We start from the raw sequence: 68,403 nt of genomic DNA, 5'->3' as shown, positions 1-68,403 counted from the left end.
AATTGAGGCACAGAAAATGATGAAATGTTCCTAGAAAGCCTAATTTGCTTAAGAAATTTCCAGTTTTCATCATTAATCTATAATTCTTTTTTTGTGTGTGCTTTTTTTTTTTTTTTTTAGTCCCCGGAATTGGACTCAAGGGCACTCGACTACTGAGCCACATCTCCAGCCCTATTTTGTATTTTATTTAGAGACAGGGTCTTGCTGAGTTGCTTAGTGCCTCACTTTTGCTGAGGCTGGCTTTGAACTCTTGATCCTCCTGTCTCAGCCTCCAGAGCTGCTGGGGTTACAGGCATGTGCCACCACACTCGGCTATACCTTTGTTTTATTTATTTATTTTTATGTGGTGCTGATGATAGAACCCAGTGCCTCACACGTGCTAGCAAGTGCTCTATCACTGAGCTACGACCCCAGCCCCATCTCTTATTTTCTCAACAGAAGCAACATTTGTTAATATGGCATTGATTATACAGAGCCATTTCTCAATGCTCTTTTCACCTAGGAAGTTAGAACGTTCTAAGACAAGAGTTTGGCTCATCAGCTATGGTATCAGTACACACTTAAATCTATGAAGCTTTAATCAAAACAAGATGAAGTGTCCTTGCCTTTTCTGTACAGAGAGCATCAGGACACCAGGAGTTCCTTAAGTCTGTCTGAAATGGGGGTTGGCCTAGACAATCTTGTGTTGGTTGCAGAAATTTCCAGGACCCATGTCTTCAGTTGCTCCAAACTTGGGTCTGGCACAGAGCCTGAATTTCTTCACCCTCCCATGTCCACCTGCCCTCCTGCTACTCTGGACATTGTGGAGTGGGAGCACTCCATGCTTTTGGCACTGCTCATATCATCTATCCACTTTAATTGTGGTCAGGCATGGAAAGCCAACTATGAGCATACTGGCTGGGCCAGGCCCAGCCTAGAAAAAGGAGAGCCTTTGGAGACCTGGGCTTATGTGCTGCATCTGGATCCCTAGCCTCACAGAAACTCATCTCCCCATTAGTGCTCTCTAATTATACCCGAACTGGTGTCCCAACTTCCTTGGGCCACTGCTTGCAAAACAGGGCTTCCTTGGCTTGGTCATCTTCTCCTTGGTCATCTTCTTGGCCAGAACCATTCACCTTCCAGCAAATTAGGGAAGATCAGGCCCAGGTATTGCATAAATTGGCCTTAGACTCACTAAAGTAAAGGCCCAGGAATTTAATTTTTTTCTTTTTTCTTTTTTTTTTTTTTTTTTTAGAGAGAGAGAGAGAGAGAGAGAGAGAGAGAGAATTTTAATATTTATTTTTTTTAGTTTTCGGCGGACACAACATCTTTGTTTGTATGTGGTGCTGAGGATCGAACCCGGGCCGCACACATGCCAGGTGAGCGCGCTACCGCTTGAGCCACATCCCCAGCCCTTCTTTTTTTTTTTTTTAATATTTATTTTTTAGTTGTAGTTAGACACAATACCTTAGTTTACTTATTTATTTATTTTTATGTGGTGCTGAAGATAGAACTCAGGGCCTCTCACGTGCTAGGCGAGCGCTCTACTGCTGAGTCACAACCCCAGCCCCCAGGAATCTAATTTTCTATGAGAGTTGTACCAAAATATTGCCCATTTCCATTGGGGTTTCTAAGCTGATACCATGTGGATCTTGAAAGTCCTGGCAATCATTTTGGCTGCCATGTGATAATATCTAGCTGAACGGATAACATGCTATGAGACTGTTATTTAACTGAACATTTCCCCCTCATTTTAGAATAAGGAAGTTTTTAATTCTTACTAGATATTCATTGACCCAGAATAAAGACTAACTCCTCCAGTCACCCTTGCACCTACATTTGGCTGTACATTTAAGATCTGGCCAATTTCATGTCATCAGAAGTGATATATAATTTAACCAAATGGGGCAGAATCGTGCCCTCCTTTTCCCCTTCCCCTTCCCTGTGGCTGCAATGTGTACATGAAGGTGAACCAGCTTGAACCACGTAGACCAGGATAATATCCTAAGGACAGCAGAACAGGAAGACAGAAAAGCCTGGGTCTCCAGTGATTTTGTAGATCAGGGTCCACATAACACTGAAATTCTTTCTATGAGAAACTTATTTAAACAATGGTAGGGTTTCTAATATGTACAACCAACCTATATCCTAACCAATGCATAAAGTAAGAGAAAACATTATCTAGTGATATTTTTCTGTACAGAGAAAGCCTTGAGGACAGTGAGCCTCTGGATTAGGCTGTGCCTGAAGTGAATGGCATTGCCGAATTTTTCAGTTACAATAGTCAAAACGTTCTATTTTCTTAAGATCTAAATTAAGGTTCTGTTGCTTACAACTTAAATTCCCGGAACCTCTCTTTATTTAAAGTATAAACATATCCGTTTGGGAAGAAATGCTTTGCATGTCATTTACAAAAAGTCCTACTTAACTAGTTTTCTTAGAATTAAGGACTAGTTTGCTCCAAAAGAATAGTCCTCATCAAGATAATTGATAGTTAACAGGCCAGGGATATAGCTCAGTGGTAGAATGCTTGCCTCGCCCGAGGGAGGCCTGGGTTTGAAGTTCAGCACTGCCAAAATAGGGAGGGTTGGGGAGGGAGGGAGGTGCCTCAAGTAACAATTTGATGTAATCAAATTTTGATTGACCATCAGAAAGTTGATTGCCCATAGACAAGGTTGTTTCAAAAGAAAAATGTCTCAGATATAGAGGGAATGATATACAACAATATCTGTATATCTGTTTCCTTCCTTTCCTGCACCCCAAAACACCTTGAATTCTCAAGGTCAAAATGTAAGGAATAGTAGGGACACGGTGGCACATGTGGCTCAGGAGGCTGAGGCAGGAGGATCTTGAGTTCAAAACTAGCCTCAGCAATAGCAAGGCGCTAAGCAACTCAGTGAGACCTTGTCTCTAAATAAAATGCAAATTAGGCCTGGTGATGTGGCCCAATGGTTAAGCATCTCTTCCTAAAAATTGTTTGGCTGAAAAGTTTAACATATTCTGCAGCCTTTTCCTTAGTTTTTTTAGTACAATGCTTATTCAGAGCAATATGACAGCATTTTTGTACTACAGGACACATAGAATTAACGAGACATTGAATCTGAAAGGGTAAAGTTTCTAAGCTGCAAAGCCTGAGTTAAAATGTAAAAGACTGGGCATTGTAAAGTTTCTAAGCTGCAAGGCCTGAGTTAAAAAGTGAAGGACCAGGTATTGTTAAGTTCCTCTGCTACACCCAGAACCTGAAATTCCTGAGGCAGTTAAGACAACGCCCTACTGGCCATTTAGCCTAGGGCCCTGTGCAGCTTGTCACGTAAGCATACAGGGCCCGAACCAATCAGTTTGAATGTGTACACTACCACCACCACCACCACCACCCCCACCCACTCCGCCCCCTTAGGAGTGACCAATCACCCCCGCCCGACCTGTTCCCACCAATGAATGTACTAATCAAGTTTAAGAATTGTTGTTTGTGCTGGGGATGTGGCTCAAGCGGTTGCGCACTTGCCTGGCAGGCGTGCGGCCCGGTTCGATCCTCAGCACCACATACCAACAAAGATGTTGTGTCCACCGAGAACTAAAAAATAAATATTAAAAATTCTCTCTCTCTCTCCTCTCTCACTCTCTTTTTTTTTCTTTTTTTTTTTTATTGGTTGTTCACAACTTTACAAAGCTCTTGACATATCATACTTCATACATTAGATTGAAGTGGGTTATGAACCCCCAATTTTACCCCAAATGCAGATTGCAGAATCACGTCGGTTACACATCCATAATTTTACATAATGCCCTTTTAGTAATTGTTGTATTCTGCTACCTTTCCTATCCCCTACTATCCCCCCTCCCCTCCCCTCCCTTCTTCTCTCTCTACCCCATCTACTGTAATTCATTTCTCTCCTTGTTTATTTTCCCATTCCCTTCCCAACCTCTTATATGTAATTTTGTATAGCAATGAGGGTCTCCCTTCATTTCCATGCAATTTTCCTCATCTCTCCCTTTCCCTCCCATCTAATGTCACTGATTAATGTTACTCTTTTCTTCCTACTCTTCCTCCCTGCTCGGTTCATAGTTGCTCTCATTATATCAAAGAAGACATTTGGTATTTGTTTTTTAGGGATTGGCTAGCTTCACTGAGCATAATCTGCTCTAGTGCCGTCCATTTCCCTGCAAATTCTATGATTTTGTCATTTTTTATTGCTGCATAGTACTCCATTGTGTATAGATGCCACATTTTTTTATCCATTCATCTACTGAGGTGCATCTGGGTTGGTTCCACAGTCTAGCAATTGTGAATTGTGCTGCTATGAACATCGATGTGGCAGTATCCCTGTAGCATGCTCTTTTAAGGTCTTCAGGGAATAGTCCGAGAAGGGCAATAGCAGGGTCAAATGGTGGTTCCATTCCCATCTTTCCCAGGAATCTCCAAACTGCTTTCCAAATTGGCCGCACCAATTTGCAGTCCCACCAGCAGTGTACAAGTGTACCCTTTTCCCCACATCCTTGCCAGCACTTGTTGTTGTTTGACTTCATAGTGGCTGCCAATCTTACTGGAGTGAAATGGTATCTTAGCGTGGTTTTGATTTGCATTTCTCTGACTGCTAGAGATGGTGAGCATTTTTTCATGTACTTGTTGATTGATTGTATATCCTCCTCTGAGAAGTGTCTGTTCAGGTCCTTGGCCCATTTGTTGATTGGGTTATTTGTTATCTTATTGTCTATTTTTTTGAGTTCTTTGTATACTCTGGATATTAGGGCTCTATCTGAAGTGTGAGGAGTAAAAATTTGTTCCCAGGATTTAGGCTCCCTATTTACCTCTCTTATTGTTTCTCTTGCTGAGAAAAAACTTTTTAGTTTAAGTAAGTCCCATTTGTTGATTCTTGTTGTTAACTCTTGTGCTATGGGTGTCCTATTAAGGAATTTGGAGCCCGACCCCACAATATGTAGATTGGAGCCAACTTTTTCTTCTATCAGATGCAGAGTCTCTGATTTGATATCAAGCTCCTTGATCCATTTTGAGTTAACTTTTGTGCATGGCGAGAGAAAGGGATTCAGTTTCATTTTGTTGCATATGGATTTCCAGTTTTCCCAACACCATTTATTGAAGATGCTATCCTTCCTCCATTGCATGCTTTTAGCCCCTTTATCAAATATAAGATAGTTGTAACTTTGTGGATTAGTCTCTGTGTCCTCTATTCTATACCATTGGTCCACCCGCCTGCTTTGGTACCAGTACCATGCTGTTTTTGTCACTATTGCTCTGTAATATAGTTTGAAATCTGGTATCGCTATACCGCCTGATTCACACTTCCTGTTTAGAATTGCTTTTGCTATTCTGGGTCTTTTATTTTTCCATATGAATTTCATGATTGCTTTGTCAATTTCTACAAGGTATGTCGTTGGGATTTTGATTGGCATTGCATTAAACCTATAGAGAACTTTTGGTAATATCGCCATTTTGATGATGTTAGTTCTGCCTATCCATGAACAGGGTATGTTTTTCCATCTTCTAAGATCTTCATCAACTTCTCTCTTTAGGGTTCTGTAGTTTTCATTATATAAATCTTTCACCTCTTTTGTTAGGTTAATTCCCAAGTATTTTATTTTATTTTTTTGAGGATATTGTGAATGGAGTGTTTTTCCTCATTTCCGTTTCAGAAGTTTTGTCGCTGATATACAGAAATGCCTTTGATTTATGCGTGTTGATTTTATATCCTGCCACTTTGCTGAATTCATTTATTAGTTCTAATAGTTTCTTTGTAGACCCTTTTGGGTCTTCTAGGTATAGAATCATGTCATCTGCAAATAGTGATAATTTAAGTTCTTCTTTTCCAATTTTTATGCCTTTAATTTCTTTCGTCTGTCTAATTGCTCTGGCCAGTGTTTCGAGAACTATATTGAATAGAAGTGGAGATAGAGGGCATCCCTGTCTTGTTCCGGATTTTAGAGGGAATGCCTTCAACTTTTGTCCATTCAGAATGATGCTAGCCTGAGGCTTAGCATAGATAGCTTTTACAATGTCAAGGTAAGTTCCTGTTATCCCTAATTTTTCTAATGTTTTGAACATAAAGGGATGCTGTACTTTGTCAAATGCTTTCTCTGCATCTATCGAGATGATCATATGACTAAAAAATAAATATTAAACTAAAAAATAAATATTAAAAATTCTCTCTCTCCTCTCTCACTCTCTCTTTAAAAAAAAAAAAAAAAAAAAAAAAAAAAAAAGAATTGTTGTTTGATTTTCCCGTGCCTCATGATGATTTGTCCTGATGTATGCAAAGCCTCCACCCTCCCCCAAAATGTACTTAACCTCTGCTCGGGGCTCTGGGCTGCTCTCCCTTCTTGAGTGAGCCTGGAGCCTTAGCGTGCTGAATTGGATCCTCAATAAATCCCCTTCTGCAATTGCATGAGTCAGTCTCTTGGTGGTCTCTTCCTCTGACTTTTCGCCGGACCCTTACAAATCTTCGTGCTTTGGTCTTGGTTTCTTACCTCCTTTGTGTAAGAACTTTCTGACAGCATTTTGGTAGACATTACCTTTAAAGAGATTGATATGTTTATGGTTTCTGCTTGCTCTTTTGGACCCCAAGTGATGAGACACAGTTGTATCCGCAAGTCTAGGAATATATTTATTTATTTATTTATTTATTTTAAAGATAGAGAGAGGAGAGAGAGAGAGAGAGAAATTTTTAATATTTATTTTTCAGTTTTCGGTGGACACAACATTTTTATTTTGTTTTTATGTGGTGCTGAGAATTGAACCCAGTGCCCCGCGCATGCCAGGCGATCGCATTACCGCTTGAGCTACATCCCCAGCCCCTATTTATTTATTTTTAATAATAATCAAGTTGAGAACACTGGGATTGGCATCCACAACACCTTCTACCACCACCACCAAAGATATGCTCTCTCTCCCCTGTTCTCCTTAGTCCGAACAGGAATGTTCCTTATTCAGTGGATGGTGGGTGAAGACACACTTCTTTATGGGAAAATTTTGTCATTCCCACCACTGATTTGGACCACATTGCCCTTCCATTCTTTACCAAGAGCACCATCAGTGACTTCTATGGCCATGCACTTCTCCTAAAAAATAGGAAGTTTGCATTCATTGTCCACTTTAATGAATTTTTGGCAGCCAGTGGCTAGGAAGGAGACATTCAGCTTCATCTCGAGGCAGTTAATGGCCTATGAGATGCCGTGAAAAGAGCTTCACTTTTCTTGATATAGGCCCATTTCCTTTGCTTTGTTTCACTGGTTTAAGGTTGTCATTCAAAGTTCAACACTGGTTTCTTCATCTGCTATTGAAGCAGTCTCTGAATCAAGGGATCCTGTGATTTTTTTTTTTTTTTTGCCACAAAGTAAATCCTACTAAAAAAGAGTGATTATGAAAACCTGATTATTAATGATAAATAACAAAGGGTTATGTATATATTCATTTCATTCTTTACCTATCATTTATTATTATTATTGGTGCTAAGGATTGGACAGGGGATCTTGAACATTATTAATATTATTAATAGCAACAAAGGATTACTAATAATTACTAATTAATGTGTTTAATGTATTGAACACAATTGATAAAATGGAGGAATTCCCTGTTTGTAGAGCCTCTTTATATGAGATAAAATAAGCCAAAAAAAAAAACACCAAAAAACAAAAAAGGAGGCAGGGAATCATATTCTTTCTTACATTCTTTAAATTATTCACTTTGTGGCTAGGCATGGGGTGCAAGGCACTAGCTGGGCATGGTGGCACACACCTGTAATCCCAGTGGCTCAGGAAGCTGAGACGGGAGGATCTTGAGCTCAAAGACAGCTTCAGCAATGGCAAGGTGCTAAGCAACTCAGTGAGACCCTACCTCTAATAAAATACAAAACAGGGCTTGGGATGTGGTTCAATGGTTGAGTGCCTCTGAGTTCAATCCCCAGTACAAAAAAAGAAAAAAAAAAAACACTAAGCAACTGCAACTCAGTATGACCCTGTGTCTAAATAAAACATACAAATTGGACTGGGAAATGTGGATCAATGATTGTGTTTCTCTGACTTCAATCCCTAGTACCCCACCCCGCTAAAAATAAAATAAAATAAAATTAATTCGGTCAATTTGTGACTTTTTTGATTCTTGGTATGACTGTTAATTATATTGTATGTTAAACATTTTGTCTTTGATATTGAGAGACACTAATATTTATTTATCATCTAGTTCCTGCTAAACATTTTGTATTAGTGCTGTCATACACTGAATTATTTCACATAATGAAACTAAGATGTCTGTTTGCTATTTTTTTTTAAAGAGAGAGAGAGAGAGAGAGAGAGAGAGAGAGAGAGAGAGAGAGAGAGAATTTTTAATATTTTTTAGTTCTTGGCGGACACGACATCTTTGTCGGTATGTGGTGCTGAGGATCGAACCCGGGCCACACGCATGCCAGGCGAGCGCGCTACCGCTTGAGCCACATCCCCAGCCCTGTTTGCTATTTTTTTGAGACAGGGTCTTACTATGTTTCCCAGCCTGGCTGTGAATTCTTGATCCTTCTACCTCTTTTCCCAAGTAGCTGGAATTATAGGTGGGTTTCACTGAGCCTAACCTGACACTGATATCTGAAGATAAATTTTGTTGACATTTGCATAGAAATTACTGCATTTCTACCAAAGAACATTTTTTCTTTACACTTTTCTACCAAGAATATGTTTTAGGATTTCCTTTTTATTTTATTGTTTATAGTTGTAGATGGACAGAATGCCTTTATTTTATTTTTATGTGGTGCTAAGGATCCAACCCAGTGGTTCACACATGCTAGGCAAGCACTCTGCCCCTGAGCTACAGCCACAGCCCTTAGGATTTCCTTTTCAAACTGAGTTGAACATGGTAATTAATAATTCAATTATTATATATTCCAGTCATGGGAAATATAGGCAGAAACTATTAATGAGTTGTTTGACTTTGTCATCTCACATGTCACTTTTCCGCTAGTTCTTTTTTTTTTAATGAAAAATCAGCACCTGAAACTTCAGAGCTTTGGGGAAACATTGGACAAAAGTCTAGGAAGTAATATATAATATATACAGCAGATATTATGTTTAATATTTTCCTGAATTTATACCAAGAGGCAGAGAGTTGATCCATCCCCAAATGTATGAAATTCATCATAATGTATGTCTTTCCCTGTGCCGTTGGCACAAATTGCATTAAAATGAACAATAAATTGACCTTCACATCACTGATACAAGGTTAACGGTATGCTGATGATAGGCTGAAGACACTGTAGTACATGGAGATCAGAGATGCATCCAAACCCCAACCCTATATACACATAAAATTGTAAGTTGAGATATATATGATGGTCTTCAAAGAATTAAATTATAAAGAAAATATAATTATAAAGAAAATATAATAAAGAAAATATAATTATGAAGAAAATATAATTTCTTTATAATTATAAAGAAAATATAATCAGAGCAGATATGGAATCTTCAAAAGACAAAATGGGTCTCATGCCACAACTCACTAAAAATCTAATTGAAGAAATGATGTAGCTGCAGAAATAATACAAAGGGAAAAAAAGGTAAGAGAAAGAACTGGGCGCAGTGGTGCATACCTCTAATCTCAGCGGTTTGGGGGCCTAAGGCAGGAGGATCAAGAGTTCAAAGCCAGCCTCAGCAACAGTGAGGTGCTAAGCAACTCAGTGAGACTCTGTCTGAATAAAATACAAAATAGGACTGGGGATGTGACTCAGTGGTTGAGTGCCCCTGAATTCAATCCCTAGTAACCACCTTCCCCCCCTCCCCCCAAAAAAAAATGAGAAAGAAAGATTGTGGCAAGCAGAGTTTCAGCACAGAAGCCTAGAAATGACTTGACCTTGCCATCAAGGGAATTTAGATTTAGCTTTGTCCAGAGAAATTGTCCATTTGGTTCATTGACAACAAATACATCAGCCTCTTAAACCTCTTTGATAACACTAAAATCATCCACTTGCTCTATAAATTCTGTGTCCATGTCCACCAAACAACCTTCTGACAATAATTCATCTCTTATAAAGTGTGGATCCATGTGCTGGTCAGAGATCACCGTATTTATCTAGTCTATTTGAAAGTTATATTTTCTAATTGTAAGTTAAAATATTATTATATCTTTGAGTCTTATTGATTTGGTTAATCTGATTCACTATCCAAACATAACCACATCAAGATATAGTAATAACTGAATATATTTAAACCTCAAAAGCAGAGAAATAAATCTGGAACATGATAATTCTACCAAGCAATTAATGTAAGATCTGTGTAGCAGGACAACTGATCCTCTCCTGGAAAACCTTCCATTTCATTGAACTATCTTCAATTTTTAACAGTAAGCAGCTATCTAGGTGTAGCTGTGGTAGAAGTTTGATATACAACCAGTGGTGTAACTAGCATTCAGCATGTCTATTTTTTTAAAATAAAATGTTTTATTAGTAAATTATATGCAGAATACACTTTACATTACAAGGAGATGGGGAAGAAGGAAGAAGACCCATTACCTTCCAATCAATGCTATTCACTTTCTCTGTTGGAGATGACCATCTTTCTCTGAATTAAACGTAGAACTCAGTTTGGATTTCCCAAGTTGGAAAAAGAGAATTTGCAGCTAAACTCAAAGTTTAGCTGCACTGTTACTAGTTGGCTTGTTTCCACAAAATGCTTTTGAACCCTGTTAACTCAGAATCTTAAGAAATTTCCTGGTATAATTTTATAATGAAAAACAAAAACAAACTATCAAGAACAAAGAATTTATACATTTCATCCCACCAAAACTGTAAAATGGAGTCTCCATAACTCTGCATAATCTGAAATGTTGCAATCTCTTTCTTCTAAAGTTATTTTGATTAGTCTAACAGTAAAAAGCCATGCAACTGTCAAAAATATCCTTAAGTGCCTGGTGCAGTGGCACATGCCTATAATCCCAGCAGCTTGGGAGACTGAGGCAGGAGAATCTGAGTTCAAAGCCAGCCTCAGCAAAAGTGAGGTGCAAAGCAACCCTGTCTCTAAATAAAACACAAAATAGGGCTGGGGATGTGGCTCAGTGGTCAAGTGCTCCTGAGTTCTATCCCTGCTACACACCCACACACCCCCATGCCATTAATCTAAAGTGATTGTAGAAAATGCATCATTGATAACTATCAAAATGAATAATAAGATTACTTACTTGTAAAAAGGACAAACTTACTAAATGGTTTTAGAATGTACCAATTGTAGTACCAATATTCTATAAAATGAACTGAATAACTACTTGGATGTCAAATAGATTTCAGTAAATGGATATAAAGAATGCTACAAAAAAAGATGTGTACATTATGATGATTGGCCAACCTAGAGAATCCAACCTTTTGCACTTATTCAGTCCCCAAATTATTCAGATTATGATTTTTGCATGTGAAGTTTTAGGCATTTCTCCTTCATTGTTTTCTTTTTCCTCTTCTTCACAATCTCCATCGGTTTGCTATTCCAGTTCTCTTGTGACCATTTCAAAATCTTTCCCATTTCCATTACTGTGTTGGAATCAGTCATCTTCCCTCCTGTCACTGACTCTCCTTCTTCTCCTTCTCCTTCTCCTTCTCCTTCTCCTTCTCCTTCTCCTTCTCCTTCTCCTTCTCCTTCTCCTTCTCCTTCTCCTTCTCCTTCGTGAATTGAACTCAGGGACGCTCGACCACTGAGCCACATCCCGAGCCCTATTTTGTATTTATTTAGAGACAGGGTCTCACTGAGTTGCTTAAAGCCTTGCTTTTGCTGAGGCTGGCTTTGAACTCTTGATCTTCCTGCCTCAGCCTCCCGAGACACTGAGATTACAGGTGTGAGCCAATGAGCCCGGCTCCACCTGAGCCTTCTGTTCCCTGATTTGCTTGTCCTAATTTTCCCTTCTCATCTTCCTTTTTCTCACTATCTGACTTACTGTCGGATTTCTGCTGCTTTTTGTTTCAGATTTCTCTTCTTTCTTTTAAGTCTGCTTTTGGTCCTTTGTATTCGTGTGTGTACTGAAGCCTGAAGGGGTCAGTGAAGGCCACATCAGCAGTCAGATTTGGCAAGAACCAAAAGTGATGTCTTCCTCCAGTTATGAGCCAGATGATGAGACGGAGAATGCAGGGAGCAACGGCAAGAAGAATGCTGGCTACAAAACAGCCTGTGCCCACAGTGGGGTGATAGGCACCGGCTCTCATTTCTGCTGGCCAAAGAGGGAAGGCTGATTACTGCAATCACAAGAATTAATCCCATGACAAATGTTTTAATTCGAACTGGGTCACAGATCCACACATGAACCTCATTTCTGTTCAGAAAACCTTGATCAGCAGGTGGCTCAAATTTGAATTTTTTCTTAGTTTCCTTCTTTGGGGGAGTTCCTGGAGTTTCCTCCTTTTGGGGTTCTTCCTTTTCACCATCTCTATTTTTCTCTTTTTCCTTTTTGGTCTTTTCTTCCTTTACATTTTCTTTCCTATTCTTTTAATTGATCCATCCCCAAGTGTGTGAAATTCATCATAATGGATGTCTTTCCCTGTGCCCTTGGCACAAATTGCATAAAAATGAACAATAAATTGACCTTCACATCACTGATACAAGGTGACGTGAAGGTTAATTTTCAGCTTTTCCATTTTTTTTATTCCTGTATCTTACTTCATTTCCACCCAGCATGTCTATTTGGAAGGATAAAAAAAGATGGAGTTTTCTAGAAGACTAAAATGAAGGTCTTACAAACACATAAATCAAAATAGCTCCAGATCTAATATCAAGAGCTACAGTCTCAACAATGCCCCTCCTTTTCTTTTTTTTCTCTCTTCTTGACAGCATCCCCATTGTACATTTTTGGAATTGGCACAATGTATTAGAGTGGATTCTGTTTTTATATATACTAAAATACTCAGGAGGTGAAATAACTTCAATGTAACTTCTTTTATATAAGGTTATAGAATGGTTTACTGATGGGTCTTACAACTCTTTGTATGAGGAAAACATTCTGACCTACAGAAGAGGAGGTAGTAAAGTAATTATTATGCCATATACCTTCAAACTGCGGTTGTGCCCGACTTTAGAAATTGTGACCAAAGCCTTCAGAAGACAAAATGCATCATTATTTACAGTACAATTGCTTTATGCTCTCTATCATTAGAAAATAGACTGCAGGGCTGATTAGCTCAGTGATAGAGTGCTTGCCTATCACAAGCATGGCCTTGGGTTGATCCCCAGCACTGCAAAAAATAAAATAAAATAAAATAAACAAAACAGGGTAGACTCTGCCTTTTTAAAACTAAATTCGTGGCTGGTTGAATGACACAGATAAACCTTGTTTTATTGAACTTATAATGAGTTTTCCACAGTGACTAATTCAGTTTAATAAAAAGTATTCTTGGTTCCAGTCCTAGAATGTGGTGTTGGGAGGTAGGGAAGCATATGTTGGACCCTTTCAGAGCAAATTTCAAAATTTTTAAAGAGTATTATGATTTGCCAATTTAACATATTTGAGCAATAGGTAACAGGAGAAAAGAGGAAATATTTTGGCAGTAACAGAGCTCTTCAAATTTCTTTGTTTTGCAGCAATTACCTTTCAAATCTTCCCAAACAACTTGGACAACAAACCCTGTAGAATTCACAGGTGCTTATGGAAAGGTTGGAGAACTTGGAAGAAATGTGAAAGAATTAGGAGTGGAAATGTATGTCACATGCTTTGTTTTTTCTTAGCATTCTCTGGTTTGGACAGATTATTGCCTTTCTGTTTCTCTGCCATAAAAGATAAAGAGGAAACCTCTCAATGCCCTTATCTAGTGTGAGAAATGTGATTGATAATAGCATCATCATCTCATAATTGAAAATATTGTTTGGTATTCAGGGAAAGTGAGAGTATTATTCTGGGAAAATGGGTGAATTAATTTGTAGCTCTGAAGGCCAGTAGGTTGCTATAACAACCAAAAAAGGAAAAGAAAGGTATAATAATTGCTCTCCCTCAAAGCTGGAGAATTCACTAAATAGAAGCTATAAATACAGGTGTTTGTCATATAAATTCAAACACATTTATTTCTTCTTTCATGACTCTATGCCTGTAGCTAAGGTGAAAAAGATAGATATGGTCCTTCCTATCATGTTGTACACACTGTAACAGAGGAGAAAGATATTATAGAGTAAAAAAAAAATAATAGCAATAATTCCAGTATGTGAGAAAGGCTCTATAGGAAATAAAGCAATGCACCCTGTTATTAGACAAGCAGAGAGGGGCTGCTCCAGTGTAAGAAATGGAAAAATAGACCATAAATCTGGGGTATAAGGGTATATAAGCTTTGGTAAAGTGAAGGAGTAAACAATGGAGTTTATAATCGTTATTAAAAAAAAAAGTAATTTGGGGTTGGGGCTGTAGCTCAGTGGTAAAGTGTTTTTTTTGCATGCGTGAGGCACTGGGTTCGATACTCAGCACCACATAAAAATATTCTTATATATAGATAGATGAGAGAGGGGGGGGGGAATGTGCTTTCCCCACCTCTCTTGCTCATGTCTATCTAGCTACACCACTTCTTTTGCTGTACTATTGTGTTTTTCCATTGTTGTTGGGTTTTTGTCTTTGATAAATGCACTTTGAAATAGGTCAAATAAAGAAAAGTCCTGTTATTGGCAATTTTCAGGAAGCAATCAGGTAAACTAGGGGTTTACTGGGGATGGGGCTTTTAAGGGGCTACAAATCCATTTTGCTTTTTCCACTGGTTGCTAAGCTGCTGGTTGCCCCAGGTATTTCCCCAGAGGTGAAGGTGTTGAGTTTCAGGGCTTCCACAGAGCTGAGAACTCCTGGGTAGGAGATTCATATGTTTTTTATTTTTTGTTTGTTTGTTTGTTTTTGAGTAAACACTTTAGAGTGTTGCAAATCTTTAATCTCCAGAGTTTTAATAAGGTTGACAGTTTGCGCTTAGTGTTCTCGATGCTTTTATGAGGATATTTTTAGGCAGTTACTATTTCACCATTTGGAATGTTTCATGACATACATGACAACTTGAATAAATCTCAAAAGGATTATACTGAGTGAAAATAACGATTTTAATAGGTTACATACTTTAGGATTACATTTGTGTGTGTATGTGTGTGTGGTGCTGGGGAATGAACCTATGACAATGGTTCACTTCATGCTTTGAATGTAACCCTTGCTGCTCTGCCACTGCAACTTAGTTTTTAAATGGACATGTTTCTTTATCTTCCTCTCTCCCTGCTCCTCCCTAACGTCTCCTCCTACCTAATCTCAGGGGAAACAGGATTACCTTTCTTCCCATCCTAGGCAGTTATCAAAGTAATCCAGACTTTGGGGATGGTACCAGATCTCAGAAATGACTATCTCCCAAATTAACAAGTGAATTCTAACTCCAGGCAGAGAACACGTGGAATGTAGGCTTTGAGTCCCCTCTTTAAAAGCCCCTTTTCCTGCTGATGGGCAGAATCACAGCCTCTGGAACAGGAATCCCCAGTGTTTCTCTTTTGCTAGCAAAGCAATAAACCTTCTTTTTCCTTTTTCTCAAAACCGTGTCCTCATTACTGGATTGGCACTGGGGACAAGGACAGAGCTTTTGGCATTCTGGCTAATGAGCCAGGCTCCAAAAGAGGAGCAGATAAGGAGATTACATTTACACGGTACACAAATGACTCAAGCACCCAAAATGCTGGCATTTTAGGATGTAGTCTAACTTGATTTGGCACTCCTTCCTGAAACAGGAAATTTCATATATAAGAGGCAACTTTGGGCATTAATTTAAAATAGAATTGAAGAATCAGAAAGAAAACACTTAATAAATTCTCTAGCTTTACTTGTTCTCAATTGACTTAAACATTACTGATTTTGGAGGTCACACAGCTAGGCAGGACATTATTAATGCCCCACAGGCTTTGCTGTAGATCACACCTCTGCTGTGAGGGTTATGATGGTAATGTGCAGAGGCTACTCTCTGGGGGAACGGAAGGCCCCTTTTGCTGAAAACACTCTTTACTTGGGTCTATATATATTTGGTGAGTGACCAGAATGGGATGAAAAGGTTTATAATCTCTGCCTTCATATTGTGTCTGTCTCCTTTGTTGTCTTAGCCTTTGGGTCAGGTTCTACTCAGCACTGTATGTAGACATGCAGATCATTTGAGATTATGTTTTGTCCAAAACTATAACATGGAGTTTACATGACCTCGTCTTGCCTACTCTCCCAGCCCACCTGACCCAAGGCTATAGACACCTTCCAGCCATCATGACCAGAAAAACCAGACCATGAAAAGGAATGACAAGGGAGGGGTGGCACTAGAATTTCTGGAAGATTCCCACCTAATCCTGGAAAAGAAAGGAACACTCCACCCTTCTATTAGCCTTTCCCTCTCCCTCATCATTCCTATTCAGTATCTGTAACCCCTCACCTCCCTGGAGTTGAAAAACTGATTTGAAAGCCAAGCTTTTCTCTTCATTCTTTGGCCACTGAATAAAGCCTTTTATTCTCCCCAACACTGTCTCTCAGGTATTGGTTCTGTCATGGGATGAGCCTCCCAATCTGGGTTCTATAACTTCTCAGCAAGTATAAGTTTGAATAAACTGAGCAAGACAGAGCTAGTCAGCAGAGAAGAGCATGTACTAGAAAGTGCATTGATTTAACAGACAGGAAACAGCTCTAATTCAGTTTTACTAATACTAATAATTATCAATGTGATTCTTGGTAAATTATTTAAAGTTCTCAGAATTTAAATCTAAAAAGGGGGCACTAATGTTTTATGATTTTTTTCTTTTTTATTTGCATTTTATGATTCTAACTGACAAAAATGTCAAGATTATCAAACTTACCTATGATCAAGAATAATACACAGAAGTTGAGTGCAGTGATATGTGCCTCTAACCCCATAACTAGGGAGGCTAAGGCAAGAGAATCATAAGCTCAACAATTTAGCAAGATCCTGACTCAAAATCAAAACTTTATTATAAAGGGCCGGGAATTAGTTCAACGGTAATGTAATCGAAAGCTTGGTCTATGTCCTTGACAACAATCTAATAATGAAGACAAGGTCTTGAGAAAAAGGAAAATGTTTTATTGCTTGGCTAGCAAAGTAGGGACATAGGAGACTTCTGTCCCAAAGCCTGTAATTCTGCCCATCATGGAGAACAAGGGGTTTTTAAAGAGATGATTCAGAGAAAATGAGATTAGGGAGGAGACATCAGAAAGGAAAAGATAAGGGAAAAGAAGATCAGAGAGGAGAAGATCAGAGAGAAGAAAGTCAGGAAGAAGAAAGTTAGGGAAAAGATGAGGGATGAGAAGGTCAGGGAGAATAAGGTTGGGAAAAAGAAAAAAAAATGTTTCAAAGCCACAAAGGATATAATCAAAGCATCAAGTGAACACCTGTTATAGTAAAGCATCCCTGGGTTCAGTATTTAGCACCATTTAAAAATACAGAAATATTTGTTAATATATCATATATCGTTAGGATTTAGGGTGTGAGCAGTTCTGTTTTACACACAACACTTTCAATCTTAAATTTTTCAACTCTGTTCAGGACAGGCCTCAGGCATTGAAGAATGCTGAGTACTTTGTGTTATACGAGATGTACAAATGAAGTGACCACATAGCCTCTGATCTAATGAACCTTACCAGTTAGTAGGTTCCCCTTCTCAAGCACCCTTCCCCACGGGGCTCCATTTCTTTCAACAGAAAATCTTGCATTCTAATTCCAGAAAAGAAAAAAGAAAGAAAAAGAAAAGAGAAGTACAAGCTAACAGAAGCTCAAGGCCATACCTAGAAAACATTTTCATCTATGTCAACTTTCCCCTTCTTCCATTTTAGAAGTTGTCTTAGCTCCTGTTCTAGTGTAATCCTCTCATTCACACCATTCCTTCCCCTCCTTTCAGATTCTGGCCCATTGTCTTGACCTGTTTTTTTTTTTTTTTCTTTTTAAACCAGGGTCTCACTAGGTTGCTTAGGGCCTCACTAAGTTGCTGAGGCTGCTCTTGAACCTGCAATCCTCCTGCCTCAGCCTCCTGAGTTGCTGAGTTACAGGTGTGTGTCACCATGCCTAGCTTTTGGTTTGTTTGCTGTTGTTATAACTGAATACCACAGACTGGGTAATTTATACATAGAGGTCTATTTAGATCACTATTCTGGAGGGTAGGAAGTCTTTAACATCTGCTCAGCATCTGGCAAGGGTCTTTTTGCTTATGGGGATTCTGTATTGTGGTGAGGCAGAGTATGGCATCACAAAATAAGGTTCACATATAAGGGCTGGGGATATAGCTCAGTTGATAGAGTGCCTGCCATATACATGCACAAGGCCTTGGGTTCAGTCCCCAGCACCATACCCACAAAAAAGTCTGCACATATGAGACAGAGCCAATTGGCTTTAATAACAGATCCATTCTGGAGATAGACTATAGATTAATTAATTCACCAGGGCAGAACCCTCAGAACCTAATTACCTTTTTTAAAAATGTATATATTAGTTGTGGATGGACACAATATCTTTATTTTTATTTATTTATATGTGGTGCTGAGGATGGAACCCAGGGCCTCATGCGTGCAAGGCAAGCACTTTACCACTGAGCCACAACCTCAGCCCCCTAATTACCTCTTAAAGGTTCTACCAGGTCCTTTTAAAAAAAATTCTATCAGGTCTTGTCTCTTAATACCTCACAATGGAGATTAAATTTCAACCTGAGTTTTGGTCAGGATGTTAAAACCACAGCAGTCCAGGATGTTCCTTATTTTAATAGCTTGTTGCCTGAATCTTAGTAAAGTGTTCAAGAATATAAGCTTAAAACAAAAGCAACCAAAAATACAATTTGAGTATTTACTCCCTTATTAGATCTTAGGAACAAACCATTCCATTTTCTCACTTTTCACTGTTAGGTGCAGGACAGGCTGAGTAAGCTGTCTGCAGGACATGCCAAACAAACTTAGCTGCAGCATGACCTAGCCACTCAAACCCTCTGATTCTTTATCACCTGTTTGCTTCAAGCCCAAACGCCCAAGCCCCCGCTCAAGGCTGAGCCCTTAACCCCCTCTTGTGCCAACAAGGCAGCTTGCAAACCCAGAGACCCTGTTAGATTTAGGCAACACAGCAGAAGGGCTATAAAAGCCTTCCCCAGCTGCCCCCCTCCCACTTCTTCTTTCCTCTTTGTTGCACTGCTGCAATAAAGATCTCTTGGTTGCTCCAGTGTTGTGGTCACTTTTCTTTCATTCACCATGTGATAAGATAAACCATTGTTGAAATTGTATGTCAATTGTCCTGTTAGATTGCCCATATTCTGGATTTGGTGATTTTACTTCTTTGTTCTGGCCAGTATCCTTTCCATAAACTTCCAGTTTGTACTTATGGCTTTTTTATGTTCAACATTTTTGTCATATTGTTTTTTATAAACACATGAATTTAAAGGAGGGCTGTGAGGCTTGACTTTGCTTGCGCCCTTTAGAGAAGGGATAATCCCATATTTGGCTTGTGGCTGAGGAGAGCATCATCTCACTCATCCTAATCCCCTCTTATCAGTCTTCTCCTTCCAGGCAAAAATTGTTCAGATATAAACTTCTTTCTAAAAGTACTATCAATGAGCTTCTAGGGGCTGGGGCTCAGTGGTAGAGCACTTGCCTAGTATGTGTGAGGCCCTGGGTTTGATCCTCAGCACCACATAAAATAGACAAAATGAAGCATGTGTCCATCTACAACTAAAAAAGTTAAAAAAAAATGAGCTTCTAATTGCCAAATTAAATTTCTGTAATGTGACATGAAGGACCATAGACTGAGATACAGGGAAGATGTTTTACTCAACTGATTACTGTTGTAGGAGACTGAGGTTCAATCCAACAGGAAGTCCTCTGAGGAAATATGTAGGGTGTCCCTTTCTTAAGGTTGGGATGCCATGGCACTGACCTACCAATTCTCATCCTCCATTGCTTAATTCCTGTGCTGTGATTGCAGGAGCACTGCCCATAAGAAAGCTCTAGCTGGGCCTGGTGGCACATGCCTGTAATCCCAGTAGCTCAGAAGGCTGAAGCAGGATGAACATGAGTTCAAAGTCAGCCTTAGGGCTGGGGTTATAGCTCATTGGTAGAGCACTTGTCTAGCATGTGTGAGGCACTGAGTTTGATTCTCAGCACCACATAAAAGTAAAATAAAGGTACATTAACTAAAAAATATTTTTAAAAAAAGTCAGCCTTAGCAATTTAGGAAGGCCCTAAGAAACTCAGTAAGATCGTGTCTCTAAAAATATATATAAAAAAGGAGCTGGGGATGTGGCTCAGTGGTTAAGCACCCCTGGGTCCAATCCCTGGTTAAAGTGGGGGGGGGGGGGAAGCCACAAAATTACTCCATCAGAGAAAGCCTTAAGGAAGAAAAGCAAAGTAAATTGACCTGTTAGCTTGGTAGGAAAGGGTCCACCCTAGCTGCATCTTAAATAAGAGGTGAGCCAAAAAGTCCTTGATGTGGGAAGCCAGAAACATCTACTAATGTCTCCTGTATTCTCAAACTCACTTGAATAGCAGCACTACCACTTAGTCAACTGTGAGAACCTACTGCTAGTTGCCCCAGCTCATTCACCCTTTCCTCCTTTTAGCATTAGAATTTTTGGAGTATGGCATAAATGAAAGGGCTAAACTGGTAGGTTCCCAGAGAAGGTGATGGGATTGGGAAAGTTTAGGGATTTAGGGAGAGGATTCTAGCACTCTGGGGGCTTAATTTCTGCCACTTCTAGGAATACTCAGACTTAATCGTGTGTGTGTGTATTAAAGGTACACAGGGGTTGGGGCTGTGGCTCAGAAGTACTGCACCTGACTGGCATGTGTGAGGCATTGGGTTCAATTCTCAGCACCACATAAAAATAAATAAATAAATAAAGGTCTATCAACAACTAAAATATTTTAAAAAAAGGTACACAGATGCATTTGTTTGTGAGACACTATTATTGGGTAGAATATGGAATTTAACTTTTGGCTGTGAATTTACTGTGGAAAGATCATAGGGGGAAGGAGACTGATTCATAGTGGGATAGGGAGAGGGAGCATGGGAAAGATACAAACTCTAGGTAGGGCAGAGGGGTTGGAGGGGGAGGAAAGGGGCATGGGGTTAGAAATGATGGTGGAATGTGATGATCATTATTATCCAAATACATGTATGAAGACATAAATTGGTGTGAATATACTTTGTATACAACCAGAGATATGAAAAATTGTTCACTATATGTGTAATAAGAATTGTAATGCATTCTGTTGTCATATATAAATGAAAAGAAAGATCATAGGGAGATTTGAAATGACCATCACAGCAATAAAGCCCACAGAAGTGTTATAAATTGCTTGAATCAGAATTCAGGAAACCTGGATATTTCTATATTAAAATATATTAGTTTATCAACATCTATAGATCCCCTTAAGTTTTAGCTAGGTCTACTGCTTTCCATCTAGTGACAATATTTCCTAGTTGAACTTGCAGCTCAATATAGCAATGCAACTTTAGGATTTCAAAAACATTCAACTGTTTTTTAAAGTTAAGGGACTGAGATAGGCTGAAAATGTTTTATGTTTCTAATTTATGAATATTAAGACAAATCCAATTGAATACTTCTAGTTTTACAACTTAATCATCATTTGATATTTTTTCCTAATTTCAGCAAAAATTGGTAAAAATGACATGACACAAAGCAATGGGTCCTGGGTTAATGTGCAGCCAATAGCAGATGTATTTTTTCACTGCATTGCAAATACTCCTTTAAGTCAAATGCCCTTTTCCAACCACCCATTCTCCTGCTGATTAAAGAAGTTTTGCCATTCATATTTATTACTTTCCAATAAATAGTCATGATGTTGGTGGTTTCCAATATTTGAACCATGTTTTGCTTTGAGATCCAATGTATGCACCCTTTCTCGGACAATAATAATATTACTTACATTTGTACAACACTTAAGCTTCAAAGCCTTTATATACATTATTAGCTCATTTGTTTTTTTCCTTTAGTAAATTAAATGATATCAAGAAGAAACATGAATTTCAGGAATGTCAACTTTGCCTTTACTCTGAGGCAGTCATTAATTTTCACATCTCTTTCAGACAGTGAATGTATCTTATTTCTTCATGTTTTAGGAATGACATAATGTTCCCCTAGACAAACATTTGAGCTAGGTGTGTTATGAAATATGTCAATTCATTTTTGTAGCAGTGTTCTTAGGACTCTATCATAAGTGTTCTTATTCTGGGTATGTGGATGAACTTCAAAAGTGTCATTTATACCCTTGAAATTAGGAAAATATGAACATTTGCATTTTCCTATGGAATAACTCAAATGCTTTCATCATATTCTCAATTATGAGCCAGGTACCAAAAGAGAGACAGAAAAATAACTGCTCAACTAGAGGGGATAGGAGGTAACTGTTGTAATTTAAATTCAATCCCCAAACCAAATTTAAACAAGCATTTGCTAAATCACTTTATCCTTTTGAAAACACCAACGCCACTTAACTCTCTCTCTCTATTATATATATATATTTCTTTCTTTCTTTCTTTTTTTTTTGGGGGGGTGCTGAGGATTGAACCCAGGGCCTTGTGCATGCGAGGCAAGCACTCTACCAACTGAGCTATATCCTAGCCCTTTACCATATAAATTTAAAAGTATTTGAAAAAACTGGGATTCTCAGCATGTCACACTATAGGTACATAATATAAAAGATAATTTAAAGACAGGCACAGTGGCGCACACCTGTGATCCCAGCGGCTAGGGATGCTGAGGCAGGAGGATCAAGAGTTCAAAGCCAGCCTCAGCAACAGCGAGGCGCTAAGCAACTCAGTGAGACCCTGCCTCTAAATAAAACACAAAATAGGGCTGGGAATGTGGCTCAGTGGTCGAGTACCCCTGAGTTCAATCCTTAGTACCCCCTGCAACAACAAAAAAAGATAATTAAAGAGATTCTAAATCTTACAAATGGTAACCCTGGAAATGACATTATATTGAGCATTTGCTAAGAGATGTAAAGTGAGACAAGGGTGCTTTCTCGTCAAAAAGGGATTTCAACACTGCTAATTGCACAAGTAAGGGTTTTATATATTTTGCAGAACCACTGAATTAGACAGGAAGCCTGGGGTTTAGTACCAGTTTTATTTATAACTAACCACATACAAATCACTTATCTAAAAAATAATAGTTAACATCTCCTTAATCCACAAATATATTACAAAACCAAAATCCTCCCCAAGAAAACTTCATTGTAAACCAAGATATTAATAATATTTAGCCTAGGCTTTAACTCAAAGGTTGAGAATTCTCAAATTGGAGAATTTGTCTTATGTATCAGTTATATACCTTAATTGTACAGATGAATAATCTGGTTGAAATAAAAATTGTCATGTTTCAACCTTACAGAATATAAAGCTATCAACAGAAGTTAACAGAGAAGGAAAAGTTGGCTAAAAAATAACACCAATCGAGAAATAGCTGTCTGTGTTAAGAGCAGTGTTTATAACATCCCTGATAGCAAATAGGACAAAATTTAGACTCTGGCCACTAAAGTATGTTTATCTTTTTAAAGGAACACATATTGTTAGAGCAGGCATCTTCTTCACTAGAAATATTAAACAGGAATGTTGAGTAGACTTTTCAAATGGCCAATCAAAATGATGAAGAAAACATTATTTGTTGGACTTTTTAAAAAATATCTTTTGTTTCTGTTTTCATTAAAAAAAAATATCTTTCTCATTCCAGACCAGAGTCCTCTGTCCTCTGCTAGAGTATTAAAAATTAGCATTCTGTCACTAGATAATAAACACTAAGAAGAATTAGCATATTATTGAACAGAAATTCAGGAAGATAATTCTAAATGGGTGCAGAAACCTTTACACACCATAAACATCTATATATGTATATGTACACCATTTATCAGGTATATGTGACAACCATATGTATTAATTAATCTTCAAAAGGTAAGCACCTATATTATCTTGTATTTAACAATGTCAGTTTTGTGTGATTTAGTCTCTATTTCTGGACTTTCCTTTACATATGGTGACAGAAAGAGAATGACTGGAGTATAGTTCACAGAGAAACACCAAACAGATACAAATACCATAATAAAATAAATATATATATCACTGCTTAGGAAATATTTTCAAAGAAACATACTTTCACTATTGGCCCCAAATGCCATCATTCACTTATGTTCTTTAACTGTCAACTTTTAATACAAAAATACCTTCAAGCTGATAATCAAGAACATTTACAGTGACTTACAAAACTGACAATATTTCAATGCTACACAAAACAGTTTTTATACACAGCTAAAGTTTTAAAGTTCTTTGCTGGCACTTGATTTTAGAGTTGATAGACACTGTTAACTACTGATCTCAATAAAATACATTTTTTAGTTTATACATATTTTCAGACTGAATATTACTTCACAAAAACAGTAAAGAATAGAGATCACTTCCTGCTGAAGAATCCTCTAAGATGAACCCTAAAACTAAACACCAAAATATTTTAGGGAAGCAAATAAACTTTTTAAGACAAGGCATGAACAGTGGATAAAAATTTATATTCCCCAATTATATGTCCAGTGAAAAAGGGTTCTTCCTCTGAGTCAATGAAGCATGTTATCAGGTATAATAAAAACTATAAATTTATAAAGCAAGTTGCTTTTTGTTGTTGTTAGTTTTTGTTGGCTGGTTGGTTTAGAAAGGTATTTAAATAATTGGTAACGCTACTGCCGGATTTTTTTCAAGATATAGAAAAATTGGTCACATTTAGTAAATACACATTTTATTACTGTTGCTCCCCCAAGATAAAAGCTAAAATGCCTTTAAGTAGTGGAATCCTGATTTTTTTTTTTTTTTTTTTTTTTACTTTCTGTGACCTTGTAAGGTCTTTCTACACGTTATCAAAATGAAATCACTATTCAGTAACCTTAATACATATACCCAATTTTTTTTTCTTTGCAAAAATGGAGAAAAGCAAACTAAATTCTAACAAACTATTTTCAGCTTAGAATACTAAAAACTCTCTAAAGATTTTGTAAATCTACCACTTTCATTATTCTGAAGGAAAATATACACCTTCAAAAGCCCTCAAACAATTCCTAGTCCAATTTTCTGTTACACAAATTAAAAAAAAATTGTGGCACTGTAAACAGAATTTAAAAATTAACTTCAGACTAAATTAGAATAAACAAAATATAAATGTACTATCTAATCAAAACAATGAAAAAAACCACCAAGCATCCTAACCAATTATGTAGTTAATTTTTGCACATTTTAATTTTAGACTTTTAGCATAGTAAATTATTAACTAGGTTGATTTCAGAAACTGTTTAAATTTTGTACATTAGCATTTCAAAATATTACCCTTTCTAAACCAAATCTGCAGTCCTGATCAACTTTTTTGTTTTCAGGAAAAAGGGTATCTTTTAAAGATACATTCCACATAGTAGAAACATTTGTTTTGAAATATTTACAAAGAACCCTGCTGATCTGGTGCATTTCGCTGAGGTGCTACCTGTACCCAGACTTCATCATCAGAAAAAGAACTTGAACTTCCTGACTCAGAGTCCAGCTCACTGAATCCATCTAAGTCCCATTCAGTACTAGACTCACTCCGTGCATCATCTTCCTCAGTGATGAAACTCTGACCAGGTTCAAGGCAAGAAGGATAAACACGAGCACAGAGACAAATAAAGCCAGAGTCAAACTGCAAAAGGCCTAACATGGTACCTATGTTAATCCATTGGTCTTCCCTAGTATGGTATTCATACACAGTCACCCTGTTCTTTTTCCATTGTGGGGTGGTAGAAGTGATAAGCAGTAACTTTTGATCATGATTAACAATCTGATAGTTGTGGGTCTCTGAGTCCAAGGGAATATTACTAATCTGTCTCCATTCTCCCCTAGCTGGGTTGTAGACCTTCATGACTGGGATGTCACAAATACAATAGATCTCATCATTGAAGACACATGCTTCCTGAAAGTCACTGCGTTTAAGAGATGCACAGTTCAGCCACATATTATGTCTAGGATCATAGCAGAGCATGCGCTTACTGTTGACAGCATAAAGATAGTTCTGAACCACTATTAGTTCAAAAGAATAAAAGGAGTGGGGAACAGGAGCCACCAGTGCCCACTGGTTCCTCTGAATACTATAGCATTCCACTTCCTTCAGTTTGACTCCTGTAATAGGGTCTCGCCCACCCAAAATGTAAATGTAGCCATTAAGATATGCCACATCCATGCCCTCACGGCACAGCAAGCGGTCTGCCAGTTGCTGCCAACTATTTTGGGCTGGTTTATACACCCAGAGGTCTTTCCTGGGCTGGGCAGCTAGGTAGATGTCATGGTCTGGAGAGACACAGACAGCTGAGGAGGTGATAGTTTTGGTGTGAGCCAAGCTGGTCAAAGGTGATGGCATTGTGTAAATGTCCCCCGAGTATGGGTCATAGCAGAGAAAGGGATCTCTGGGATGTCCAAAGAAGATCACCATCTCCTTGGCACACATACCCAGTCTCTGAGGTGGATTATCTGCTACAGATACAACAGAACTGCTGCTGCTGCTGCTGCTGCTGCTGCTGCTGCTATTTGGCTTTGGCACTACAGATTTGTATAGCATGTCACCACAGCATATCTGCAGGGCCCCTTCAATAATGTCTGGGCAGTACTTCTTCACAATGGGCCTAGTTAGCAGTCCTTCCAGGTAGTCCTGATCTTCTTCAGTGAAGTGTGTCCAGCGGACACACTTGAAGACTTCTGCAGCACTGGGACCCCGCTCTTTGGGAGCAGCCTCGAGCCACTGCACAGCCACACGGCATACAGTACGCTCACTCTCTATGTCCAGACTATCCAGGCGCAGGACTGTCAGTAGCTGGGCCAGGGTCAGATCTGCTAGAGTCTCCTCCCGAACTGAACCCATCCTGCTGAGCTGCTTGAAGTTGTGGGCTATAAAGGACTGGGCCTGTGATCGTAGCTTGTGATGGTCAAAAGCATCAGCAAACTTGAGGATGGCAGTGCAGTTAGTGAGGTCAAGACGGCGGGCTAGAAAGGAAGCACAGGCTTCCCGCACATACTCAAGCTGAAGCATGTCGGAGGCAGCGTACAGGCGCTGCACGTTGGCCTCACTCAGGGACACACGACCCGTGTAACAGTAGTCGACCAACACCTCAAAGGACTCTGCATCCACATCATGCATGGTCACGCTTGCTTGCTGACTCTCATACATGCCACCTGTGAACATGCTCTTGAAGTAGGGGCAGGCAGCTGCCAGCACGTTGCGGTTGCAAGAAAAGCGGCGACCCGTGCCAGGCCCGCTGCCAGGCGTCACCACTTCGATGGTCACATCACATAGCAGCCGCGCGTCGTAGAAGGACTTCAGCTGTGCCAGCAGGGCTGCAGAATGAGCTGTGTCCTTTAATTCCTCAGGGCCCGTGAAAAAGGCCGAAACCGAAGGCTTGGAAATCCTCTTGGGCCGCCTTCCACCGCGGGGGCTGGCGAGGCGACGAGAGCGCGGAGCGTCTTCCCGGGACTGCATGGCGGAGATGGCGGCGGGGTGCTGAGGGCGAGAACGGCTGCGGGCACCCGGCTCTGGCTCCTCCTCAACCTTCGCTCGCTGACGCTAAGACAGAAGCGTCCCAGAATAGACTGGCCACGCTTACTAACTCAACCCTACGCTGCGGTGCCGCCTCCCTTTATCGCGTAGACAGTGCTTGACTCACCGTTTCCGTTCTGTGCCCTTTTTCCACCTCAGCTTGCCCTTACACGACCGCGGGCTGGAGCCTCAAGGACCGCCACTGCCGCGCTGGCGATACCGGTAGGCACTCGGGAGAACTACCGCTCCCAGGTTGCCTTTCGTGCCTCAAAGCATGCTGGGGCCTTGCAGACTCCCGGGCGGAGGCTGACGGACAGAAGTCGCGTGGCATCTTGGGAGTTGTAGTTTGTGTAATGCTGCGAAGTTTCCTGTCGTTGATTGATGGCATTAACAGAACTAAAAAGCGTTAATTTCTCTGAATTTGATGGTTAAGAGCACTGCTTTGAAGTCCAGATTTGAAGCCTCGTTTTGTTATTCACTGATTATGTGACTTCTCTTTGAAATTGTTTTATCTTCTTTGTAAAATAAAACAATATCTCATTGGTTGTGTGAAGACAGAATGATATAAATTACAAAGGATGTTTTGATTTTTTATTAGAATAATTAACAAAGTCCTAGGCTTACCTAGAATATAAAGTAAACCATTTTTCACTTTTATTTTTGAATTTATTTAAGGCATCTACTAATTTGAAACCACGAACCTTAATATTAATAATAAAAGCTGTTAATATCTAAAAAGATAACTTACAATTTTTAATTGTACTGCTTTTGAAAGTTTGTAAAGGTATTCACAATATTTTAAATATTAATGGAGATCTGTAAATCCATTAGGAAGTCTTAGATGACTAAGTTGAGGTCTTAAAGAACTTTTAGATGACCTCAAATATAGAAATCAGGCATATAAACATAGTACTTTGGTTCTTTCACCAAATTACTATCTCTGAGGAGCAAGAGTATTTTCTTTTTTCTATCTCTACTCTTTTTGCAATCAGGGTTTCCTAAGTTGCTGAGGCTGGCTTTGAATTCACCATCCACCTTTCTCAGCCTCCTGAGCCACTGGTATTACAGGGGTGTGCTACCCTGCACGGCGTGGTGGCTCATGCCTGTAATCCCAGTGACATGGGAGACTTAAGGCAAGAAGAAGTTTGAGGCCAATCTCTGCAAGCTCTAAGCGAGAACCTGTCTCAAAATAAGAATAAAAAGGGCTTGGGACATGGCTCAGTGGCTGAGCCTCTTTGGGATCAACCTGTGGTACGGGAAAACAAACAAACAAACAAAATTTATGTTTTCAAGTCGTATGATATAACACCTTTCACCTCGCGCTGCTAATCTACCAATCAATTGATGATTCTCCAATTGGATTCATTAAGGAGTTTTAGTGAGAAATTTTTTTTTAAAAAAAGAGAGATTGAGAGAGGAGAGAGAGAGAGAGAATTTTTTAATATTTATTTTTTAGTTTTCCGCAGACATAACATCTTTGTTGGTATGTGGTGCTGAGGATCCAACCCGGGCCGCACGCATACCAGGCGAGCGCGCTGCAGCTTGAGCCACATCCCCAGCCCCTAGTGAGAAATTTAAATCAAAATATTTCAACAAACCCATCTTGTACTGTACAAGAGCACAAAGTACAGATTTTCAGAGTTCAGTATTCATACAAGCCCTGACATTTCTTGAATTAATGTAATACAGGCTCTGATGCTTTACCCAATTCTTTTAAAATCTATTAGTTAAATTATCAAAAACAAGCATTTAGAAAATGACTTTTTTGGAAACTTTTATTTAAAACCAATGACTGCTCCTGCTGCTAGTTTTCCATGAGTTACAATTACCTTATGAAAAAAATTTTTCAGTAATGCATGCATAGACGAATTACACATAGCAGGAGAATAACCCTCAACATATTTTCTTCTTCTTTCTTATCAGCTGAATAGGGCGTAGAGCAAAATAGTCCAGGTAGTGACATTAAACTAAGTTGGGTTCTGGGCTTCAGTATCTCCTTTGTACATAAAAAGTGATGTTTGGGGATATCCCTCAAATATACTAGACAGAATTAAGTTAGTCATCATTAGTTACACACATTGTTCACCTACACTGAACCCCAACCAGGGGGAAAGCAACTTTATAAAAATTTTTTAAAATGTCAGTGAAAAACAACTAAAATTTACCATTAAAATTTAAGTATGTATTAGATGTGTTCACATTGTTTTGCAACTATCACCATCATTATTTTACAGGACTCATTTCAAGCAAACTTGAAACTCAATAAACAATAACACCCCTTCTCTCAACTCCTGCAACTCTCATTCTACTTTCTGTCTGCATGAATTTGACTGCTTTAGATGTAAGTCCAGTAATTGATTTCTAACTTCCTTAGATCTCCCCTTACTGCATTTGGTTTAGATTACCTTTCACAGAACCCAAAATATTTATTAGACCTGGTTCTCTGCTTTCCCATAGATTACTGCAACTTGGAAATAATGTAAGATCTGTGACTGATACTGATACTTGGTCTTGGTCCCTAATGCTGATTCAATAATGAGTACAAGGTTTTGAGAAAAAGAAAAAGGCAGTTTTTATTTCTTTGCTAGGAGAGCAAGACCTGTGATTATTACTGCCAGGGGGAACTGTGGACTTTTAAAGGGGAGACACAAAAGTAATCAGGAGTCATAATTTATATTCAAGCAGTAGCCTTGAGATAGAGCCTTTTCTTAAGTCAACTGGTGGATTCCTCATTCCTGTGGTTGGAGAGTAGAAGGAGAGATAACCTGGTCTAGGACAGGAAGATGGTTGATCTTGCTTCCGCCAAAGATAGGGAGAGGGAGAGGGAAAGAGGAAGGAAAAAAATATTAGTTTTAAAATAAAGTGCTAGTGGTTGAGCAGCAAGGTTTATATTCAAAGTGTGAAGATTCCTGTTACATGATGATTGATGATTGATGTAGTACTCAGAAGGCATATTTAGCTGTTAAGTACTTGAAACAGCTGGTTCAACTGAGAAACTCAATTTTAAACTTTAGAAAGCTGAATTTAAAATGTTAAATTTAGAAATGCAATTAAATGGAGAAAGTGAGGTCTTCCTAAACAGTTTTGGAATAACTGGATCAGAAGGCAACACAATAATTAACCTTGACCCCTTAAGCAATAGTTAATTTGAAATGGATCTTAGTACTAAATGGAAAAGCAAATAAAATGTAAAATTTCTAACACACACACACACACACACACACACAAACACACTAACACACATCCGTACACACAGACAAAACTATTTCCATTACTTTGGTGTTGGCAAAGATTGCTTAGGACCAAGAAAAATAATAATCATAAAAAAGGGCAAAGTGAACTTCAACAAAAATTCAAGCTTCTGATAAAAGGCAGTGAAAACAAAATTTAAAAGTTATAATCTGGAAATATAACCATAATACTAAGGGTCAATAAACATGAAAAGATGCTTGATGTCATTCATCATCATATAAATGCATATTAGATTCAAAATGAGAAAATAGCACACCACCAGAATAGCTAAACTTTAAAAGATAATACTAAGTATTGAAGATATGGTGCCATCAGCACCCCTATCTATTAATAACACAAATATAAATGGATATGTCTATATAAAGAAAACTCTGTTAGTTCCTTTTATTTTTTGTTTAAATTTTTTTTGTAGTTGTAGATGGTCACAATATCTTTATTTTTGTTTATTTTTATGTGGTGCTGAGGATCGAACCCAGGGCCTCATGCTTGAGAGGCAAGTGCTCTACCACTAAGCTTCAACCCCAGCCCTCTGGTTGTTTCTTTTAAACACCTAGTAACCTCACTCCTAGGCATTTGCCTAAGGGGAATGGAAACACACACACACACACACACACACACACACACACACGCCAAATTAAAAAAAAAGAACTTGTATAAGAATTTTCATAATAGTTTTACTTATAGTAGCCAGAACTGGAAACAATCCAAGTGTACCTCAATAGGAGAATTTTTAAAAAGTAGTATATTTGGGGCTGGGGATGTGGCTCAAGCGGTAGCGTGCTCGCCTGGCATGCGTGAGGCCCGGGTTCGATCCTCAGCACCACATACCAACAAAGATGTTGTGTCCGCCGAGAACTAAAAAATAAATATTAAAAATTCTCCTTCCTCTCTCTCTCCTCTCTCACTCTCTCTTTAAAAAAAAAATTTAAAAAAAGTAGTATATTTGTATAGTGTAATACTACTCAGAAACAAAAGTGAATTACCTTTGGTGCATCCAATAATATAGAAAATTCTTCAAAAATTTAATGTTGTGTAAAAGAAATCAGATAAATTAGTCCATACTCTATGACCATTTCAACTAGAGTCCATACTGGATAATCATTTATGTGAAGTTCCAAAACCGTGAAAATAAACTTTGATGTATAAAAATCATAACAGCAGCTGCCATTCTCGAGTGAGGGGTGGGGGTTTAACAGACTGCTAGATTGACTGGAAAGGAAAATGAGGAAACTTTCAGGGCTGATGTAAGTGTTTCCTTCTTGTTTGGGCAGGTGATGACACGGGTGAATGAGTGCAGTTGCCAAACCCAATGAACTGTACCCTTCAGATCTATATATTTTATGTACTATAAGTTATATATACTCTCAGAGGAGCCCCTTCATAATTACTGGCACTAATCAAGGTTGCAAACTTCTTTGCTAGGAAATCATCATAAAGATATTTCAGTCATAAAGAAAGATTCTTATCTAGAGTTATATAGGCAAACATTGCTCCAATTCATGAAAATTATTCAGTAGATGTGGTGCACCATAAGGGAACTTGAGTGCCTCTGGATGATGTGCAAGGATCTGCATAACCAGGTTTTTCAAATTTGTAGAGTAGTTGAGTGCCCAACATTACACCCAAGCATTCTTTTTTTCTTGCCACAACTTTATTACTAGCATGCTCCTTATTATCTGTTTCCTTGAGCTTTCTTGTAATTTGCATCATTCTCTGCAACGGAATCCACATTCTTCTTGATAAGAAGATGTAAAGAGCTGTTTGTCTTGTAATTTAGTCTTAACCATAAAAAGCCATCATTTCATTTTTCAGGAATCTTTAACTTCATCTCCATTCATGTTTTCAACAATCACATCTACTTGGACCCTTCTGAGAAGATTAAGGTGTCTCACTTATACTCCACCATTTCCATTTCTGGGTGACCTGTCTTTCTGGTCCTGGGGATTGAACCTAAGAGTGCTCTACCATTAAGCTACATCCTCATCCCTTTTTATTTTGAAACAAAGTCTTGCTAAGCTGCCAAGGCTGGCCTTGAATTTGCAATCCTCCTGCCTCAGCCTCTGGAATCACTGGGAATAAGGAGTCACTGGGAATGTAAGCATATGCTACTAAGCCCAGTAATTTTTACTTGAAGACCAGATGTCTTCTTTCCTGGGGCAGTGCCTCTCAACTTTATCTTTGAATTTTGTTCCTGATTGGATTTTGAAGACCTCTGTGTTTCTGCACGTTGGTGTCTAAGTATCTGAGGACTTTGTTTTCAGGAACCCATTCGTCACCACTGTAACACATTTCACTCATTTGGCCTGTATAACAATCTTTATGTGCTTTGATTCATAAGAGGCCCATAAAAGCACAGCATCAGCTGACCTCAGAATTAAGGCTTCAGTACCATTTGTAAGTGATTAACTATCACCTTCTCTCACCTGACTCTAGCAACCTAATATCTGGTGTGCATAGTCAGGCACTGCCACAGGTATTGTTCTTACTCTAATTTTTAAATAGCATCTACAGACTTCCTTTCTCCCCTACCCTCATCCCCAGAGAATGTAACCCAGGGGCACTGTACCACTGAGAATCTCCCCAGCCCTCTTTAAAATTTTGAGACAGGGTCTCCTTTAGCTTCTCAGGGCCTCCCTAAATTGCTAAGGATGGCTTTAAACTTGCAATCCTCCTACTCAGCCTGCTGAGTGGCTGGAATTACAGGCCTGTGCCACTGCACCCAGCTTCTAAAGATGTCAAGTTTATCTTTGTGCTTGGGAAAACTAATAGATCTACTAAGTGAAGCAGTATTACAAATTTAATTGAATCTCACAGTATGAAAATAAGGTGCATTACAACAGGAAGAACTCCCTAGCTGAATAATAGACATCCTAGATCCTTGCTACTCCAAGTATTATTTGTGGATCAGCAATCTCCACCATAACCTGAGAGCTTTATAGAAATGCAGAATCACAGTCCCCAGACCTACTGATTCAACATCAGAGGTTTCACTCCTTTTTCTTCCATGTAAATTGTAGCTTTAAGGAAAAGTCAAAGCTGGAGGAAGAGGAAAGGCAAGAGAAGGGTGGACAGTACCACAGTTTGGTCAAAGCAGGACAACTGGACCACATTAGGTTCTCACTTTGGCTGAAGAAACAATTTCCCTTTCCCCAACTTCCCCTCTTAGACCCCTCCCTTCTTGGGCATGTATAGAATGTTAAACCTATTATCACATGAATGGATGGTAAGAAATCAATACCCCCTTCTCTTGCTTTCCCTCTTACAACTTTTTACTTTCTCAAATTAACAATTTTTTTTTTCCAGAAATCAAGCTTTGGGATTTGTGTTAGTATTTTTCCTGAAGAAAAATGGTAGAATTTAAAAAATTATATATAATCTCATATTTGACATAATATAATAAAAAATTTATATAAATATATAAATTTTTATATAATAAAAAAGGGATCTCCCTTTTTATTGTTTCACAGAATATTTAGTATTCACATTTCTTTGGATAAATGTTATGTAAAATGCTTGAAAACAAAATCTTTTACTCTGTAATGCTCCATTCGATTCAATATTCTTTTCAATTAAGTCAAATTCTCCAGAGATATTGTTACCAAAAGCTCAGTCCTTGTCCCTGATGCCAATGCAATAACGAGGACACGGTTTTGAGAAAAAGGAAAAAGGTTTATTGCTTTGCTAGAAAAGGAAAAACACAAGGAACTCCTGTCCCAAAGGCTGTGAATCTGCCAATCAGCAGGAACAGGGGACTTTCAAAGAAGTGACTCAAAGGCTACATTCCATGTGTTCTCTGTCTGGAATAATAATTCACTTGTAAACTTGGGAGATAGCCATTTATGAGATTTTCTGGTACCATCCTCAAAGTCCGGATTACTTCGTTTCTATGGTGAGTGTGTACTCAGGGATAGATAACTCTGTCTAAAATGGAGAAGAAAGGTAATCCTGTTTCCCGAGATTAGGGAGGAGGAGAGGTTAGGGAGGAGCATGGAGAGAGAAAGAGAAAGAAACATATCCACTTTAAAAATAAGTTGCAGTGGCAGAGCAGCATGGGTTATATTCAAAGCATAAAGTGGATCAATGTTACAATATTACAATATCAGTTATTTTAGGGGACAACACTGACCCTAAATGGCACTGATTCAATTAGGATTAAATAGTCTCTCAACTCTGAAGAAGGGTTTTTAAAAAGATAGCCAGCTGGGCTGGGATGTAGCTCAGCAATAGAGCTCCTGTCTAGTATATAGAAGGGCCTGAGTTTCAGCCTCAGCATTGCAAATGTAAAAAAATATTAAAAAGATAAATATAGAAGAATGAGAACCCTGCTGTTTTATAATTCCCAATGCTTCATTATGTTCTAGCCAAATTGTCAAAGATGAATAAAGACAGATATTAAAGAAGTGAAAAGAAACTGACAGTAGGTGGGAGAGCTGAGTTCCATTCAGATTTGTGCAGAATTAATCTGGGATTTTTTCTTTTTCTTTTTTTGGTACTGGGGGTTGAACCCATGGATGTTGTGTCACTGAGCTACATATCCAGCCCTTTTTAAAATTTTGGGACAGGGTCTCACTAACTTGCTCAAGCTGGCTGAACTTGTGATGCTCTTGCCACAGCCTCATGAGTTGCTGAAATTACAGGTGTGTGCCACCACACAAGCCAAGTTTAGGAATTTTTAAGGAAGATGAGGGAGGGAAGGATACAAGGGCTCAGTAGAGAAGTGAAATAGTACAAAGGGTTAGTCAATGTACATGCAATGAAGCCAACGGTGTCTGCTAGCTGCAGTGACCAAAGTTGGGATTCAATCCACCCACAGACTGAGACAGAGGCCCTGTCCTTCTTGATGATTACATTACAAAAAAATGACTCAGGTCCTTGAGAGAGATGCTTGAATTGCAAGAGATAGTATTTACAATCACCTTTTTAGTAAATGCTCTAAGGAAGGGAAGTTCCAGCCTTTCATTGGATATGTGTTAACTAAAATAAATTGCAAATGTTCCTGCCATTGTTGAGCTTCAAAAAGTCAATGTCATGTGGGGAAGAAAGTTAAGGGGATTAACCTAAACCAAGGTGATACATCCAAATGCAATGTGTGAATCTTAGTTGGATCCCGGATTGGATAAAACTAGCTAAAACAGATACAGAAATTTTAGTAAGTGATAACTATTATGTTGTAATATATATAATAGTTATATAATTGTTAATTTTATTAGATATAATAATAAAGTTATGAGTTTGTAGAACATGCTTACTCTTAGAAGATGCATGCTGAAATATTTTGGAGCAGTCTCATGAAATCTGCAACTATCAAAAAGCCCGATCACAGAGTGTAGTGTATGTGTGTGTAACAAAAAAAAAGAAAAAGAAAAAAACCCACAAACTCCCCCAAAACCACATGGGGTAAAATGTTAACTCTAGATGAATCTAGATAAACAGTGTATAATAAATCACCTAAAATTTTAATTTTTAAAACTTCTCTGTATGCTTGAACATTTTTGAAATAAGAACCTGGGAAGACATTTTTCTCCCATCTTTTCTTCCAAATAATTACATTAGTCTTAGAACTTGATCTTAATAGTCTGTCTGAAGAATATATCTAAAATAACCCTTCTTCAGAACAACATCCTATCATTTTGTGTTAGAGTTGGTAACTTACTTATTTAAGTAATAAAAATATTGTATTTATTTATAAGCATTCAATGTCAGTAGTAAAGTTGCAACTTCTTTTTTCTTTTTTTGAAGTTGAGTGGTAGTCAGTTAACAGAACAATTTTTTCATAGAAGATGGATCAGAGATATCGAGAATGAAAAGACTACCATCCCCATATGTAACTAATTTGTGCTATGCACCAACAAAAGCCTATTTTAAATTTCCATGCCAATTTACAAGCCCCAGGCAAACTTAGTGGCTACTGGACATACCATCAGGACAGGGCTATTTAAAGACATATTTGTTAGTGTGTTAACTATACAAAAAGAGACATTATACAGTTTTAAAACAAACCTTACACACCCTTATATTCAAGTTTCTTCTTTAAAAGGGATGAGTTGTATATAGGGGAATTAAATGGTTTATAGGCAAGGAAAAAGAAATAGACTAGAACCAACTTATTCATTATCATCTCTTGTCTTCCTCCTCTCCCTTGCTTTTTCCAACCCTCACCACTCCTTTTTTTTTTTTTTTTTTTTTTTTTTTCTGTTTCAGGCTTACCTTTAGCTTGGTAGGCAGTGATATCCTTTTCATGTTTCTCTTTCAACTTGCACTTTCTTTTCATTAAGTTTCTTTACCTGTAGCTGTTATTCCACATTTCTCTCCCAGTTTCTTTGCAACATCACCAATCAACAGGCCCAAATGTTCTCCTCTGATTTGGGGGGCAAAACTCATAAGAGAACAAGAAGGCGATCTCTTGGGTATAATGGAATCCCTGAACTTTTTTTTTCCTTTAGAAATGACATAGGTTTTCATTTCTACTTTTGCCATTGAGCACTTTTTAGAAAACTCAGAAATTGAAGTGCCTTGCACTCTGACAAGTTTGCAGAGCACATATAATGACATTTTGCTCTCAGCTTCTTAGGATCTCCTTTGACTGTGTTTAGCAGATTTTCCTCAGTGAGGCACAGAGTCACATGGTATCAGTCTGCCTCTCATTTGCCCTGTGCTGTCTCTATGGAGCTAAATGTACTGCAGTGGCTGTTAGAAGTTTAATTATCTCATCCAACAAAAATCTCTTTAAGGTAAGCATTGGGTTTTATATATCACTGCATGAAATAGATCACAATGAGTTACTCATATTACATCTGTTGATGCTTATTAAGTTGACCCAAAGGACAATAAGAAATACAAGCAAGCAGAAAGTCTATGTTGAATATTGGCCTCTAGTTCATACAATATAGAATTCATTTAGCAATCAAATGCTAGGGCATAATCTGTATCCTAGAGATGCTCATTGATGCTGAGTGACTCATATTCTTCACCATTTTTATTGAAAAGTAGCAGTCTAAGTCCTAACTTTGACATAATTAATAATACTTTGTCTTTAAAAAAGAGGTTTACAAATAATGTATAAATCTGATATCACTAAATTTTACATTTTCTTGTGGTAGATGAAAAAGGTCTGGTTGTTTTGTTTAAGAAAAGGCATGAGAGAACAAGTGACCTGTCTTATATTACACATCAGTTCTCAATACTCTTTCTCTTTTTTAAAATTTATTCTTTAGTTGTACACAATACCTTTACTTTGTTTATTTATTTCTATGTGGTGTTGAGGATTGAAACCAGGACCTTGCACACGCTAGGTGAGCACACTACCACTGAGCCATGGCCCCAGTCCGCTCTTTCTCTTTTCAATAACAGCTTATTTTCTACTTGGAAATTCAGGTTGTTTATTAAAACTTAAACCTTTAAAGTCAATAAATGTGACTGATTCATTAAAAAAATATCTATAAGTACTATGTACTTATAGCTGTATTCTATGAATATTCATAAAGATTCCTATGCCTCAGTCTGACTCTTTTTTTTGACTTACATAATTTTTTTCTATTTGTTCTTTATAGTTATATATGAGAGTAGAATGTATTTTGACATCATATACATACTCAGTCTGATTCTTGATATAGGACCATTCTGTTGATATGCTAATAAAGAATAAACAAATATTTATTTTGCTGATTTAAGGTTTTCATCCAAAAGTTCAACAATGGCTTCTTCATCTGCTGATTGAAGTAGTCTCTGAATTAGTTGATCCAGGCTTTTCTCACCACATAAAAATCCCTGGTAAAAGAGGTAATTATTATGAAACCTGATACTATAGTTTTGATCTGGAATACCCTCCTCCAAAAGCCCATGTGTTAAAGGTTTGGTCCCCAGTTTGGCCCTATTGAAAGGTGGGAGGTGTGGCTTAGTGGGAGGTTTTAGGTCATTAGGGACACATCATTGAAGGAGACTGTGGGACACTTGTCTCTCTTTTTTGCTTCCTAGATGCCATAGATGAATGGCTTTCTTTGCCACAAACAACCACCATGATGTGCTGTGCCACCACAGGTCTTAAGCAATGGGACCAATCAGCCATAGATTGAAATCTCTAAAACTCCAAGCTATAATAAACCTGCCCTCATCACAAAGACTGGGGAGACTGAGGTAAGAGGATTATAAGTTTGAGATCAGTATCAGCAACTTAATGAAATCCTCAGCAATTTAGCAAGACCCTGGCTGATACCAGGGACCCTGGCTTTACCAGTCCTGTGGTAAAGTAACTCTAGTACCAAAAAAAGTAAAAATAAAAAAATAAAATAAACCTTTCCTCTTTTTAAGCTTATTTATCTTAGGTATTTGTTACAGTAATGGAAAACTGACTAACACACCTGATTATTAAAAATAAATAAAGCGAAAAGTTTATACTTCTTTTCTTTTTTTGTGTGTTATTAGGCATCAAACCCACAGAGTTGAGCATGCTAGGCAAGTGCTCTACCACTGAACTACAACTCCTAGCCCAATTTCATTTCTTTACTGTCAATATTTAATAGCAACAAAGGATTACTCATGTTCTACAATATAATGAATAAAACTGCTAATAGGGGAAGATCCTCAGTTTGCAGTGATTTTTTTTTAGGGGCAAAATAAATGCAAAAGCACAAATGGGGGCTGGGGTTGTAGCTTAGTGGTATAGTCCTCATCTAGCACATGCAAGGCCCTGCTTTCGATCCTCAGCACCACATAAAAATAAATAAATAAAATAAAGGTATTGTGTCCAACTACTTCTAAAAAATAAATAATTTTTAAAAAAAGAGCAAATGGAATTAATTGTTTAAATTTGGATTTTGTTTTAAAAATCAATCCAAGACTTGGATCTTTCCTATAACTCCGGAAACAATGAGAGATCCTAATGAACTTTTGAAACTGACCACATCCTTCTCTGATATTCTTTCTCTTGGTTTTTGTGACACCATTCTAGGATTTTCAAATCATGTTTGGGAGGATTTGTTTGGTGAATTCTTTCTCTTCCTGTATCCTAAAAAAAAAAAAAGGCTTTTTATTCTTATCCTGAAAATTCTGTTCTTTTCATTCATATCTTATTCTCAAGGGCAAAGACTGAAATGCCTTAATCGGGCAGATGTTTTGTTGCCACATTAGCATAAATGGTGTTCCTTGCCAAATCCTCTGGATCTAGCTCAGAGGGCACCACCTCAGACCATTTCAGCCCACCTTTCCTGTGCCAACCCTCCAAATTTACATGATTTAATCTGCAAGTGATTTTCAACAGGTTTTTCTCCCTGAAATGGGAAATCCAGTGGTTTTAAAATCTAGAAGTTTTATGTAATCAAAAAATATTTTTGTTGAAATATTTAGGGTAAAAGTCTCTTGAGGTCTGCAACTTGCTTTCAAATGATTCAACAGCAATAGTTGTACGCAGAAAAGAGGAAGTGGGGAGAAAGAGAAGGCAAAAAAAAAAAAAGAAAGAGAAGGCAATAGAGCAAAAATGTTAACAATTGTTGAATCTAGGTTATAGATTACATAGTGTTCATTGAACTCTTTTTTTTTTTGGTGGGGGGTGGGGGTAGGTACTGGGAATTGAACTTAGGGGCACTCGACCACTGAGACACATCCTTAGCCCTATTTTATTTTATTTAGAGACAGAGTCTCACTGAGTTGCTCAGTGCCTTCCTTTTGCTGAGGCTGGCTTTTAACTCTCAATCTTCCTGCCTCAGCCTCCCAAGTTGCTGCTGGGATTACAAGTGTGTGCCACTGTACCTGCCTCATCATTTTTCCAGTCATATCTGTATTAATGTAGACCCCAAATTATTCATTCCTACTAGTCTCTTTACTGCCTTTTTATGGACTTAAGCTTTATTTTTACTTGACAAATAATAATATATTTATGGGGCATAATGCGATGTTTTGATACTATTTATAATGTGGAATGATTAAAGTGAGTTAAGTATCAAACACATCAGCTTACATATTTATCATTGTTCTTGTGGTGAAAACACTTAAAATCTATACTTTCCCAAATCTTTATTTTAATTTTTTTTTTTTTGTGGTGTTGGGGATTGAACCCAGGGCTGTGTGTATGCAAGGCAAGCACTCTACCAATTGAGCTATATTGCCAGCCTCTACTTTCCCCAATCTTGAAACATACAATGCATTATTTATTATAGTCACCATTCTGTGTAATATATTACTAAAGCTTATTCTTCCTGTCTAACTAAAACATTGTACTCTTCAATATCTTCCCTTTCCCCACCTACCACTCTCCTCCTTCATATAGATTTCAATGTTTTCATACAGTTTTTTCATGCTACTCTCAAACTTTTCCTTTTCACTAATGTGTTTTCCTTTTTTCCAATAGGCTGGTTAGTGATTATTGGAACACCTAATATAATTTTTTCTTATTATTTCTGAGTCTGGCATATTTAGTAATAACATATTAGTCCACAGTCTATAGTCAGGTATTTTATAGATACAAAAGCCAGTTACCTTTCTGTTTCACAACTGAATATTATACTTTGTGCCTACAGGCCCATCTAAAGGATATTACTGGCCATAAGAATGTGTCTCAGGGAAAATTATCACCACTACCAGAAAAACAACCAAAATAATATGGTGTAACTAGAACAATGTGACCAAACATGTTTAGTTAATCCTGTGTATTTCCTGAGGAAAGGGAAGTTAGCAAATATTTCATCCTTTTTGACATGGCTGCTGTGTTCCTATGCAAGAAGTGACATAAGATACAAAGATATTTATAAATATATTAAAAACACAGACATTTTCCTTTAAACTTTAATTTGGAGTATATAATAGGATGGAATCAAGTGAAAGAGGTTTTAGGTATCAGATGAACCAAAGAAAAAGATAAGAGCTTTCTGTCTCCGGCCTTGTCCACACAGTCCTTTATGGGACCCACTTCATTTTCCCCTTCAGTGGCAGCAAAAGGGAAGTTTTCTTGTGCTTCATTTTTTTTAACATCTTTACTTCTTATTTATTTTTTAAGAATATCTGTTTTTTTAGTTGTAGTCGGACACAATGCCTTTATTTTATTTATTTATTTTATGTGGTGCTGAGGATGGAACCCAGCACCTCACACATGCTAGGTGAGCACTCTACTGCTGAGCCACAGCCCCAGTCTCTAACATCTTTAATTTTATTTATTTATTTCTTTTAGGGGCCTCCCTTTTGCAAGGCAAGCACTCTACCACTGAGCTACAATCCCAGCCCTGTGCTTCATTATTAATGTATTATTGTTAGTAGTTTTGGCTGGATGGCATTTAGGTAGGTTATTGTTCAAAAAAATCTAGCCAGGGTCTCTTCCCCAATACACAGCTGTAATACCTAATGAATATGCAGTATGGAAGATAGAATAAGATGCTCTCTGTTGTATACCATGTGAATGCGGACAGAACCTGTAAATATGTTGGCATATGATCCCAGAGATTAGGTGAGTAATCAGTTGACTTTAAGTTAATCAAGAGAACTATTATCTAGGTGGGTTTGACTTTATCAGGTGAGATCTTCAAAAAGGCCTGAGCCAGCTAGGGATGTGGCTCAGTGGTAGAGAGCTTGTTTGGCATGCAAGAAACCCAGGGTTTGATTCCTAGCACTGGGAAAAAAAAAAAAAAAGGCCTGAGCTATTTCTGCAAAAATAGATAAAAGAGATGCTAAATGGGTGAGGTTATTTAGGAGACACATGGCAAGCAAATTCCAGCAGCATTTAGGATCTAAGAGCAGTTTTCAGCTGACAGCCAGGAAAAGACTAGGAGTGTTAGTCCTTAACTAAAGAGAATTCTGACACAGATATGAACTTGGAAGAGGATACCAAGCTTCAGAAAAGTATGTAGCCTTGATAACACCTTGCTTTTGGCCTTGTGAAACCCTAAGGAGAGAACAGTTCAGTAGTACCTGGATTCCTGACCTATAGAAAGCATTGAATAAGTATTGTTTTAAACTGCTAAATTTGTGGCGATTTGTTACCCAACAATATATGCATACATGTATATTCAATATGTATATTCAATATGTTGTGACTGTATAACAAAGAATTTGGAATTTTAAAATATAACTATTTCAAAGAGGCAGAAAAATCATATTTCTTACCAGCAAACTAATAAAAATGTAAACTTTAGGGTATTAAGCAAAATTGGCTTAACGATTTAAAATTACTTGGTAATATTTTAGACACAACTCTCCAGAATTGATTATACTTTCTTTGAAAAGCAAAGGTACATAAAGCATAGTCAATAGTATTACCTTAATGTCACGAACTTCATATGCTATCCTGTGGTCAGTGACTCTATCCTGTGTGAAATTATATGTCCGAATTCTCTCTGATTGGGCTCTTGTTCCCACCTATGCCATGACAAAAGTAATTCATACTTTAACTTTATAATTACATTCATCACAATGGAGCAATGGAAAAAGTACTTGTAAATGACTCTTCTATTTTAATAGTTTAAGCACTTTCTACTTTTTTTTTTAATGGTGTGTGTGTGTGTGTGTGTGTGTGTGTGTGTGTGTGTGTGTTGGGGATTCAGTCAACCCAGAGCCTTGCCCATGCTAGATAAGCACTTTACTACTGAGCTTCCCTTTATTTTATTTTGAGATGGGGTCTCTCTAAGTTGCCCAGGCTCCCAAGTAGCTGGGATTATAGGTGCACCACAACTCCTGGGTAAGCATTTTCTAAAAGTCATACACAGAAAGTGACTAGACAAAAGCAGGCAAGAAAGTCATTAAAGTCTTAACATTAAAGTTAATGTTAAGACTAGAGGTTTGGGGCTGGGAAGGTAGCTCAGTGGTAGAGCACATGCTTAGCATGCTGTACAAGGTCCTGGGTTCAATCCCCAGCAACACCAACCAAACCAAACCAAAAACAAAAACAAAAAAACATAAGTTTGTAAAACTTAGATATGAAATAAGGAAAAATGTCTTTTTAACACTTCCAATTCCAAATACTTAAAAACCAATCATCGGGCTGGGGATGTGGCTCAAGCGGTAGCCCGCTCGCCTGGCATGCGTGCGGCCCGGGTTCAATCCTCAGCACCACATACAAATAAAGATGTTGTGTCTGCCGATAACTAAAAAATAAATATTAAAAAATTCTCTCTCTTTAAAAAAAACAAACAACAACAACAAAAAAAAAACAATCATCTTTCCACCCCAATTAGTTTCTTCTCCTGGTTCTACAAATGATACATACCACCATGTGTTCCCTTTTATTCAAGTAGAAAACTCTTGACACCCTGACAAGCACTTCATGGGAGGTTACTATCTCAGGCTTTGATACAGACTCTGGGGGAGAGCTTACCTTCAATTCATCCAATTCATCCCATTCTCTAACTACCCATTTCTAATTGGTATCAAGAATCTTTAATTTTAATCTGTCTTTTCTATTTATACTGTCATTTTTAAAATTTAAATTTTGCAAAGCTCTCCTTATTAATCTGTTGATTTTTCTGCTTATACTGTGCTGACTTGCTTCATCTTCCTAAGGCACAGCCTTTTGAGTAAGTTTTCTTCTTTGGTTCCTTCTTGTCTTCTAAGCAGACACAGCTCAGCATTCAAGATGCTTCCTAACTTGGCCAACCTTCCCAACATTATTTATGAAGATTATGTTACCATCTATGATGCCACTTATTATAGTATGTTATTTTTATGTGTGTACCTGTTAACTGTGCTAAAACATCTCACAGATGCCCTTCTCTAACACTTTCCTACCATCTCTTCCTTTCTGGTCCTGGTAATTTTAACACGTTCTCTTCTTCTTTTGAAACTCTTTGCACTTGAAATCTTCAAAGCACACCAGAGTTCACCTCAACCCAAGATTATTTATATTATTCTTAGTCTATGCATCTCCCCTGCCCCATCTCCCAATACATGTCATACACAGCATCCTCCCTCAGTTGCTTTCACTTTTTAAGATTATAAAAAAGAAATTCTATAATTCATTTTTTAAAACACAAAGGTAAACAATATGGTCAAGAGAATTTTTTAAAATTACAGATTCTTAAGCCTGTATATGGGATTGTGTATTCTGAAAATATTCCCCAGGCCATCCATTCTGACAATCAGCCAGGTTTGGAAACTATTATCCCAAAGTATCATATTCAGAGCCACAACCCAAGTCCAGAACAATCAGATTAGAATCCCAGGATTGGGGGCAGGTCAGCATCTATAAAGCACATAGGTGATAGGTTGAGCCAGGCTGGCACCAGGCATCATGGCTTCTGTATAAAAGCCGCTGAAGAAAACCCTTCTAAGCTTTAGAAATCCCTATTAATAAACAGTTCAGGAGGTAGAGAAGCAGAGAGATCCTTTCTGGATCTTTAATTCAGACTACTGAAGGAGATATATACACGTAATTTACATAAAGCCAATCTTAAGTACTTACCTTAAAAACTACTATGTAGAATATCTAGTGCCAAAATGTTAAGCGGTAAGTAAATCTCAATGTCTTTTATAATTTCCAGTGGGGCAGAATTCATAGTATTTATGTTTTCACTTACTTGCCAAGAAGCAATAGTATGAAAATTAATAGTCCTATCTACAGATGTACTAATGCTGCTCTACAATCTGGAATTACAACACATAGAGTATTAATATATTATTTATTCTGGCACTTTTACTACCTGTAAGTTAGAATGATTAAAAAAATAGAAAATGTAAAAAGATAGGGACATATCTAGATGAAAACAACAATATTTACTTTTATATACTTCAGTATCCTAAAAGGCCATAAAATCTTTCAAATTTGATTTACTGTGTCATACTTATCTGCAAATAACATAAAAGCACAGTTATTTCTGAGTTCTACTTTCTTTTCTAGCCTCTTTTAAAGAGAAACTTTCTTTTCTTTTAGAATTTTAAATTATTTAAGTTTGTTTACTTAAGACAATGACATTCACTTATTTTAATTTGTAAGTTATCTGTGTACGTATTTGAATAAAAAACACTATAAATGTATAGTGTACAAAATTCAAAAAGTATACTAATGAAAATAATAATGAAAAGTAAATCTCCCTCTATCCCTTGTCCCCAGTCTCTTATCAGTAGCAATCACTGTTCCCCATTTTTTAAAATTTTTTTTAGCTGCAGTTGGACACAATACCTTCATTTTATTTATTTATTTTCTACGTGGTGCTGAGGATTGAACCCAGCACCTTGCTAGGTGCTCCGTGAGTGTTCTACTGCTAATCCACAACCCCAGCCCATGTTCCCTATTGTTGAGAGCCACAGCCCAAGGGGCCCCAGCAAACCTCCAGTTGCCAGCAAACTTCCAGCTGCCAGCTGATGATTGGCTCACAGGGGCCCCAGCAAACTTCCAGCTGCCAGCTGATGATTGGCTCACAGAGGCCCCAGCAAATTTCTAGCTGCCAACTGATTGGCTCCTCTGCAGTGATATTCATTGGGCTGTTTCCCCGCCCTTTCAGACCAGGAGCTGCTCATTGGGGGACTTTTATTGGCTCCGCCCACGCGACCCAGCCAATTGGCCTCAAGAGCAGGAGGGGTGGGGGAGGTTGAGAGGCTTGTGGGAAGCTGGTGGTGGCAGTTGGGCTCTGAGGATTTTCCTGAAGAGCTGTGTGGTGTGGGTGTGTGTTCTAAAAATAAAGTTCCGTTTCTTTTGACAAGTGGCCCCTGGATTGTGCCCAGCCAGACTGCAGCACCCTATTTTTTTTTGCACTGTCATTTATATTTGATCCATATAGAATTATAATAAAAAGCATAGCTCTTTAAGGAAAATATCTGAAAATCTCAATTTCTTTTTCCCCCCTTGATACCAGGAACTGAACCTAGGGGAGCTTAACTACTGAGCCACATTCTTAACCTGTTTTTTATTTTTCTATTTTGAAAACAGTGTCTCACTAAGTTGCTCAGGGCCTCACTAAGTTGCTGAGGCTAGCTTTGAACTTGCAATCTTCCTGTCTCAGCCTCCTGATCCACTGGGATTACAGAGATACACCACTGCATCTGACCTATTTCTAAAGAATTATTTTGTCTTTAAAACCAACTTCCTTTTAAGACAGTTATGACATACACACTGGAGATAAACAATTGTTTATGCATCATTCATTTACTCATTTGTAAATTGGAAAGCCTAATTTAATCATATCAATCCAAGCCAGGTGTGGTGGCATATGCCTATAATCCTAGCAGCTCAGAAGGCTGAGGAAGGAAGATTGCAAGTTCAAAGCTAGCCTCAGTAACTTAGCAATGTCCTAAGCAGTTTAGCAAGACCCTGTCTCAAAACAAAATATAAAAAGGGCTGGGGATATGGCTTCATGGTTAACTGCCCCTGGGCTCAATCCCTGGTACCAAAACACACACACACACACACACACACACACACACACACACACATCTATCCATCAATTCACAGGCATTTAAGTCACTGCATATCTACAAAAAAAGCACATTTCCCTATGTTGTAAGACATTTCCATTTATGCAAGAGAAAACACTGTACTTTCTAAACAGAGTGTTGACTTTTGTACAGTGTCTAAATTATTACACTAAATAAGCCTTACCTGCAGTTTTCTAGTACTCTGTTGTTGACACCTGTCCTTCTCAATAATCTGCTGGTAGAGTCGGGCTCTCAACACACGCAAAGCTATTTCTTTATTTTTCAGCTGTGATCGTTCTTGTTGGCATTCTACTACTAGCCCTGAAAAACAACAGAGATCAGAGGTAAATTGTAGCCTATGCAGGCCAAATTAAGGCAGAACCGAGGACCATTTGAAAGGGGAAAGGTTAATTAGGAAAAGATCACAAAAGATAAAAAACATTTCTGAAACTGGTAACATCTGGAAATAGTTGCTTAGATTCTAATGTCTGATGAGATATTTCAGAGAGCACAAGGCAGCAGATGGTTATATATACTTATATACTTTCATTTCCCAAGCTTGGCCTCTCCCTCCCAGCTCATCCATGTATTTGGACAGCTCAACAATAGCAAACTGCCCCTCTCCCCTGTAGTACTGCTCCATTCTCTGTCCTACTCAAAGAGGACACAGTTTTTCCTGTTTTGGTCACAAATACACACAGAGCTGATGTTTTAAAAATAACTACACAATGAAAACAAAAAAAAGAAGCTACTCAAAACCTTTAAAAGGAAAAGTTTATATTTATAGTGACTATGCTTTTGAGTTGTCTGGGTTCTAAAAAGGAATGCAATACATTCCTCTGAAAAATTGTGCTACAACTGTGTACAATGAATCAAAATGCATTCTGCTGTCATGTACACCTAATTAAAATTAATTAATTAAATTTTTTTTTTTTTTTAATTAGGGCTGGAGATGCGGCTCAGTGACCAAGTGCCCCTGAGTTCAATCCCAGTAACCCCCCACCAAAAAAAAAAAAAAAACACAAACAAAAAAGTTAATTTTTTAAAACTGAAAAATGAGAGAAATATTGTCAATGCACTGCCTAACATCATTTTGGCCAATGACAGACTGTACATACTCTAGTGGTCCCATAAAATTATACTACCCAGTGACATCATAGTCATTTTAGCTTGTAGACCTCTATGTTTGCACAATGATGAAATTGTTTAATGATGCACTTCTTAAAATGTTAAATCCCTATTGTCAAGCAATGTATCTAAAATCATCTTAAGAACTGTAAAACTATCAAATAGTATACCAAAATTATCAATAATCAAAATAATAGCATTAATGTAGCAGAGCCTCATGGAGCTAGCAGTGGTCAATCTACAAGGTGACAAAAGACCCATGGAGTGCAGTACCCCATACTGTTTCTGTGTTTCATTTGTATTTGAGCTGAAGCCCCTCTGGTTGCTCACACCTATCCAGTATATCTAGGCAGCTTCCCTGGATAGTTCTGCTCACTATCTGCAGCCTTTGAGAGAGACAACTTTTCCACATGAAAGAGAAATATAAACATAATGAGGGCCTTGGGCCCACAATAACAGTGTTAGTTACCTTTAAGGATTTTGTAGGAGTCAGGTACTAACATAGGACTACTTCCTACCAAATGCTGAAGAGTTAAGATGTGAAAAAAGCATGAAAGCACAAAAGCAAAGGGACTTGCTTACCTGTGGGGATGTGGACAAGCCTAACAGCACTGTCTGTTGTATTAACATGCTGCCCTCCTGCTCCTTTGGCTCGAAATGTATCTATTCGCAAATCCTTGGGGTCAACTTTCACATCTACCTAGAACAAAAGGTATAACAAGTACATTCTACACTCCATGAAGACTTGCATATTAAATTTATTCTGATATTTTTCAAATAAACTGGACTGTTTTGTGTTGTTACAGCCATTAAGCTAAAAGGAGAAATTACTATACCAAGGAAAAAACCACAAGCTCCTTATTTTGATAGGATGCTGTTCTTAAAACAATGACAGGATGTTATTACATCACCAGGTTATATACAATCTTTCAAAAATTTCATTCTTTAACACAGTTATATTACATAGAACATACAAAATATATATAAAAGGTATATATACACATATTTTATTAATCCAAAATCATCATTCATGGATCCCTACTTGTAAATATGTCTACTTGTTAAAATTTATTTGTGTCTCTCAAATCATCGCTTTTACAGTCCTTTGCAGATATGCACAGGGCAGTTAAAAATTTAAGCTGCTCTATATTCTTATATTTTCAGCTGTGGTCAGACAAGGTGACAATCTACCTTCTTGTTTCAGTTTTCAGAGATGACCAGAAGACAGAGATAGATGGTAGGGGAAGGGAAATGTGATACAAGAAGCTTTGCTTGTGGGGCCAGTTGAATAGGGTTTGTTTTGTTTTCTTTTGTGTTTTACTTAAACCAGGGTCTTACTATAGTGCTCAGGCTGGCCTTGAACTCCTAGGCTCAAGCAATCCTCCTGTTTCAGCCTCCTGAGTAACTAGAGCTATAAGTGATCACTGTAGTGCCTTGCTAGGACAGGGTTTAAATCTCAGCTCTAATATCTGCAGCAGCCATGACAAGCCTCAGACAAGTCACTTAGTGTCCTGAGCCTCCTTTTCTCTTTTGTAAGAGATAGAAAATAGAATCTAGCACTATGGGTTGTTTTTAGGATTTAAGATTATAATCGATAGGATACATATGCACGTGTATGAATTAGCAAATACTTAACAGTTGCTCCTAACACTAATTTGAAAATTATTGAACTATTCCTGTTAAGTGGCTGAGTATTTGCTAAATGTTTTCGCTGGAACTTTACTGAGCAAACTACTGCAAATAATAAGAATTGATGTGTGTGCACATGTGTACATGCACACATCAGTGAGTTGAAAGGTGATCCCCAGAAAAATATGTTCACGTTTTAACACATGGAACCTGATTTGAAAAAATGTCTTTGCAGATGTAATTAAGATGAGGTTATACTGTATTATCTAACAGGCCCCAAATACAATGATAAGCATCTTTGGAAATGCTTGTGTGTGCTTATGTATGTCTGTGTATTTAAAATAGTTACCAAATAGGCTGTGTTATAATTTGAATCTTGAATGTCCCCCAAAGACACATGTGTTAAAGTCTTGATCCCCAGCCTGTGTCCTTCTTGGAAGTGGTGGAATTTTAGGAGACAGGACCTAATGGAAGGAAGTTAGGTCACTGTGGGCATGCCCTTAAGGGGACATTGAACTCTGGTCCCTTCTTCTCTCTTTGCTTCCTGGCTGCCATGAGATAAGTAGCTTTGTTCTACCACACTTCCCCACCATAATATTATGCCTTGCCACTGGTCCAAAGGCAACAGGACCAATTGACAATTGGGCTCTAAACTGTGAGTAAAAATAAACCTTTCCTCCTTATAAATTGATAATCTCAGTATCCTGTCACAGTGACAGAAAGCTGAATAATACATGCTATTTTGAGGGGAGAGCCAACATTGTGTTCTACATTCACTACTATGAGTGACAAATAGCAAGTGTGATGTTTCTCTTTGAAAAGTAAACTAGGGCTGGGGATGTGGCTCAAGCGGTAGCATGCTCGCCTGGCATGCGTGTGGCCCGGGTTCGATCCTCAGCACCACATACAAACGAAGATGTTGTGTCCGCCGAAAACTAAAAAATAAATACTAAAAAATTCTCTCTCTCTCTCTCTCTCTCTCTCTTAAAGAAAAAAAAAAGTAAACTAATAAAGGGTCAAGGTTGTAATCTAACACAACACTTGCTTGTTTATTCTAAAATAAGTACTACATATGAAGAAAAAGGTTATATGACTTTTGTTAAAATATACTAGTGCAAGCTACCTAAAAATTCAATAAACACTAAAAAGATTATTTCCCCATTTCTTGTGGTTATAGTATAATTAGTTATATTACTATATAACTTATTGTGTAGGTATTATATGTCATATTCTTCAAATGTTAAGTTACATTAAATGAGTTTAATTTTCAAGAATATGAAGACATAATGGGCAGGTAGGAATGGGTAGAAGGAATAAAGATGGTAGCAAGAAAATTCTAGGTTTGATTTTTGAACTTTGTAAATGTTTACATATACCAAAAATAAAATTAAACAAAAAAGAAAACAAAAATCAAATCCTAAAATTAAATAGAAACATAAACAAAGGAACAAAATATTTACCATAACAACTATGTAGAAGGGGAGGGGGGATAGTAGAGGATAGGAAAGGCAACAGAATACATCAGACACTAGTATGGAAATATGTAAAAATGTGGATGTGATTCTGCAATCTGTATACAGGGTAAAAATGGGAGTTCATAACCCATTTGAATCAAATGTATGAAATATGTCAAGAACTATGTAATGTTTTGAACAACTAATAAAAACAAAACAACTATGTAGAAAAAAATTATTTCACATAGTCTTTGAAGGTAGTGTTCTGATTATATATTCTAAGGGCAAAATCTTACACATTACTCAGTAGTTTATTATTAGTAATACTGGTATTATAATTTTGAAAGTTTTAAAACATTGTATAATAAAACAAATAAGTAAACAAAGTAAATAAGAAACAAGAACTTTCACTCTTAAGTGGAGATATAAAATAAAAGAAGAAAGGGAAGAAAAAACCTCTATAATGTTAAATTTGAATTGGTAATATGAAACTTATTTTAAAATATATTTTTTAGCTCTGTCCATTGGAATTCTAGAAGTTGGGATGCTCTAGTAATAATGATGACATCAAGAACCCAAATACTGCTTTTGGGGTACATTCCCCAATAAAAAGGACCAGGCTAACTTCAGGCCTGAGACAGGACATTATTGGGACTGGGATAAGTAATAGTACCAGAAAGCAAGACTGGTGGGGGTCATTTCAAGAAAAGGCAAAATGAGTACCCTAAAAAGGCTATTACCCACCAAATGTGGGATAATATAAACATCAAAAAGATTAATAACTACAACAGAATGAATTAAAACAAATCTATGAATCTATAATGAGTTTAGTATATAAAACTTTATATCAAGAATTTATAATGAGGGGCTGTTGTTGTGGCTCAGTGGTAGAGTGCTTGCCTGGCATGTGTGAGGCACTGGGTTTGATCCTCAGTACCACATAAAAAGGAATGAATAAAATAAAGATATTGTGTCCATCTACAACTAAAAAAAAATATTAAGAGTTTATAATAATTCCTGTGGCTCAGGAGGCTATAGTATGAGAATATAAGTTCAAAGCCAGCCTCAGCAACTTAGCAAGATCCTGTTTCAAAATAAAAAATAAAAAGAGCTGAGGATATGGCCCAGTGTTTAAGTACCCCTTGGTAAAATGTTTGGTACCACACACACACACACACACACACAAAAAAAAAAAAAAAAAAAAAAGGAAAAGAAAGAAAACAAACTATGGATTTAAAATTGCTGAGAACAGGATAATATGCACCCAAGAGATTACCTAGTAATTGCAAAGGGGAAAATATACTTTTAGAGTAGAGATATTTTGTGTGGTCACCATCCTAACTAAATGCTCAAACTAAGCCTAACTAAAAGTGGGACAATCTGACATATGTGCCTTCTGGTAAGATGCAACATAACTCTAAATTTACCTATGAAGTATTCTTGCTCAAAGCCTGTATCCTGAAGGTAGTATAATAGAGTATTTATATACAACTTTCAATGTATTACTAGAGGGTAATGAAACATGTTAAACAGTACCATAAAGAAAAAATAATGAATCCAGAATGAGGAACACTGTATAAGACAAAGAGTGTAGACTGTTCAAAAGCCAATACCATTAGAGAAAAAGGCGAAAGACTGTTCCAGACTTCAAATGTGTAAAACTCAACTGAATCCTGGCTAAAAAAATAGCCATAATATACTTTTGTGTCGACTGCAGAAATTATAAAATGGACTAGATATTTAGATAATATTACATAATTTAACTAGGAGTATAACTCAGTGGTAGAGTGCTTGCCTAGTATGTGTGAGGCCCTGGGTTTGATCCTGGAATGGAAATAAATAAATAAATAAATAAATAAGACGTAAATGTAAAAAATAAAGAAAATATTATACAATCACGAACAACTTTCATAGATGATGATATTGTGTTTTGTAGGAAAATGTCCTCATTCTTAGGAGATGAATATGGAAGATTCGAGAAATAAATCTTATGGTGTCTGCTATATCTTTTGTAATTTACCTAAAAAAGATATAAAAACATATCTATGGGAGTCAAGAAAATATAACAATTCCTGACTCCAGGTAAAAGTCATGAAAGTTTTGTTGTGGTAGAAACCCCATGCAGATATTATATTACTAATCCTGAAGTATCTATGGAATTAATTTTTTTTTTCTTAAGATAAAACTTATATAACAATATTTTAAAAACTTTGTGGATTCAGTTTTTAAAAGAAGTCATTTCTGACCAGGTGTGGTGGTGCATGCCTGTAATCCCAGCAGCTTGGGAGGCTGAGGCAGGAGGATCCAGAATTCAAAGCCAGCCTCTGTAAAAGCAAGGTGCTAAGCAATTCAGTGAGGCCCTGTCTCTAAAACAAAATGCAAAATAGGGCTGGGGGTGTGGCTCAGTGGTTGATTGCCCCCGAGTTCAATCCTTGGTACCCCCCACAAAAAAGAAGTCACTTTTATTTTAAACAAAATATTTGGTAAGGTTGGTAAGGGAGAGCAAAGGCAACTTTACCTGGGGAAAGATTTCCCATTAGAAACTAAAAATCTAATCAATAACCATTAAAAAACCAGATTTACCTAGAAGTTAAGGCTTCTCAGCAAAATACCCATTTACATGAAGTGAGTTTTCAACACCTCCTGGTGAGGTTACCTCATCTGGCTGAGGAAGGACAATGACTGACATTGTTCCTGTGTGAATACGCTGCATTCTTGATGACAGCCCCACCTCAGGGATTCGCTGGACTCTGTGAATTCCACCTTCATACTTCAAATGCTTAAAGACATTTTCACCAGAAATTCGAGCAGCTGCATGATGTAGTCCACCTAGGAAGAAAAATTTAGAAATATTTACAGATTCTACTGTGAAAGGGATTAGGATCCTAAATGTCCTTAATTTAAGGTCTGAATGTGAGTATAGAACCAGAGATGAGAACATAAGGTAGGTACAAAAGTATATTTTCACAATGTAAATGTACTACTATATAAAAGGAAACACCAAAATACTGTTTATTGTTATCTCTGGGAATAGAATAATAGTAGATTTGTATTGACTTTTCATATTTTTTGTTTGTTAAGTATTATATAAGAAACAAGTTTTACTTTCTTTTTTTTTTGGTACCGGGGATTGAACTCATGGGCATTCAACCACTGAGCCATATCCCCAGCCCTATTTTATATTTTATTTTGAGAAAAAGGTCTCACTGAGTTATTAGTGCCTTTGCTTTTGGACTCACGATCCTTCTGCTTCAGCCTCCCAAGCCTCTAGGATTACAGGTGTGTACCACTGTGCCTGGCACAAGTTTTACTTTTATAATTAAAAAAAAATACGATTAAAAAAATACTAAGAACTGTCTACATTGAATTATCCTATGTTGTCTTAGGCTAATATAATGCCACATGTAAAAGAATATTCAACATAATAATTTTGCAATGTTTAATAACTCAATAGGCCCTTCTAAGTTTTCAAGAATTTAATGAAAGTCAGCTCTTGCTTATCTGTGGAGTGGGAAGAATGTCAGATACACAAAAATATCTTAATACTTTAGCTTCTGTGTTTGTTTGTGTTTGTGTGTGTGTATTATCAAGGATTGAATATGTGGTGCTCTATCATTGATCCCCATCCTTTTGATTTTATTTTGAGACATGGTCTCACTAAGTTGCCCAGGCTGTACTCAAACTTGTGATTCACGTGCTTCAGTCTTCCAAGATGCTGGGATTATGAGTAAGCCACCACACCCACTTGATCAAGGCTCAACTTATTTTCATCTAAAATGTTTTTTTTAATCTTTTTTTTATGATAAAATAATATTCAGATACAGAAAATCACAAGAATCAATATATGGCTTAATGACAACCACTTGGATCAAGAAGAACTTTGCTGGTCTCCCCATGCTATAGTTTAGATCTGGAATATCCCCTAAAGGCTCATATGTTCAAGGCTTGGTCCCCAACACAGCAATATTTAGAGTGGGGTTTTGGGGAAGTGATTGGATCATAAGGGCTCTAACCTCATCAATGGACTAATCTATTGACAGGTTCACAATTAAATGGACTATCAGGAGGTGGAGGAAACTAGGAAGTAGGGCCTAACTGGATGAAGCTGGTCACTATGGGCAGGCCCTGGAAAGGCATATCTTCTCCCAGGCCCCTTCCTGGCTCTGTCTGTTTCCTGGCCACTATGAAGTAAGCAGCTCTGTTCCACCACTTGATCCCTGCCATGATGTTCTGCCTCGCAAAGCCTCAAGCAAAACAGCCAAGTGACCATGGACTGAAACCTCTGAAACAGAGCCAAAATACATCTTTCCTCCTTGTTTTTCTCAGGTATTTTGTCAGTGACAAAACGCTAACATACTGGATAAGCACTCCTAAAACTCAACTTCCCCTGTGAAAAATCATCATCCTATCTTAAAATTGAGCCTGGTATGATGGTACATACCTGTAATCCCAACAACTTGGGAGGCTGAGGCAGGAGGATTGCAAGTTCCAAAGCAGCCTTAGCAAGGCCCTAAGCAACTCAGTGAGACCCTGCCTTAAAATAAACAAACAAACAAATAAATAAACAAGAAAGGTAGGTTAGGGATATGGCTCAATGATTAAATACCCCTGGGTTCAATTCTTGGTACTAAAAAAAACCCAAAAAATTAATTTAAAAAAAATTGCAGGTCCTTATAGCTCAGTGGTAAAGCTGGTACTTAGCATGCACAAGGATCTGGGTTCAATCCCAGCACCAAAAGTTTCTTATTCCACACATTTATGATTCATTTTTTTCATCTTCTCTCAATTGACTGTTGAAAAATATTTTAGGCAGTTTTTCATTTCTATGATAAAACAAATACCTTAGGAAAATTAATTTTAAAGGATAGATTTATTTTTTAATTTATGGTTTTAGTCCAAGGTTGGCTGCTGGCTCCATTGCTTTAGGCCTTATATAAGGTAGAAAATCAAGGTGGCAGGAGTGTATGGTGGAACAAAGTAGCTCACTTCAAATCAGACAGGAGGAGGAGAAAGTCTGGGGACAAGATACTCCCTTCAAAGAGATACCTTCAGTAACCAACTTTTTAGGAGGCTGCATGCACCCCCTCAGATTTCCACCACTTCCCAATAGTGCCACCAACTGGGCACTAAGCCTGTAACACTTCAGCCTTTTTTGGACATTCCAGATTCAAACTATGACAAGAAACTTGGGCTGCTGACCCGTAGAAATTCCAACAGCCTGGTTTTGCAGACTGCATGCACTTGGTACATTTAACTATTCTGCTGCCCTCTGTATTGGCTGTAATTTGGCAGCTGGGTCCAGAGACTAAACCAGACATCAGCTGGAGCCCCTTGTCAAGATTACAGAAGACATATAATGTTCTTTTTATGGTCTTCACAGCTTTTGATATGATGCTTAATGCATCATGGTGTTATAAAATAGTCTATCATTTCTTTCTTACTTTTTAGTTAAAAAGAACATCTATAAAGAGAGAACTATTTTCTTTTGTCCAATGTTTGATTACTCGGGGATACAACTGCATTGGACAATCAGGATAAAATGCTTGATTCTGTCCCTTTACTAGTTTTACCAATATACCAATGTTTTTCTGCAATACGATGAATTGGGACTTTCTATCCTCTCAAGATGACCAATTATTTTTTTTAACTATCATAATGAACTCAAGAGTACAAACTCATCTAGCATATTTCCATCAATTCCAATTATTATTTTTGAAGCTTAACTTGTCTCATCTTTGGCCAATGGAAGCCTCTTTAGGTTTACTTCTGTGTTCTTTTGACATGACCCTTGCTGAAGTGTAACAGGATACTCCAGGATTATCTTGAACAAACCTTACCTCAAGAAAATCACTTTCATATTAGGGGGTTTTATGGAGATACCTTGTAATAGTATTAGTATAAATGCTGTTTTGGGGTTCTGGATTTGCTATTAAGTTGTTCTGTGTGTTTTCTTAACTAAAGTTTTTTTAAAAAATATTTAGTTGTAGATGGGCACAATACCTTTATTTTATTTATTTATGTGGTACTGAGGACCAAATCCAGTATCCCATGCATGTAGGACAAATGCTCTACCACTGAGCCACAAACCCAGCCCTGTTCTGTGTGTTTTTATGTACAGTTTCAGAAAGACTGAAAACTATGTTGCTGTGGCTGCAGCCATCTTCCTAATACGCTTCTGATGAAGACACAGTACTATGAAATCCAACCCACCAGTTTTCCAGAGTCAAACATACATAGACAAAAATAGGTATAGTTTTAGATTACCCTTACAAATGCCTTAAGAAGTTATCAAAGAGTGATATACTATCTATCAAAAAGTTCAATATAGCTGGTCTTCCTCCAGCACTGGATCAAATTACTGCTAATCTTGAATACCACATAAAGAAGCTGACATGTGGGGTGGGGATATAGCTCAGCTGGTAGAGTGCTTGCCTTGCATGCACAAGGCTCTGGGTTCAATCCCCAGCACTACAAAAAACAAAAAACAAACAAAAAAAGCTGACATGTGCTTAAGAGAACAGACTGTAGGAAAAATTTGATTGTTTAATAGTCATGTTCAGTGTGTTAAGATAGTTATAGTACAAAAACACCCAGGAATTAAAACAGAGTAGAGCCACAACAAATTTATTTTTGTATATGAGTGAAACTGGGATTGAACCCAGGGCCTTGCTCATGGCTAGGCAAGTGCTCTACCACTGAACTTCAACCCCAGTCCTCCTCATGCTGTACTTTTAAAATTATTCTTCCCATCCCTTTACTTTATGTTGAGTGCAAATATTTGAATTTACACAAGCTGAAAAGGAGAAGGCTACAACTTCCCTGTACAAACTAACAGAGCCAGTGTTAGGCTGCCCAAGTTCAAATTTGAGGGTCCTTTTCTTCCTAGCTGTGTGCCCACATGCAAGCTACTTAATTTGTCCAGGTACTGTTTTCCTTATTTGTAAATAAAATATATATCTAAGCTAGAGCGGAGCTATTCATGCTGAAGATTATGTAAGCAGTATCTCAAAGACAATGTAAGCATACAACATCATTAAATTTGACCTACTTTTTAAGGTCTTTTGTTGGGGAAGTGGATAAAAGGCAAACATACATAGAACATTTAGTACAATGTTGACATTTAGCTGTGGACAAGTATCAGTAGTAACTGGAACCACATCACAAGCTCTCCTAGACTAGTTTGGCATCTTGTGGAAGAGAAAGGCTATTAAGATCTCTGCAAACTAAATTGCTATGGAGAGTTGGAGAATTGACACACTCTTAGGGGAGGGCAGTGAAGGTATACTGCAGGACTTGCCATATGAAAGCTAATACTTTTGGTGGGTTTATATATATATACACACACACACATACATATTATGTATATATGTGTATATATATATATGTGTGTGTGTGTGTGTGTATTTTTAAGTTTTTGATGGACCTTTATGTTATTCATTTATTTATATGTTGTGCTAAGAATCGAACCCAGTGCCTCACACATGCTAGGCAACTGTTCCACCACCCCAGCTCCTGGTGATTTTTATTGACAGGTAGGGATAAAAAGGCATTTACCAGATCAATAGATGCTTATGAGGTACCAGGGATGTGTGAATTTGCTCAAACAATGAAACCACATTAGGTATAGCAGCTGCAATTAGAGCCATGACCTAGTTAAGCTTTGATGATCTACTGTTATTCCCTAAGACCCATCTGTCTTCTATGCAGGTCAAACAAGAGATGAATAGTTCATGATAGTGGTATTAATCTCTATGATCCCTCCAAGACTGTGGTATTGTTTTTGATTTACTATTTTTCTAGGTAGCAGCAATTCTAATGGCTTCCATTAGGTCTTTCTTACTATAATAGCATTTGTTACACCAGTTAGGGAACCAATGTGGGGATTTTGCCTGCTCTTGCGTAGTTCATTCCAATTATGAATTCTAAAACTTGGAAATAACCGGATGATGAGTTTGGGGACCAACTGGGCCCACTGTGAGATGGACTTAAAGTAAAATTCGTTTGACTGATCACCTGACCTCCATAAGCACCTGCTTTGCCTGGTGGACCACAGAGATATTTTGGATTCCCCTGGACTAGTTCAGTTCAGAGCCAGTGTCCAATAGTCCTGGAAAGATTTGATTATTTTCTTTTTCCAATGCACAGTAACTCTGTTAAAATGATCAAGGTCTCTTTGGGGAAGCTGGAAGAAAGATTAATAGTATAAGTTTTGGTAGTGTACCAGTGGACATTATTTAAGGAACCCATCCTCCTCTTCATTCAAGGAGTTTTGGGTCTAAGAACTGGTGCAAGTCTGGGAATTGATTGACGGGCTGTGAATCTCCACATTTATGTTTTGGTTTGACTTTTGTTCACATAACCTAGAACTTTTGTCTTACACAGATCACACAGAGGGGCTGGTGTTGTAGCTCGTGGTAGAGCGATTACCTAGCAAGTGTAAGGCACTGGGTTCGATCCTCAGCACCAAATAAAAATAAATAAATAAAGGGTATTGTACCCATCTACAACTAAAAAAAACATTAAAAAAAAGAATTTATACACTTCCTATTATTTTACTTCCAGGAATACTATGATCAATGTCATAAGTCTGTGAAAATTAGACTATTCTGACTGCTGCTTTGAATCTATTATCCAATAACTACACCCACCTTGCCTTTAGGTTAGTAACATCACTTGATCCCTGTTGCCCTGGGATCCAATTACTGCCACTGCATATAGGTTCCCAATTCAAGGACCCAGGTTCCCACTATAAGGTCTAGCCTATGGAGAGTAATCTAGGCTCTTTGCTAGGGCTACCTTCACAATTTCATTTCTTACAGTAATGGTAAAAGGTATGTCTCCTGGAGATGTAAAATTAATCATAACACTACTTCAAGTGGCCTCTTCCTGAATTCAACTAATGAGTAAAGAATAACAAAATAAAATTATAAACATTAATCTGTTGGGGGTGGAGAAGATAATATATTTCATGGAACCCCTTTAACTTGAAAAACATTTCAATTCATTAGACATCAGGCTTATAGAATAACAGAATCAGACATATACTACATACCAAGAGTTATTTCCCTTCACTACTTGAATTAATCATTTAGTTTTGACTACTGATACAACGGCTAAGTATTATTTGTATCTGTACCCAAAGTAAAATAATTATGACTCTAAGAGTTAATATATAAATTTTAAAATAAAATTTTTCTTTTCAACTTTAGAACTTCTGAGGATGCCTGAAAATTCTCATTTCATTTAAACATTAAAAAAGAAATAATAATAATATATATGATTTAACATACATGTTTTATAAAGATATCTTTTCTCTATTCCCTATCCACATCTTTTTTCTTCTCCTACCGATTTATAATATCAATTTTAGAATTATTTTACAATTTCAATGAATTGAAGTTTATTCTCAGTCTTTATTTTAAAGATATGCAAGTGAAATATTTTTTTTTTAAAGAGAGAGAATTTTTAACATATTTTTAGTTTCAGCAGACACAACATCTTTCTTTGTATGTGGTGCTGAGGATCGAACCCAGGCTGCACACATACCAGGCGAGCGCGCTACCGCTTGAGCCACATCCCCAGCCCTCAAGTGAAATATTTAGGGCAGTATTTTTTAAAAAGAGCTTTCTGGTTTTTAAAGTATCTTTTTTTACTTTGCCAATGAATCAGTGTTTCCCAACCAACGTTTACGCTGTTCTACATACATGGAACAGAATCTTTCTTTCTGTCATTAGATTTCTCCCTCTTTCATTCTTGAAAGTTCCGTTCAAAACACACATCTCAGAGGTCACTGATGACACTTCCCATTATTTCCTCTTTAGAATCTGCTGCTGCATCTGATTATCTCTTTCAAACTTTCTGCTCTTGCCTCCAGAATGCTATACTGTCTTCATCCTTTTCCTGTGTATCTGACCTCTCTGTTTCTTTTACCTACTATTCTCTTCTTCAATGTGGTTATTCCCCAAAGCTTGGTGCCCTGAATGTTTCCTCTCTATAGATTTTCCTTCACTTATTCTCTCAAAATCAGACATAATCTCTGTGCTAATAACTATCAAATATGTCTCCTGAATTTTGTTCTCACAGTATCTCTGGTTACACAATTTAGCATTTACTGGATATTTCTAAATGGATGCTTAATTCAAAACTTAATTAAAAAAACACTCATGGGGCTGGGGATTGTAGCTCAGTGGTAGAAAACTTGCCTAGCATCTGTAAACCCTGGGTTCAATCCCCAGAACCAAAACAACAACCACAAGAAGAAAAACCACTCAACATTATTCTTCCCAAATGGGTTTTTGTTATTTAACTTCAACTCCACTCAGTAGAATGAACAAATATCACAATCTCCCCAGCTAAAAAGATTAGAATCCCTGAAGCTCATCGCCTCTGTCAGAGGAGAATAATGGGATGTAGTGCGACTCTAGATCAAACAGACCTGAATTTAATCCCAGGATTACTTGTTGTGTGATCCTGGATTATTTAATTACTCTCCAAGCCCAGATCTTCATCTGTAAAATGAGATTAATAATATCTATCCCACGGGTTGTGAGGATCAGAATGGTGAGATGTACACATAGGAGATGCTGGAGAAGAAATAGCCCTTCTTGTATCCAGTTAGTTACCAAATTCGCCTAAGTACCCCTACTCTTAATTCTAACTCTTAGTTATGTCTGGATTACCTTGAAGACTGCCTTAAATGTAGCCTCTTTAATGTATCCTTCGTACTCTTGTCAAAGAATCTTCTCAAATTTCATCAAGTCATATTCACATTTATTTATTTATTGGTACTGGGGATTAAACTCGGGGCCTCATGCATGTTAGCCAAGCGCTCTTCACTGAGCCACCTCCCCAACCCCTCTAGCTCTTTTTATTTTTATTTTGAGACATGGTTTGCTAAGTTACCAGACTGGCCTAAAACTTGTGATTCTCCTGCCTCAGGCTCCCAAGTAGCTGGGATTATAGGTGTGTGCCACCACAGCTGCTTTATACTGATTCTTACAGTTTAGTGTTCAGTATACAGTTCCCTATTCTCTATCAATCAAGGCTTATTCAGCTTTCAAGGCTGTCCAAAACCCACCTACTCAAATCTATTTCAGCTATTACATCTCATTAAATATGCTGTCAGTAAACTCTTCATTGTCCTACCCACAAACCAAAGTCTTCGCTACCACCATGCTGTTGCTTCCGGAGGGTCCTTCTTTCTGCTATTGATATTCCCCTTTCCTTTCATATTTAAAATCTATACCAAGTATAACTTACTTATGTGTAATATGTTGGTTTTCATTTCCCTCTACTTTTTAAATTAATCCTCTTTCCCTATTTTGAGTTTGCAGTTTAGTACCGATAATCCTACTGTGGTATGTAACTAAGAATACAAAATATTCAGATGGACTAAACGAGAAAAAAAAATGAATTAGTATTAAATGCCCTAAATTAACTAACTTGAGTTTTAAAAATGTAAGGTCACCAGGTAAGGTGGCGCATGCCTGTAATCCCAGTGGCTCAGGTTCAAAGCTAGCTTCAGCAAAAGTGAGGCGCTGAGCAACTCGGTGAGACCCTGTGTCTAAATACAAAATAAGGCTGGAGATGTGGCTCAGTGGTCGAGTGTCCCTAAGTTCAATCCCCGGTATCCCCCACCGCCCAAAAAAGGTAAAAGTGTAAGGTCTTACACTGTTTGTTATTGTTCATATTGTATAAATTTTTGTTAGCCCAATTCAGTGGAAGTTTCTTAAAAATAAAAACAAATGACTTTTTTTGCACTCCCATAAAAATTTAACACAATTAGACACTTAGTCTAATTGATAATATTTTCTGATAATGTTACATAATTGATAAAGCTCTTTTAGAGTAAAAACTTTAGTATTAATTTTTATTTTGACCAAGTTTATTAGTACATGCCTGTCATCCTTGGTATTCAGGAAGCTGAGGCAATAGGATCTCAAATTCACGGCTACCCTAGGCAACTTAGGTAGACCCTGTCTCTAAATAAATAAATAGGAATGGGAATGAAGCTCAGTGGTAGAGCATGAAATATAAACATATATATATATATATATATATATATATACTTTGAATAATAGAAAGTAATTATTTTAAGGCAAGGTAGATATATCTATTCTGCCCAGGAAAATTTTCTTTAATATTCCACCTTAGGATGATGCTTCATCCTTCCTGTTCTTTTCTCCCGGCTTAGAACTATACTACAGTAAAATTCTAAAAAACTGTTGTAAGTCTGTGTCATAGTGTTTAACAGATAACAGATCAAATGATTTTTAAAATGTGGCAGCATGTTTCTAATCAATATCAGATGTAATATAATTTTCAGCATCTTCTATGGACAAAATCCTCAAATATGCCTACCATAATCTGCTGGTGTATAATTCACAAGTTCAAATTTCCAGTGTTTATAGTGCGAATAATTCTGGTACATGTCAAATATTTCTCGGGTAAATTGCTGACAGATATCACCTACAAGAAAACATAAAAAACAGTTAGTACAAAGCTTTTAAAGAGAGCTATCCTTAGAAATGAGTTCCTTAGGAAATGAGAAGTAACTACTTCCAAAGATGAACTCATTTAGTGGACTTTAATGTTGTAGTGATGTCAAATCAAGGTAAACTTCAAGAGTTTTTTAGGTCATTTACAATAACATGATTTTACTGACCTCCAGTAGTTCTTCCAGATGTCACCTCTAAAATAACATCATTTTGGTCGTATTTCTCTTTTGGCACTAGACTCTGAAAAAGCTGGAAAAGATTTTCCTTAGCATATTATTATTACTTGAACTTAGATAAAAGCCCTTAAATCATTAAAAAAATCAGTAATTAAAAAAATTATATAGTATCCCCAAGAGGTTAGTCCTAAAATGCTATAATAAGTAGATCAAATTAGACTAAAACAGATGATCAGTTCATGTTAACAATGAAGTTACTTGTCCAGATATTCTGCACTGCTATCAGATTAATTTTCTAAAATGCAGAAGTTTAGATCAAAGCCCAGAATGTTCCATTCAATTTTCTTCAGATTTTGCCTCTCATAATTAGTTCTGAACAGTAGCTTCTTTCATCTAATGAATGAAGTAAGGCTTTCAAAGTTTTCATTTGGGATAAATACATAACATACAATTGCATATTCTCCCCTCCCATAAGTGTCAGTGGATATTCCATGCCATGTCTTGCCTTCTCAGTGGGGACACTCTTTAAACACTAGCTTGAGGGCTCCTGAAATAAAACTCAAAGAGTTTCTATGCCATGACAAGGAAAAAAAAGAAAAAGTGGATTCCTAAAAAAGAAAGCAACCAACTTTCCTTTTAGGATAAAAGGGACAAAATTTCCTTAATATTCAAAGTCTTCCAAGTCAAATTAAAAGTACCTACATGTCATGACTTCTACCGCCAGTTTCTGAAATACTCTATCTCTGCTAGAAATGAGGTAGTACATGAGAAAGAATATTAAACTAAGTGTCAGATACTTTAGTTTGCCTTTGATTAACTGGTTAAAGCAGTGATAAAAAAACTGATAGGGCTGAGGTTGTAGCTCAGTGGTAAAGCACTTGCCTAACATGTGTGAGGCACTGGGTTTGATTCTCAGTGCCACATATAAATAAAAAATAAAGGTCCATCAATGACTAGGGAAAAAAAAAAAGAATAACTGATACTTCTATTTCATCCCTCCAACCCCTGAAAGAGCCATCCTCCTGGATTCCCAGAGCAAGAAAGCTGAAGGTAAGATGATGGTAAATATGGTAGAGGGAAATGTATTCTTCACTGTCTTTGGAGATAAGCCATCCACTGAGTTAGAAGAAAAAGAAACCACCTTGAAAGAAAAATTTCCTCTATGTTTCTAGGAGATACCAGCTGATACTGATGTATAGTATCATGAACCTTGAGAGATCCCAGTATCTTATTAAACCTAACTAAAGACGTGTATTAACCAACTGTCTCTAATGCCCCTGGATTCCTTCCATTCTATCCAGAGTGCAAATTTCCACTATGACTCACATCATCTCCTCTCAACATTTTAAAAACTCCTGATTGTTCCCCATGGCAGACTAAATTTCTTTACTAGCACGTCTTCTCTTGCCTGGCAAGTTAACAGATTCAGATTTTACTTTTCATTTATTTATTTTTTTTGTTCTGGGCACCTCTGTTTTACTGTTCAACATTCCAATGTCTTCAATCTCATTGTATAACAAATCCCAGCACTAAACCTAGCATAATTATTTATCATAAGATAATAAACCAGTGTTTGGGAAGTACTTTAGGCACCAACTCAGTCTAGCAGGAGGAGTATTTCTTAATGTTAACATTATTGAGATTAGTCTACTTCCTAAAACATACCTCACTGTACAGCATGTTGATTTTTTGATCAATGATTTGCCTTTCTTCCAATGCAAGTTCTTGTAACTGCTTCTCATCTTGTTTATTTAGACCTAAAAACAAGCAACAGGAATTATGGTAAAGTTTTTAAACAGTTACAGAAAAAGTCTTAAATAGCCACCTCATCTTTTGTCTATGTTTTACTTCAGTTAGGAAGGCAAAGCAATTAAAATACTTGGAGAATGTCAATTAATGAGTTTTGCTAAGCATCTTGACCATCCCCCTCTGTAGATTGTGATTTGAATATCTGTAAGTAAGCACAAAAAACAGTGATTAACTATGGGCTGGAGCTGGAGCTCAGTGGGTAGAGAACTCACCTAGCATGTATGGGTTTAATCCTTAGTACCACATAAAAATAATAAATAAATAAAATAAAGGTATTATGTCCATCTACAACTAAAAACATTTTTTTTTAAAAGAAAATAGTGATTAACTAAAGAGGTCCTAAAAGGAACTGGCTAACTAAATATAAACCCAAATAAGGTTAAGTTTTGGAGCAAACTGGGGTGATCATTTCCCTTTGAAGGTGGTAGCCATAACTCAGTACTCTTGTGATGTGTTTCTAGCAGTGGCTAGAACTCATTTGTTTAAAAGAAGTCATATATAAGAAGTCTTGAAATCTCTTGACACATTCATATCTAGCACATTTTTTAAAAACACTATGGGGGTCAAATAAAATATAGCCTTGTAATCTGTGCTACATGGAAACAACGGTCCTTTTCATATACCTCAAAAGCAGAAAGTTCAATTATGCAACTCTAGCAAAACAAGATAACAATGACAGAATGGCTAAGTATGGTGAATCCCATAAACTTTGACTCCACTGCTCTAGATGTTGAGCATGTATCAGTTGTGAGAGTTGCAAACAAAAGTAGAAATTTCTGATTCTCAATAATTATTAGGAAGAAAATAGAAATGAAGAAATAATTGTAAAAGAAAGAAGGCTCTATAAAATTCTTCTCCAGTCACAAAAGTCTTTAATCTAATGGGGATTCTGTGCCTCATTCACGTTTTCAGTATTTAACACTTACTATGTGCTAGACATACTTCTAGTTGTTGAAGACTCAAGGAATAAAATATGGGTCCAAGCCTCAAGTGGGTCAGTCTGGGAAAGATGGACACATGCACACAATCATGGTACATGATAAGCAGAATGCCATTGTGTCACAGGACACAAATGAAGGGGGATAATCCAAATTTCAGTATTTCAGGAGAGCTTCCTGGTTAAGGTATTTTCTGAGCTTGTAAATCATCTGCTGCAGAATTGTAATGTCACTACTGGTATCACTTTGCACACATACACCACAAACCAGGCTGACATAACCTTACAGTCCTGGTTCAAAGGTATCAGGAAAATTTTCTTTTCTAATCATATAATTTTTTTGTGGTCTCTTATTATTTGCTATAAATCTGTAAAATCCAGTCCAGTTCAATTTTATTAAATCAGTAAGTATTTGGGAGCCTATTATATCCTATGATTGGCATAAAAGATAAAAAAAAAAAAAATAAGACTCAAGCCCTGTCCTTGAGGAACAGACAATGAAGTCAGGGGTGGAGACTTCTTAGCAAGTACCTTAAGGAGACTAATCTCTTAGTAGTTATCTTTAGAAACTGAAATATGTCAAATACTCTAAGTACAGAGTTCTTTTCTTGCCAGGTGTTGAGCTTACTGCTTGTAGGGTTTTAAAAAAAGATACAGTTCATTAAAGCTTTAACGTAAAAAGCCAATCCTGTACTTACACACACATCTCTTTTACTTACTTTCACACATTGATTCTAATTCTTTAATTGTTTGTTCAGCCTCCTGAATTTCTTGGCAAATGGCTGCAAGTGGTGCCAACTCAGCATGCCTTTGGTTCAAGGACTTTTGGTCCCTTTCATTCAAAGATTTATCCTGCAAACACTGACCAAGTGCTTGATACTCCTTATTTAAGTCTTCCACATATTTCTGTAGTGCTTTATGCTTCCAGAGCATCCTGGTATCCTGATGACAATAACTCCTGGACCAATTCTTACTTAACAGACGATGGAGAATGTGATTCCTATTTTGTCTAAATGGCTTTGTAGACAGATGTATTTGTCTAAACTGATGAGAATGCAGGTGTATGTGATGCTGGGGATAAGCATTAAGAGATGAATGTCTAAAAAGCCAAACACACAGGTGACGATTCATTTCAGCACCTGAAATACAATAAACACACTTGAAAAGAAAAATAAACTCTTAAGATATATGGTACAATAGAGCTGGAACTTCAAATAAATCATGCTTTGCTCACTTTATCAGCCAGCTCAAAACACAGCCCCAAAGTTCCAACAAATCATAAGAATTCTTCAAACTTCTGAACAACAACATATTAAAATAAATGAAAACAGCATCCTTTTTCTTCCACCCCACCCAACACATATAATTAACAAAGGCAAATGAGTGAGAAATATACAAATATACAAACAGAATGGGCTAAATTAGCTATTTACTAGACAATATCCAGGGTCAAGAATTGTCTGTCAATAAACATTTGGAAGCTACAAAACAACTGTGCAAACTTTAGGTGGTTCATGGTTGTTGCCTTTTAAAGTTTAAAGGAAATACTATTGTCTAATTATTTTCATTCTAGGCATCGAAATGTCCTATGAATTCAGGTAACTTTATTGTGATTATTCACTAACTGGATAGAGGTAGAGCTGTTATTTGAATGCAAGTTGCCTACTCCAAGATTA

The 68,403-nt window shown here is 37.3% G+C and overlaps 2 protein-coding genes and 1 pseudogene across 6 annotated transcripts; all 3 read right to left on the bottom strand.

The window, feature by feature from the left end:
• Positions 1 to 11,356: 11,356 nt before the first annotated feature.
• LOC308657099 (translocation protein SEC62-like) lies at positions 11,357 to 12,627 on the bottom strand (annotated as a pseudogene). The gene is made up of 3 exons: positions 12,610 to 12,627; positions 11,791 to 12,435; positions 11,357 to 11,525 (listed from the first exon to the last, which is right to left on the bottom strand). The product of its transcript is annotated as a translocation protein SEC62-like (transcript).
• Positions 12,628 to 23,039: 10,412 nt separating this feature from the next.
• On the bottom strand, positions 23,040 to 28,005 carry KBTBD7 (kelch repeat and BTB domain containing 7). The gene has a single exon (XM_081289883.1). The coding sequence runs from the start codon at positions 27,460 to 27,462 to the stop codon at positions 25,399 to 25,401; it is 2,064 nt and encodes a 687-aa protein (XP_081146009.1). The 5' UTR covers positions 27,463 to 28,005; the 3' UTR covers positions 23,040 to 25,398.
• Positions 28,006 to 38,406: 10,401 nt separating this feature from the next.
• MTRF1 (mitochondrial translation release factor 1) lies at positions 38,407 to 68,066 on the bottom strand. 4 transcript variants are annotated; one of them, XM_081279764.1, is made up of 10 exons: positions 67,962 to 68,066; positions 67,447 to 67,885; positions 65,647 to 65,738; positions 63,973 to 64,054; positions 63,669 to 63,776; positions 53,965 to 54,137; positions 48,808 to 48,925; positions 47,282 to 47,418; positions 43,012 to 43,110; positions 38,407 to 38,538 (listed from the first exon to the last, which is right to left on the bottom strand). In XM_081279764.1, exons 2-10 carry the CDS (start codon positions 67,856 to 67,858, stop codon positions 38,425 to 38,427), a joined length of 1,335 nt encoding a protein of 444 aa, XP_081135890.1. In that variant the 5' UTR covers positions 67,859 to 67,885; positions 67,962 to 68,066; the 3' UTR covers positions 38,407 to 38,424. The 4 variants fall into 4 exon arrangements, with proteins under 4 accessions (XP_081135890.1, XP_081135889.1, XP_081135891.1 ...); XM_081279763.1 differs by having other exon boundaries at positions 67,447 to 67,974; XM_081279765.1 differs by having other exon boundaries at positions 54,040 to 54,137; positions 67,447 to 67,974.
• Between the last annotated feature and the right edge of the window lie 337 nt (positions 68,067 to 68,403).

This window comes from Spermophilus citellus (genome assembly GCF_964194105.1).
Source record: "Spermophilus citellus genome assembly, chromosome: 1".
Classification (NCBI taxonomy): domain Eukaryota; kingdom Metazoa; phylum Chordata; class Mammalia; order Rodentia; family Sciuridae; genus Spermophilus; species Spermophilus citellus.
This window is presented reverse-complemented; position numbering and strand designations above follow the sequence as displayed.

What these genes read in the sequence shown, in the direction of transcription:
- KBTBD7 (XM_081289883.1), bottom strand. Translation starts at nt 27,462, where the DNA reads ATGCAGTCCCGGGAAGACGCTCCGCGCTCTCGTCGCCTCGCCAGCCCC.
- MTRF1 (XM_081279764.1), bottom strand. Translation starts at nt 67,858, where the DNA reads ATGAATCGTCACCTGTGTGTTTGGCTTTTTAGACATTCATCTCTTAAT. An exon ending in TCAACATGCTGTACAGTGAG is followed by an intron (nt 64,055 to 65,646) that starts GTATGTTTTAGG and finishes AATCTTTTCCAG; the next exon opens with CTTTTTCAGAGTCTAGTGCC. An exon ending in AGAGTACTAGAAAACTGCAG is followed by an intron (nt 43,111 to 47,281) that starts GTAAGGCTTATT and finishes GTCATGGCATAG; the next exon opens with GTGGGAACAAGAGCCCAATC.